Source organism: Myotis myotis, unplaced genomic scaffold (genome assembly GCF_014108235.1).
Source record: "Myotis myotis isolate mMyoMyo1 unplaced genomic scaffold, mMyoMyo1.p scaffold_m19_p_6, whole genome shotgun sequence".
Lineage (NCBI taxonomy): Eukaryota > Metazoa > Chordata > Mammalia > Chiroptera > Vespertilionidae > Myotis > Myotis myotis.
The window spans coordinates 16,368,438-16,440,526 of NW_023416368.1; the positions used below are offsets into that span (position 1 = coordinate 16,368,438).

Here is a 72,089-nt window from a genome sequence, read left to right on the forward strand (position 1 = left end):
AATTTACCTTGTGAACACTTCTGTGGAGCCCTCTTTAGCTACTGGATGAATATGCCAGGCACGGTGCTATTGCTCAGCTTGGGTCATTCTACACGAGGCCAGGGCCCTACCTAGCATGCGGGGCACATCTGGGTGAATTACAGAGACACCTCCTTCCTTTTTCTGGCTGGCACAGCCTCTGAGACAGGACAAAGGCTTGTCAAATGGAGTCTGTCCAAACTACAAGCATAAATGGTGACTATAGTGACCCTATAACATTAGAGATGTGTGGGTTGAGGACACCTTATATACTGAGCACTCTGAGGGAAGTGTATGCAGTTTCTCAGCACACAGCTTACACATAGTAGGTGCTTTCTACATAACTATAAAAATTGCAGAATAAATTCAAAGAATGTTTCCTAGAACCTCCCTGTGTGTGCTGGGAATGAGGGGGGGGGGGGGGAGAGGAAAGCTGAGTGTGTTTATAAAAAAATTTTTATTGTTGAAAGAGCTGAGTGTTTTTAAAACTTGTTTTATGATAGAAAGAACTCTCTTCATATGACCGGCTGGAGTCTGTGTGCACCTCAAGGACTTTCTGAGACCCGTGCTTTGCAACCTTGGCTGTACATTAGAATCACCTGGGAAGTGTGGCCAACTACGCATGCCCAGACCAAGTCAATCAGAATCTCAGCTGTGGGGCCAGATAGGCTCATTTTTTAAAAAAAATCTTCCAAGATGATTTCAATGTGTAGCTGAGAATCACTGAGCTGGAGAGGCTTGACGAGGGAAGGTGAGAGCTTGTGTCCTTGTTCTGTGTGAAGAAGGGAAAGCATAAAAGATTCAGACTAAAATAGAAGAATATCAACAGCGGGCTGGGACAGGTGGGCAGACGCTGGGTGATAGCAGATCTTTCCTGTGCCTGGCTTGCATGGCAACAGCATTATATTGGTGGCAGCCCTGGGAAGGGAAACATGGACGCTGCCACGTGTTTGAAAGCTTCTCAGGAAGCCAGCCCGCAGCTGTCGAGCTGACTGTCCTATGGCTTCCTAAGAATTAAAGGTTTTCTTCCACAAGTTGTAAAAATAAGCAAAGAAAAAGTCCCTTTGGCCTGGGAGGGTTTGCTCTAAGGTAACCTTTTATGTTTTATACTCTGGACTGCTGAGATGGGGTTTGCTCTGTCTGGCAAATGCTGAACATGCTGAGCCTAAAGCAGTAGTTGGAGGATGCCTGATGCACACATTTCTCAACAAAATTTATTTTTAGAGGAGTTTTAGGTTGGCAGAAAAATTGAGTAGAAAGTATAGAGAGTTCCCATAGAACTACCTTCCTTTTCCCCAAACCCTTATCATTCTCCACTATCAAAATATTGCCTAAGTGAGGTGTGTTTGGTACAGCTGATGAACCAACATTAACACATCATTGTCAACTGAAATCCATAGCTTATGCTTTGCATTGTGCATTCTATGGCTTTTGACAAATGCATGATGACTGCATTCACCATTATAGTGTTATACAGAATACTTGTTTTACCGCCCTAAAAATCCCCTATGCTCTACCTGTTCATCTCTCCCTTCTTCCAGATCTGTGACAACCATTAACCTCTTTATTATTTCCACTAAAGGCCCGGTGCACAAAAATTTGTGCACTCAGGGGGGTCCCTCAGCCTGGCCTGTGCCCTCTTGCAGTCTGGGACCCCTCAGGGAATGTCCACCTGCTGGCTTAGGCCTGATACCCTGGGGAGCAGGCCTAAGCTGGCAGTCAGACATCCCTCTGGCAGCCTGGGAGCCCTCAGTGTATGTCCACTTGCCAGCCGGGAGCAGGCCTAAGCTGCAGTCTGACATCCTTAGCACTGTTGAAGAAGCAGGAGAGGCTCCCACCACCACCACTGTGCTGGCAGACATCAGCCTGGCTTGTGGCTGAGCAGAGCTCCCCCCGTGGGAGCGCACTGACCACCAGGGGGCAGCTCCTGCATTGAGCATCTGCCCCCTGGTGGTCAGTGTGTGTCATAGTGACCAGTCATTCCCAGTTGTTCAGCTGTTAGGGTCAATTTGCATATTACCCTTTTATTATATAGGATAGAGGCCGGGTGCATGGGTGGGGCCAGCTAGTTTGCCCTGAAGGGTGTCCCGGATCAGGGTGGGGGTCCCGCTGGGGTGCCTGACCAGCCTGGGTGAGGGGCTGAGGGCCGTTTTCAGGCTGCCCACAGCCCCTTCAGGGTGGGGGGGATCCCACTGGGGTGCCTGGCCAGCCTGGGTGAGGGGCTGATGGCTGTTTTCAGGCTGACCATGGCCCCCAGCGACCCAAGCTCCCAGCCTCTCCTTTTTTTCTTTCTTCCCCCCCCCCCCCCCGGGATTTATTTATCTTTTATAATTGAAGCTTTGTAGCCTTGAGCAGAGCCCAGGGCTGGCCAGGGCAGGTGGGAAGCTTGGCTTCCTCCATCACCAGGGGCAACCCAAACCTCCTGCTCACTCCAGCTCCGTGGCCGCCACCATCTTAGTTGGGTTAATTTTCATACTTGCTTCTGATTGGCTGGTGGGCATGGCTTGTGGGTGTAGCGGAGTGGCGGAGTGACAGAGTGATGATTAATTTGCATCTTTCTCTTTTATTAGTGTAGATAGTTTTACCTTTTTCAGTATGTCCTATATTTGGGCTCATATAGTATGTGGCCTTTTAAGATTGACTTCTTTCACCTAGCAGTATAAATTTACGTTTCCTCTCTTTCTTTTAATGGCTTCATAACACACTGCTTTTATTATGGAATGATATTTCATTGTTTGGATGTACCATAGTTTGTTTATTCACTTACCTTTTAAAGGACATTTTGGCTGCTTCCAAGTTTTGGCAATTATGAATAAAGTGGCTATAACCATTCATGTGTAGGTTAAGAAACATGATTGATAAATCATATTCTAAGAGTATGTTTAGTTTTGTAATAAACTACTAAATTGTCTTCCAAAGTGGCTATGCCATTTTCTATTGCCATCAGCAATGAATTAGTTCCTGTTGCTTCACATCCTTGCTTGTATTTGGTGTTGGATTTTAGCCATCCTACTACATATGTAGTGGTATTTCATTTTTTGTTTTAATTTGCATTTAATTCTTAATAATATATTGAATATGTTCTCAGATGTTTATCTGCCATCTGTATGTCCTTGATGATGTGCCTATTTAGATCTTTTGATCATTTTTTAATCAGGTTGTTCATTTTCTTATTGTTGAGTCTTAAGAGTCCTTTGTATATTTTGCCTAACAATTCTTTATCAAATATGTCTTTTGCAAATATTTCCTTCTGGTCTATGGCTTGTCTTCTCATTCTCTTGACAGTGTCTTTCATAGAGCAGAAATTTTAATTTTAATGAAATCTAACTTATCACTTTTTTTTCCATGGGTCATGTCTTTGGTGTTATATCTTTTTTTTTGTCTTCACCTGAGGATATTTTTCCATTGTTTTTAGAGAGAGTGGAAGGTAGAGGGAAAAACAGAGAGAAATATCAATGTGAGAGAAGTACATCAATTGGTTGCCTCCTACATGAGCCCCGACCAAGGCCTGGGCCTGGGAAGAGCCTGCAATCTAGGTATGTGCCCTTGACCAGAATTAAACCCAGGACTTCTAGGTCTGCAGGCTGATACTCTATCTACTGAGCCGAACTGGCTAGCACTGGTGTTATATCTTAAAACTCATTGCCAGCCCAGCCAGCATGGCTCAGTGCTTGAGCGTCAACCTATGAACCAGGAAGTCACTGTTCAATTCCTGGTCGGGGCACATGCCCAGGTTGCAGGCTCAATTCCCAGTATGGGGTGTGCAGGAAGCAGCTGATCAGTGATTCTCTCTCATCATTGATGTTTCTCTCTCTCTCTCTCTTTCTCTCTCTCTCTTTCTCTCTCTCTCCCTCTCCCCCTTCCTCTCTGAAATCAATAAAAAATATATTTAAAAAAAAAGTTAAATATAGAGTTGCCATATGATCCAGCAACTTCATCCCTAGGGATATACCAATAGAAGTGAAAACATATGTGCATAAAAGATTTTTATATTAGTATTATGCTAAGTGAAATAAGCCAGTCAGAGAAAGACAAGTATCACATCATCTTACTCATATGTGGAATCTAAAGAACAAAATAAACTGATGAACAAAATAGATACAGAGATATAGAAACATGGAATAGACTGATGAATATCAGGGAGAGATGGGGATGTGTGGGAAAAGATTAACCAAAGAATTTATATGCATAACCCCAGGGACAAAGACAATAGAGTGGTGAAGGCCTGGGGCAGGGGCAGGGGATGGGCTAGAAGGGGTCAATGGGGAAAAAAGCATATCTGTATAACTTTCAATAATAAAGATAAATTTAAAAACTTTGCATACAAATGTTCATAGCAGCATTACTCATAATAGCAAAAATTGGTCAATAACCCAAATGTCCATAACAGATGAATAAATTTAAAAAATGTGATATATCCATATAATGGAATATTACTCCACCATAAAATGGACGGAAGTACTTATTTATGCTACAACATAGATGAATCTCAAAAACATTATGGTAAGTGAAAGAAGCCAGATATGACAGACCATATTGTATACGATTCCATTCTATAAAATGACCAGGAAAATAAATAGAGAAAAAAAAGTAGAGTAGTGGCTGCCAAAGGCTGGGAAGAGAGAAAACTAGAGAGTGACTGATAATGAGTATGTTGTGTGTTTTTTGTTTGCTTTAGGGGGATAATGAAAACATTCTAAAATCAGATAGTGGTGATGGCTGTACAACTTTGCGGGTATGCTAAAAAGCATTTTAAAATGGTAAACCTTATTGTGTGTACATTGCACCTCAATAAAAAAAAAAATTAAGAGTAGGGCAAGGGCTTGTGTTGATAGAGGGATGTGTGATTTGGAGACAGTGGGAGAAAGGATTTTTTATGGGATCTGATTATAGGAAAAGAAAAGCCTGGATTGAGGGCTTCTGGGCTTTGAACAAGGAGCCTGACTTTGAGAGCTGTGTACAGTATCTTGATATATGCACATTCCATTCTCATCTACATCTGCTACCTCCTGCTTTCTCTTTGAACCTTCCCCTCTGCCTGTGAGCATGACAAACAAGAGCCCCTACCAACTCCCCCCCCCGCCCCGACCTTTTAATAATCACTAGCTATTCCCCTTTCTCTTCCCTTTACGGCTCAGTCAAACTATTTTTAATTCCAAATGCCCATTTCCCTGCCTCCCATTTACTCCTTAAACCAATGCAGTCTGGCTTCTGCCTCCACTCGTCCAGTGATGCTGTCCGGTGAGCGTTCCATGTAAGTGCAGCGGCCATTTCTCAATACTTATCAGACTTGACCTTTTGGTCGCATTTGACCCCACTGACCAAACCATCTTCCCTACAACTCCCTCTTCCCCTTTGCTCTCAGGGAGTGGTGCCACTTGTCCTGGTTCCCTCCTCCTCCTCTGCATTTCTGGCTGGATCCTCTTTCTCTGTCTTCCTCAGCACTCACATCCCCCAGGCAGGACTCAATCCACCACTTGATTCTCTCTTGACATTTTCTCCCTATTTACAAGACCCCCACCACCCCAAGTCTCTTACAGTCACACCCTCTCCTGAGCTACAGACCCAGTTGTGAACTATCAGTTTATGTCTTTGACTTAAGTGGGCATTTTCAGCTATAATTTCTTCCCATTATTTCAGTTCCACTCTTCTCTCCTCTCCTATTAGAACTCCAACGGCATAATGTTAGCTCTGTGGTTACAGTGTTCAGCTCACTGAGATGTGTTTTTTTTTTTTTCTTTTTTCCAGTCTGTTACTCAGATTGGGTAAATTCTATGAATCTGTCCTCAAGTCCTCAGCTTCCATCCTCTATCATCTCCACTTTAGTACGGAGTCATCAACTTTTATTCTAGTCATCTTATTTGTTGTATTTTTCAATTTCATGATTTCTAATTTGTTCATTTTTATAACCTCTGTTTCTTTTTTCATATCCTAGACACTTTTATGAACAAGATTACTTCTTAAAGTGATGACCATTTATTTATGTATTTAAGTATGCATCTTGAAATATGAAATAAAATGTATATGTAATCCCCATTATTACACCTAACAAAACTAGTGATAACTCTTTAATACTTGAATTTTTCCGGTTGCCCCTCCAAAGCCTGCTTATAATGGATTCATCCAAACTAGTATTCAAAACAACCTATAGATCACATTTAGTTGCTATGTTTTTTAAGTCATTCAGAACAGTGACTACTCCTTTTTTTGTCATGCCATTGACTTGCTGAAAAACTAGATGAGTTGTTCTTAAAATGTCCCATATTGTGAACTTTTCAGATTGTTTTATTTCCTGTAAGTTAAAAGTTTTGATTGGATCCAATTTCAGTATTTTTGTAAAAACAAACAAACAAAAACTTTATAAGTGAAATTATTAAAGTGCTATTTTAAAAAAATTTTTTTTATTGATTTTAGAGAGAAAGGCAGAGGGAGAAAGAGAAACATCAATGATGAGAGAAAATCATTGATCGGCTGCCTCCTGCACTCCCCACAATGGGGATCAGCCGCAACCTGGGTGTGACCGGGAATCAAACCGTGACCCCCTGGTTCATAGGTCAATGCTCAACCACTGAGCACACTGGCTGGGCTAAATTGCTCTTTTTAATAGTAAATATTTGGGGGAGCACCTGACTATCTAGTAAAGAGAACTTAAATAAATCATGACCTATCCCTGTAGTGTGCAACTAATTCTGAGGACATTAAATATGTGCAGTAGAAGAGGATTTAAATTAAAATTTGAAAACATAGTGCAGTACATTTTAAAAGCTGGTCATGAGCATAGAGATGTCATGTGTGATTATGTCTGCCAAGACCTCTATCACGACACTATCGATGAGTATTGGAGCATAAACAAATTCTCCTTTTTTTCCTTAGATGAGATAAGGAGAGATACACAATGATCATGCATTGCTTTGTAATCATGCTAGTAGAAAACCAGTGAAAGTTATCTTACCAAAAGCATCCCCCAGAAATAAGATGGAGGAAAGAGTGTGGCTCCCTGCTGGTTCAGCTCCTCCAGACCACCTTCCTAAGGAGCCATGGAGGGGGAAGCAAAGCGACTCATGAGGGGCTTCAGGGCTCTCTTGTGTTAGGAGCCCAGAAACAGGAACGGGGGCGGGGGAGGGGAAGGGGGAGGGGAAGACAAGACAAATTAGAAACAAAATGTAATGCCCTATAGTTTAACAAGTAGGGTTAGCTGCTCCTTTTCTTTCTTTCTTTCCTTTTTTTTTTTTTTTTTTTTTTTTTTTACTGTTTTACTTATCGGTTTATTATCAATCCACCCCCACCCCCAATGTCCATTTCCCCACTAGACTTCAACCTTCGTGAAAGCAGCACTTTGTTTTGCTCACTGTTCAGTGTGTGCCTGGCACAAAGTGAGCACTCACACATCTGTGAAGGAAGAATGAAATGCCAGCTCCAATCTCCAAATTACAGTGGCCACACTGGAGAAAATTTTCTTCAGGAGATGGAGTCTACCAGCATATCAATTAAGGACAGTGAATTCCAGGCCAGTGCAGTTTGACAGCCTTCATTTTAATGAGAACTTCTTCACCTGTGCTGGACTCCCTCCCTCGGAAGATTCCCTTCGTGTGGAGAGTCAGTATTTTGTACACCCCAAACCGACACCTAAACTCCAGCTCCTTTTCAACCCAGAGAACCAGGGAGCCCTTAGCACCAATGCTCTACCCTGAGACTGGGATACAGGGTGCAGTGACCCTAGGCACAGTCCAGGCTGTCACGTGGGTACCCTCCCCCGCACCCATGGTAAGTAAGTGGCACTGGAGACCAGCCAGGCACAGCTGTGAAAGGAGAACCTGACTTCTGGCACCTTGCCTTTCCCCCTTTGGGTTCCTTCTTATGTGGGCACCCCACCTTTCCACTTCTTATTTCCAAAGGACTTCCTCCTCCCAGAACTCTCACCTCATTGGTGCGCACTGCATGTTTATTCATTCTGCAGAGAAGTTCCCTCTGAGGCAAGGCGGGTGGTGACCAGGTGGGAGTGTCTGGCTCAACCACTAACTAGTATGCATCCTCAAGCAAGAAATGAACAGCTCTTAGACTCAGTTTCTCCAGAGGGTCAGAATGTGAACTTGAAGCTTTTCCAAATATTTAGCATCCAGTGTCTGTTTTGCTAGGTTTCCCATGGCAAGATCTGGGGCTGAAGCTGAGGAAGTTTTTTCTCCTCTCTACTTTCCAACTAAGTATTTAGCAGAGAACAGTATTAAAATAATTTAGGGGACATATATTTTCTCCTGTACTGTTCTGTAAACTTTAACGCAGCTAAAAGAAATGAAAGAAACAGATAACAATTACACCCCCTTCTCTTTGCAATTTTCTCTTGCATTTAGCAAAAGGGAAATTGCCGTTAGTTGCATGTACACTAAGGTTGCTTCTTTGTGCTTTGTTTAGTGTTCAATGAAGTGCACTTAAGGAAAAATCCTTACATTCTATAGAGCTTTACATTTTACAATATGTTTTGTATACTTGGTTAGATGTGTTTTTTAAATTAAGTTCTGCTGTGTGCCTTTAAAAACAGTTCTATTGAGTTATAATGTACACAAAATAAAATTCACCCATTTCAAGTGTTTCTCATATTGGCAAACACGTATAATTATGTAACCAACATCATGTTTGATCAAAGATAGACATGCCCATCACTCCAGATCATTCCTCTTTGCAGGTAATTCTCTCCCCTCACTTCCAGCCTCAACCACTGGTCTGCTGTCTGTCAGTATGGTTTTGCTTCTTTTTAGAATTTCATATGCATGGAATAGTATAGTGCGTGACCTTTCGTGTCTAGGTTTTTTACCTAGGGTAACATTTCAGAGATTTCATTGGTGTTGTTGCATGTGTTGGTAGTTTGTTCTTTTTTTATTGCTGACTAGCATATTGTCGTGTGAACATTCCAGTTTTTGGCTCCTGCCCATAAGGCTGTGGACATTTATGTACAAGCCTGTGTGTGGACATGCTTTCATTTCTCTTGGGTAAAATACATTCGAGTGAAATCGCTGGGCCTCATGACAAGTGTATGTTTAACTTAATTGCTAATTGTTTATGGGAAGATGTTTTGACTGAACACAAAAACTCCATGGAAGCCTTAGTTGGTTTTGGTGCAGGGGATAAAGCATCAGCCCATGGACTGAAGTGCCCTGTTTCAATTCTAGTCAAGGGCATGTACCTTGGTTGCAGGCTCCATTTCAGGCATATGGGACGCAACCAATAGATTTGTCTCCTTCACATCAATATGATGTTTCTTTCTCTTCCACTCTCTCTCAAAATAATCAATGGAAAAATATCCTTGGGTGAGGATTAACAACAACAAACTGCATGGCAGAAAAAGGCAGCTCTTTCTGCTGTAGAGATAAAGAAGCTTAGGCAGGAGGGAAGTTTGGTGACTTTTTGGACTATTCTATTAGATTTGGACATGCTAGCTGAGGACATACATCTCTAGTGCTCACTTGCTTTTTGGTATATGGTTTCTTTCTGTTTAAACGTTTGCTTTATCTCAAGAATGTAAGTTCATTTGTACACAAAATTAAAGATTATAGATCTATAAAGGACCCTAAAATCACCTGTTTCCTCTGCTCAGAGGAGACCATTGCTAACATTTTTAATATTGCAGGCTTGTCTGCTCATGTGTGTGTTTCTTCTTACAAAACGGATTGCGATTGTGCATAATCTTTTGTGTCCTGATTGTCACACTCAATCATTAAACTCGTTTTCCTCACTTCTGTCCTGAGGATCCTTTCATATCAATAAATATACAACTACAACATCCTTTTAAATGGTTGCTGAATCTTTATGTGGATGACTCTGTATGAATCTTCATTATTATCAATAGCTTGTATCCATTTTTAAGAATTTATTTATATCCCCACCTATTTCTTAACCATATTTTTGAATTTTGAGGTGATCATTTGATTTGAAGATATGAGGTTTTTCAAAAGCATAACTTTGATTTCTTTTCAAGTCACCCTAGAGCAGCTGTGGGCAAACTATGGCCCGCGGGCCGGATCCGGCCTGTTTGAAATGAATAAAACTAAAAAAAAAAAAAAAGACCGTACCCTTTTATGTAATGATGTTTACTTTGAATTTATATTAGTTCACACAAACACTCCATCCATGCTTTTGTTCCGGCCCTCCGGTACAGTTTAAGAACCCATTGTGGCCCTCGAGTAAAAAAGTTTGCCCACCCCTGCCCTAGAGATGTTGGTGAGGGGATTGCACCTGCTGTGTAGATGGAGGAATGGAACTCATCAAGTGAAGAAATATGTCTGTTATACAAGACACTCAGGTGGTGGGTTTTGTACTTTATCTCAAAATATTTTTTTATTTGAATATGGTAGGAAAAAAAACACCCCTCCCACCTCATAAAAGAGGAAGTTTGAGTAAAAATCTGGCAGCAAAAGGTCTGAAAGATCAAGTTTCCTTTAACAATGCAAGTCCAGGAGTTTCACTTCTCTGTCTTCCTCTTCTCTTCCCAAACTAGAAAACTCTAAAACCTATGGACCCCGTTGAAAAGAGCTTCCATTAGAGTGGGTGCGGGTAGAGCTGATAGCAGGGAAAGCGCCATTCACTGGCCAGCCAAAATGACAGTGATAAAAATAATCCAGTTCTCCAAAATGTCCATTCTCAAATTGTCTGTGCAGTTACACGGGCTAAACTCATTCCCCTTGAGTTCCCATAAAACACGCACACACACACACACACACACACACACACACACACACACACACACGAAAAAACAACTGATCTCAAAGTCCCTAAGAGAAAACAATAGAATAGGAAAGTCAATAGTGAAGATTCATTCACACTTAAAATCCTTTTTCCCCCCACTCCCACTCTTGTAAAAAGAATATGTTCAGAGACTCCAGGCAGAAGGAAGTTTAGATATCATTTAGTACAGTTTCCTCATTTTGTAGGTGGAGAATATCATGTTCAGGTTTCATTCTTATCTTCATTTTCTTTTTGCTTTAAGAGTTTAGTTTTGCAATTCTTGGCTTATGTAACTCTTCTTTAAAAGGACTATCTCTCTAGTAAGTGCTTTATATACATGACAAACCTGGGTTTCTTAACAGAAAAGTATTTTCTTTCTTCAAGGGATAAAGTTTAACGCTCAGGACTCTTTCAATCTTAGAAATAAACTGTCCAACTTCCCCTACTTAATCAACTACACTTTTCTCTATCTTTAACCTGTTTCTCTTCTTCCCGCTAAAGAGTAAGATATAGCCTTGTTCTGCAAAGGCAAACTGTCTGTGTTTCTATTTTCCTTCTTCTGTTTTGTAAAAAAATTGAAAAGTAATTTATATTAATTGAATACAAAATAGAGAGTAGCTAAGATGTCAATAGCAATCTCTATCTCAGCAACAATTGTCTAGAAAATATAAAATAAGGTATAAATCAAATTAGTAATAAAAAGCATAAAGTATGTAGCAATTAACCTAATAAAGGATGTACAAAACGTTTATACAAATTTTTTAAACTCTGTTAAAGATCACAAGAAAACCTTATGTACCAAGTTTATGGATGGAATGACTTAATATATGTAAAGATATCAACTCTTGCCCTGGCTGGTGTGGCTCAGTTAGTTGGAGAATCATCTTGTATACCAAAAGTTTGCTGGCGTGATTCTCTGTCAGGGTACATACTCAGGTTTTGGGTTTGATCCCTGGTGGGGGCCTGTGCAGGAGGCAATCTCTCTCTCTCTCTCCCTCCCTCCACCCCTCCCTGTCTCTCTTTCTCTTCCCATCTCTAAAACCAGTAAAAACATATCACAATAAACAGCACAGAATGCACACATTCACATGTCTTTATTATATCTGTACAATATTCTATATATAGCATATGATAGAGATGGCATTGAGAGTCAATGAAGAAAGGATGGAATTTTTTTTTTTTTTTTTAGCAAAAAGTAGTGAGAAAACTAGCTTACTATATAGGAAAAAATTAAGTAGGATATCTATCTCATATCATATAAAATAGCAAGTTCCAGAGGGATTAAAGACCAAAACTAAAACTAAAAAGTTAATATATATGTAATGATATATACTAGTGGCCTGGTGCACAAAATTCGTGCGGGGGGGGTGGGGCGGGGTGTTTGTCCTTCAGCCCAGCCTGCACCCTCTCCAATCTGGGACCTCTGCCAGTTTGTCCGACTGTCCACAGGGATCGGGCCTAAACCAGCAGTCGGACATCTCTCTCACAATCTGGGACTGCTGGCTCCTAACTGCTCACCTGCCTGCCTGCCTGATTGCCCCTAACCACTCAGCAGGCTGGCCTTCTCACCCCCAACTGCCCCCCCCCCCGCCAGCCTGATCACCCCAACTGCCCCCCCTGTCAGACTAATTACCCCCCCCCCCCCGCTGGCCTGCTCACCCCCAACTGCCCTCCCCTCTTGGCCCCTAACCGCCTCTACCTTTACCCTGCCACCATGGCTTTGTCCAGAAGAACATCTGGAAGGTCTCCTGGAAGGTGTCCCAGTCTAATTAGCATATTACCCTTTTATTAGTATAGCTAGAGGCCTGGTACATGGGTAGGGGCCGACTGGTTTGCCCTGAAGGATGTTCTGGATCAGGGTCGGGGTCCCCTTGGGGGCAGCCTGGACGAGGGGCTTGTGGTGGTTTGCAAACTGGCCACACCCCCATTGGGGTGGGGGTCAACACTGGGGATGGTGCCAACCTGGGTGAGGGGCTGGGGCAGTTTTCAGGCCAGCCACACTCCCATGGGGTGAGAGTTCCCGCTGGGGGGGCATGGCCAGCCTGGGTGAGGGGCCGATGGCTGTTTGCAGGCTGGCCACACCCCTTCAGTGGGGACCCTCACCCCATGGGGGCATGGCCAGACTGGGTAAGGGACTGAGGGCTGTTTTCAGGCTGGCCATGCCCCCCAACTGGGACCCTCATTCCAACGGTGGCATGGCCAGTCTGGGTGAGGGGCTGAGGGCCATTTGCAATCCCTTCCCTCAGTGGCCGTCCTGGGCAACCCAAGCCTCCCTTGCACTCATGCCGTCTCCATGGCTGCCTCCCACAGGCCCCTCCTTTGGTGGCCAGACCAGGAAGGCCGCCTGCTCTGGCTGGCTCTGTGACCGCCGCCATCTTTTTTCCTGCTAATTTGCATATTCCCTCCTGATTGGCTGTGGGGCGTCATGGAGGTATGGTCAATTTACATATTTGTCTATTATTAGTGTAGATATAAAAGCCTAAGCAACCAGCTGACCAGCTGACCAGCCGGTAGCTATAATGTGCAATGACCTCCCGGGGCAAATGCTCAATGCAGGAGCTGTCAAGCTGTGGTGACTTGGCAGCTGCAGTTCTCAGGTGATGCACCTGGAACCAGAGAGGAGGGAGCCTGATTCCAGGGTGCGTCAACAGAGAACTGCCCTCTCGAAATCTGGGACCCCTCGAGGGATGTCAGAGAGTTGGTTTTGGCCCTGTCCCTGGAGGCCAGGCCGAGGGACCCCATTGGTGCATGTATGTATGTGTGCATCGGGCCTCTAGATCTATGCTAGGTGCTGGTGCTACAAGAAGATTTTAGTGTAGTCCCTGTATTCCAGGAGATACTCTGGTTAGAAAGTAGATACAAAAATAGATCATCTTAATTTGATGTTCTAATTATAGAGATCAGGTGTGTGCTACTGGAACTCAAGTGGGAACTTTGGATTCAGGAAGACTTTTTGGAAAGGATTCAGGCTGAGTGTTGAAGGCTGAACCAGTTAAAAAACGTTAAGGACCTTGGGCGGGGGGCACAGCAGGTTAGAAGAGGTCAATGGGGGGAAAAGTGAACATATATAATACTTTCAACAGTAAAGATTAAAAAAATAAATAAGAGTTAAGGAATTCTAGACCAGTGGATCCCAAACCTACCTGCACATTTGAGCCTAAAATACTAATGCCTTGGCCCCATCCATGACCAATAAAATCACAATGTCTGGGGTAGAACCTGGTCATGTTTTTTAGAAATTTCTCTTATGATTAAGGTGCTAACAGATCTGAGAACCACAGATCTAGACTGACAGAGAAAGAAGAGCAAGGCTACAGGGATGTATAATGGTGGGCCAGGTGGCTAGTAAGTGTCAGAACTTCCAATCCTCACTTCAGAGAATGTTCTTAACCACTTCTCATTGCTGTTTCCACTTGACTGACGTGGTATAATGATACATTCCATTATGCTGCAGTTAAACAATTTAGTGGTTTAAAACCATAAAATTTTCTTTTTGCTTATTTCCATTGAGGGTCAATAAGGAAAGGTTTCCTGCTTGATGTCATTCTCACTCAGGGACCAGGGCTTGTGGAGGTTTCACTATTTGGAGCCAGTTGCTCTGTCAGGAGAAGGGAAAATAAGGAATTGCACACCAATTCTTTTATTTATTTATTATATTTATTGAGGTAACATTGGTCAACATGAACATATAGGTTTTGGTGTGGGTTTCTATGTTATAAGATCTATATATAACAGCCGAAACCGGTTTGGCTCAGTGGATAGAGCGTCGGCCTGCGGACTGAAGGGTCCCGGGTTCGATTCCAGTCAAGGGCATGTACTTGGGTTGCGGGCACATCCCCAGTAGGAGATGTGCAAGAGGCAGCTGATCGATGTTTCTCTCTCATCGATGTTTCTAACTCTCTATCTCTCTCCCTTCCTCTCTGTGAAAAAATCAGTAAAATATATATATATAAAAAAAAAAAAGATCTATATATAACACCATGTCACCATGTACACCAATTCTTATAGGCTTCCACTTGCTAATGCCAATGATATTTCTGCCCACATGTTCTGGCCAAATCCGGTCATGTGGCCATATCTAACATCATGGGTGTGGGACATGCTACTCCAGCATATGTCTGGAAGATAACTGGAATATTTGTAAAAATAACTGTCATTAGATGTATTAAATCAAATTGAATTCAGTGGCCAAAGGCAGCCAGTTATATTTATCTGAGTTTCCATAATATAATGTGACCTGTAAATAGTAATTTCACTATATTTGGGCCAACTACGATATCCCTTAGGGTTGCTGAATGCTGTACTTTTTCCTTCTTACATCTAATTTACTCACTTTCAATTTCTTAATCCAAATCCTGACCTTCCCAGAAGAATAAGAGTGGCATTTTCAAGATTTCAGCACTTTCCATTCTTCAAATAGAAACTCATCTTTAGAGGGTAAACTCAATGTAACAATGACTTCTTGAGCCAATCAGAACATGTATCCACCCCGGCTTCGTTTCTCCTTTTCTATTTGGGGAGGCCCCCTTGTAAGGATGATTTCAAAGTCCAATTGACTCATGCCAGCTTCCCCCTATCTTTGTTGCTATCGCTTATAAACAAAAACATCATTTTCCCAATTCTTAATGATTTCAAAGAACTTACCCATAAGTAGTCTCATTCAACCTCCAAATCAACTTCATGGTGCAGGGATTATTCAGTCTTCTTTAACAGATGAGGAAAATGAGGTTCAGAGAGGTCAGACAAGATCTCACAGAAATTACTGAAATACTTGCATCTCCTACAGCCACCCTAGTCTTCTTTCTACTTTGTATCAGTTTCTCCCTTTAAGGAGTCAAGATATTCATTCATTAATTCATTCATTCATTCATTCATTCATTCATTCATTCATTCATTCCACAAGAACTTGTTATCTATTGGAAGTTTGGCATTTGGCCAGCCACAGGAGATGTAAGCACAGTTCTGGAGGAATGCCCTGATAAAGAAGATGCTGTCCATTATTCTACCAACAGCCTTTCCATCTCCTAATAGAACTCTAACATTTTTCCAGGGAACCATCATATTTCATCCCTTGCTCTCAGAAACACTAGGCCTCTTACCCTAGGCTCAAGGAATGGTTCTGATTTGTCTAAACCAAGTCATAGAGATCTCATAGGATGGATCTGAGAGTTGGTTAGTGAACTCATTCTGGATAATAAGTTATAAGGTTAAGTTGGCTTAACAGCGGTTCTCAACCTGTGGGTCGCAACCCCTTTGGCGGCCAAACGACCCTTTCACAGGTGTCGCCTAAGACCATCCTGCATATCAGATATTTACATTATGATTCATAACAGTAGCAACATTATAGTTATGAAGTAGCAATGAAAATAATTTTATGGTTGGGTCACAACATGAGGAACTGTATTTAAAGGGCCAGAAGGTTGAGAACCACTGGCTTAGAAGGCCTTTCTTTCCCAAATAAAAGTCAAGGAATAATGATGTAAAAGCCCCCATGACTTTCCGTTCCTCTGCCCAAAGATGAATTTGATGTCCAGAAGCACTTTAGCCCTCCTGTGACCATGTTGTGACAAACCAACATGAAGGAACAGCAAGAGAAGAGTCTGGGTCCTTAGTGATATTTTGGAATCACTGGGTTGCCTATACTGAGACTTCTTGTTATGAAAGAAAAAAGAAACCCCTTATATGTTTAGGCTTCTGTGAATTGGATTTTCTGTTACTCACAGTTGAATGGATTCCTAAGTGACTCAACTGACTATTTTAGTGACAGACTCATAAACAAATTAAAGTTATATTTTGAGTTAAGTTTTGTTTAACATCTTCCAAGCCCTCTTTCCTTGTACGTATAGGCAAAGGTAATATTTCCTTTACAGGTTTGTTATTGGGATTATATGTGAAAATCACTTACCATAGTACTTAGCAAATAGCCACAGTGTAGTGTATGTTAATTCCTTTCCATTTTCCTAACAACTAGGGCTGTATGGAGGTGAAATGGATTACTTGGAAGAAAGCATGAAAGCAGAAGCTTGGCCACATATATAAAGCTTTGGATGGATGGATAAATTAGTCATTCTTTACTCACCTTTCTTTTTCAAGTTTCATGACTCTTCATGTCTCAGTGCTTAGAGCGGTGTCACATAGCGTGAACTCAATATATAGTTCAGGGGTTAGCGAACTTTTTCTATTAAAACCGTGCAGTATCTTTTGCATTTACACAACTTTGCCATTGTAGTGTGAAAGCAGCCATAGACAATATATAAATACCTACCATGGCTGTGTTGCAATAAAACTGTATTTACCAAGATAGATTTGATCCATGGGCCATACTTGTGCTATAATTGATGAAGAAATGAACAAATAAAAATGAATAAGCAGGATTACATTTAACCCCATTTACCAGAAAGGAAGTACTGGTTACTGCAAAGAACTCTTTATCAGAAAACCTGAATTCAATTTTCTTCCTATTATGTAATATCTTTTATCTTTGTCCTTCTATGGCCTTATCTTTAAAATGGGGCCTGATAATACCTCGTCTGCTTAAAGATTTAAAACTGTCAGGTTCTTACGGTTAGGATGCCTATTTATCTTTATTTCTAGAGTCTAGCAGAAATCCCACAGGCCTAGAGCAGAGATTTTCAATCATTTCCATCTCATGGCACACATTAACTAATTACTAAAATTCCAAGGCACACCAAAAAATATATTTATTGCTGATCTGACAAAAAATAGATATAATTTTAATTCACTCACACCAGATGGCTGTTGTGTTGGCTGTTGTCATTTTTTCATTTGGCAATCTAAGGGAAAAGGGGTCCATGCCCCTGACTAAACAGTCAGGTATTGCATTTTTTAAAAATTCTTATGACATACTGTGTGCCGTGGTACACCCGTTGAAAATCATTGCCATAGAGCATAATAGGTAGACAAATAATTGAAAGCTCAGGGTGAAGCTGGTGTTTAATGAAACAGGTAGTTGGAGCAGTCAATAGTTGTAAACTCTTAGGGGAAAATTTTAGTCATCAGCTTAATTGCTACTATGTAGAAGTCCTTCTAGGTTTAAGAAATTGGGGTATTTTAATTCCAAATGACAGAAAACCCAACACAAATTGGCTTAAGCCCCATAGAGAATTTATTGGTACATTGGTGTGCCTTGTTTCAGGGGCTCAAACCAGGTCAAAGACCCAGGCTTCTCTATTTCTCCACTTGTCTTCCGGCTTCACCTACTGGTGGTGGGATGGCTAATGTTGGATTCACCCTCATTTCCTCACAGCTCAAAGACCATTGGAAAATAGGGAGGGTCCCTGTCTCTCAAAAGTCCTAATAACAAGCCAAGATTATGTACCCTTGGCTTTGGGTCACTTGTCCATCTTTGAGCCAAATGCCATGGCCATGAATGAAATTACATAACTTGAGATGTACTGACTAAGAGCGAGAGAGGCCTGGCTGTACAACGGCAAACCTCCCCTATGCAAAAGAAGAAGGTGGCAAAGATATGAAATACCTAGAACTGTCGTGATCCCTCTCTCAAGAACACTATGATTTAATGCAGTCATGCAAATCGAGGATGTTTGTGAATTCCATGCAGCCCGTCCACGGACCCTACCTTAGAGAGAGAAGAAAACCGAGCTTAGTGTCTTTCTCCAGTGTGTGACCCTCCTAGATACAAACATTGTTATCGATAGTTGCATTTCTAAGATAAAAGAATATGTACTACACGTTCGCCCACGCCATCACACCCCCAGCCCCCATTTGTGCACCGCCCCCCCCCCCCCCCCCCAGTGTCCAGGAGAAAAGTACTCAGTGCATGTCTTCATGCATCCCAGATCCAGGAAGGCCATTCAGGATGGGGGAAAGGGAAGGTTTTGAGCCAAAAAAGAGAAATGAAAACAAAAAGGTCCCGCCCTGTCAGCATTAACTGGAGTATAAGAAATGAAGTTTGGGCGGACAGACAGACAGACTCCTGGGGTCGGCCGACAATCAAAAATGTCCAGAGGGCCTGTCATCCTCTGGCTGCTGAGGGAGCTGTGGTGGCTTTATCTGAGTAAGTGTCTGGCCTGCTATGGAGGAGGGGGGCTCCGCACCCTGAGATGGGGCTCCTTGGCTGGTGGGCTTCAGGGAGCAGAAGCCTACCTCATTCCCTCCCCCACCCAGGGTTTCTTGTTTGGGTGGTCCCTCCTCCTGCTGTCAGACAAAGTTTTATCCTGAGACCGCTTTGGGGGTTTCAGGGTGGGGTCATTTGTGTTCATATCAGAAATGGCAATTTAAGAAGAAACACCGCAATAAGGGGTCAGATGAAATGGGGACAAGAAATGTCCTCTGCAGATGTTACCAGTGCCGCCAGACGGAGGGCAATTTGCTCTGGAAAGAGCTCTTCTTGTAATTCTTCTTTTTCTCTTTATTGTCAGTTTTAGTTTGCCTGTTGGATTACTTTGCCGGGGAGGAAGTTTCAAGGAGCGGTTTCTTCTTGCACATTGTTCCCAGGTTTTGGACGATGCAGAGGTCCGCCCTGGGCTGAGACCTGTGCATCCTGGTGGCAGAGGGCAAATGCTCGTGCTGAGCCCGAGTCCTGTCCGCTCGCTGACAGTTGGCACTGGGAACACGTTTAACAAGCCCTGGCTCTCCCCTTGTGAAATGAGGGACCTGGATCAGACCAGTGCTCACCATCTGTGATTCTAGAACTAGACAGTATCTAATGTCTCTTGCAGTTTTAAAAGTTTGGTAGTTGTTTGAGAATGAATCTTTCAAGGACAGCAGAGGTGTTTCCTTTACCTGTCCAGCCTGTGCCCTGCAGTTCTCTCTGCTTCTCTTCTGAAAGCCCATGGGTCCTCAGGTCTCCTCCTAAGGTGGGCTTTTCCTGAGCGCTCAGGACCGATTCAGGAATTTCTTTCTTTTTTTTTTTTTAATATATTTTATTGATTTTTTTACAGAGAGGAAGGGAGAGGGATAGAGAGTTAGAAACATCGATGAGAGAGAAACACGGATCAGCTGCCTCCTGCACACCTCCTACTGGGGATGTGCCCACAACCAAGGTACATGCCCTTGACCAGAATAGAACCTGGGACCTTTCAGTCCACAGGCTGATGCTCTATCCGCTGAGCCAAACTGGTTAGGTCTGATTCAGGAATTTCTGCTGAGTTCCTGTCCTCCCTGGAGTTCCGCTGTGCCTCCCGCCCCGGCCCCCCCCCCCCCCCCCCCATCAGAGAACAGGTCACTGAGCTGCTTATCTCCCCAGATACACTGTGGCTGTTAATGGAATAAAAGCAGCCCCTGTCTGCTTTTTTTTCTTCTTCTTCTTCTTTTAATCAATGTTTTCAATGGTCTTTATCTTGTTCTGGGAACTTGAGGTGCTCTGGGAACTTGATTTTGTTATGCTGAAAGTTGCTGGGGTCTAAGTCCACATAGCCAGTTACTGGCTGGTTGCTGAGCTGTTGGTTGAGCTAGGGTGGGTTTCTTTAACCCTGTTTAAAGGAGACAGTAGCTGGTAAACTTTCTCCTTTTTCATTTGGGTCTTTTCTAAAATGACCAAATTAGAAGAGAATGGCTGTTCAGAATCACCGAGAATCCATCAAAGCTGCACATGCCCTTCAAAGATGCTGAATCAGAAACTCCAGGCTGCAGATGGTGAAACTGAGACCCGGGTGGGGGAAGGGCCTTCCTTGAGGTCACCAGGTCACCAGCTGGAGGAGACACCACTGGCACCAGAACCCAGGTTGTCCCCACACCATCCTGGGTAGCTTCTGAAAAACGGAATTGATTTGACACCAACAATTCCTCTGCTCCAGGACACTTTTGTAACTGGAAAAAAAACCAGGGTTTTTTGGTCCTATTTCTAAATTCTCCTGTGTTTGGTTACTTCATTAATTCCATGTGGCGTTGATATTTCGTCTCATGTGAACCTTAGAAACGCTTTCTGAGGGAAGTCATTATCCCCTTTATTTTACAATGACAATGAGGTTAGGCTTACTGTGGCTTTCCTCCAAGAACACAAAGGCCCATGAGGTTTACAATGTACGCCTAATGGGTGTTTTTCTGCCACAGCAAAATGCCTAATTGCCTGCTTCCTTTTTTTCAAAACCATCAATTTTGAATCAGATGAGTAATACAGAAACACCCTTGGTGAAAAAAATAAAGCTATAAATCCCTTTTGAGGACCACCCCCAGGCCCCATCCCTTTCCAATTGTCATGGAGAGGACCAACACAATGAGTTGGGGGTATATCCCACCAGACACTTTTCTATGCATTTAGCTTCATATATCTATACCCCCACCCCACATGCACATACACAGTGTGAACTGTTTTATTTATTTATTTTATTAATGGTTTTTACACTGTATGTGTTTTATTAAAATTTTCCCTTTTCATACTTTCGTAAGACCGAGTTTTCATGCCAACTGGCATAAGTCTATCTAATTCTAATAATCTTCTACGCATGATTCCATGGAATGAATGTGCCAGTTTTGCCAGGCACATAGACACGTTCATTCCATTCACATGTATGTGAAGGTGGCAATAAACATTTGCTATTAGGTTTTCTTGTGCATGTGTGCTTTTCTAGGGTAAATAAAACACAAACTTGCTAAGGTTTAGAATGCACATGTGCATGTTGAGTATTAATAGAAACTGCCAAATTGGCCCACACTATGGCTATACAAATTCTTACCCTATTTCTGTGTAGTTGACTCTGGTAAGTTATCTTTTCCTAGATCCCTGTTGGCTAAAAATTGCTTTTATCAGCACTCTAAATTTTGGCCAAATAGGTGAAATTTACTAGCTACTCATATCGCCTCATCTATGAATTGCCTGTTATGTCCTTTTTTAGTTTTTCTGTTGGGTCTTAAGAAGTAGGATGCTTCCTGTGACGCTGTAATACTTGGGAAAGTAAACTGATGACTCGCCAGTAGAAATAATTCTTGCATCTATTTTAAAATTAATTCTTCCAATATAAATAGGAACAAGGCTATGTTTCAGAAGTTATTTGTTTTAGGCGCACGTGTTCTGTGTTGCTATGTGTTATGACACAGGGTGATAACAATGAATTGCTTATCTTTTTTCCTGGGTTGACGGTGGGCAGAGTGGACTTCTACAGCATTTATGGTCTGTGAAACATTTTCACTGCAGCAAAGTGAAGAGGCAGTGAGTGCAGGGAAGGCTCTGGCTGCTCTGTATTTGGAATGACCTTCATCATGGGAGTCCACTGTGGAAAGCCCAGGCAGCACGCCCTTTGGCTTCCTCTCTGGGTGCCTTTTAGGGTTGATGCTCACCTCCCCCAGAGAGGGATATCTAGACGTTCCTGACACCAGGTCAGGGCCTGTGGGCCATGTCTTATACAACTTAGCCAAATAGGTCAACACAGCTAGTGCATGGGGTCTCATGGGCCAAGGGCGTTCCTGGAGGAAAACAGGAAGCAGGAACCTGGTGCCTGGGATATAGTCTGATGGTCTGGAGCTTCAGCTGCCTCGCTCTCACTTCAGTAGGTTTTCTGTTGTTTAGAACAAGTACTGATGCTCAATTAAATCAATGGGCTGGCAGCAGTGAGAATGTTTCCCAGATTCTCAGAAATGGATGTGATCTTCAAAGAGCTTGTCCTGTGGTCCTCACACACTGGGGGAGTGGCCAATGATATCAGAAGAGTTTGATGATGTCCATTTCCAGGGGCTTTGGCCTCAGAGATTGTGACTCAGGGTTGGTCAATAAAATATCTGTTTTTAACAATTTCCCGAGGTCATGATGATGAGCAGCCAAAGTTGGGAAAAGTGGACACTTCATCTTAGAACTAGAGTGGGGTACAAGTTTACATGGAAAATAATACAATAATTAATAAATAATAATACAAGAATAAATTCTGTGTTTCACATACTCACAACTGTAAACCTACTGATACACCACACAGTAGTGATACCTCCCATATTACCCTCTGGCATTTTTGTATGCCACAGCTCCCATTCTAATTCCTGTGGTCTGCTTCACTCAGTTATAACATTTAAAAAACCCTCAAACTCCACCTAACTTCATATTGTCTAACAACAAATAAATGGTCCAGAGCAATTCCTTTTCATTTCCTGTGCTGAAAAGAGAGAGCAATGGTATATAGTCTGGCAGCCCATCTTCCTGCCATAGCCCTCTCAGTGTTGGAGGACAGAGGGAGACCCATTTGAGATATTCAAGTCAATAGAACATAATCACTGTTCATTGGGATACAGTGGGCAAAGTGCTATGTTTAGACCTGCTTGTCTGAGTTAGGGGAATTGAGTTAAAGGGTCAGGGTTTTTCAGTGGAGAGTCTATTGGTTTATCTTACGGTACTCAAGGTCAGAGTGGAAGGGAGCGGGGAGGAGAGAGAGAGAAACATCAGCAAAAGGTCTTGCTGTGGAAATGAGTTTCCAGGGGTGGGCAAACTTTTTGACTCGAGGGCCACAATGGGTTCTTAAACTGGACCGGAGGGCCGGAACAAAAGCATGGATGGAGTGTTTGTGTGAACTAATATAAATTCAAAGTAAACATCATTACATAAAAGGGTACGGTCTTTTATTTCAATAGTTTTATTCATTTCAAACAGGCCGGATCCGGCCCCGCGGGCCGTAGTTTGCCCACGGCTGGTTAGACATTCAGGTGGGTCAGCTGTCTCCACTTGGAGGATGGAAGGATGTGGAGTTAGGAGCTCAGCTCTGGTGAAGCACACATCAGAATTTAGGCTAAAGAAACACATATACTACCCCCCTGTGCATCTTCCTGGAAGCATCTGTTTGCACAACCACGATCATGTCTGAGATACATCAGTACCACACAACCTGGTTTTCTCATCCCTCCTCACAGCGCCAGCTGCAGCGCAGACTGTCGTGACAGGATACGTGGGCCAGTCGGTGACTTTGCCCTGCACGTATGCATCGTGGTCTCAGGGCAGCCACAGCATGTGCTGGGGCAAAGGCTCGTGTCCCAAATCCAAATGCAACGAGGAACTTCTCCACACCGATCAGAGGAGGGTGCTCTCCCGGAAGTCGGCAAAATACCAGCTTCTGGGGAGTATCTGGAGAGGCGACGTCTCTTTGACCATCTTCAACACCAACGAAGGTGACAGCGCTGTGTACTGCTGCCGCATAGAGGTGCCCGGCTGGTTCAATGATGTCAAGAAGAACATTGTCCTGAGGCTAACGAGAGGTGAGCACAGGAAGGGCCTGGTGCCTGTGGCAGGAGAGATTTGGTGGCTAATGGGTGATGGGTTTAGTGGGGGCAGGGAGAGAAGCATTAGCTCCTTAAGCCACGAGTGGACGGGTTACATCTCAGAAGTGTTGCTCCGACAAAGAGGAGCCACGATGTGCGGCAAATGCCCGGGGGCCAAATCTGAAGAAGGCAGCTGCTTTTTACCTTTGGGATTGTTGCCCACTGTTCACAGATCTCTCAGTATATATGTGATATATACTGATTTTTGCATGTTGGCAAAGATTTCAACATTTAGAAAAATACATACTGTGTAAGTTAAATAAAGTGTGTCTGTGGTCAGCTTCAGCCCGTCAGCCAGTAGGTTGCAGCTTCTGGCAGCAAAAAAGGGCATGTGATGCGGGGACTCTCAGGGCCATTTTAAGGCATATTTTTCCTTCTGTTACTATCTTGCTTTTGGTGAAATTTAGAATAAGGTGGAACTCCTAAAGCTTTGAGCTGCAAGGGAGGCAAACAATTGATGTGGTTCTCTCACATTGATGTTTCTCTCTCTCTCCTCCTTGCCCCTCCCTTCCGCTCTCTAAAAATCAATGGAAAAAATATCCTCCAGTGAGGATTAATAAAAACAAACAAACAAACAAACAAACAAACAAACAAAAGATTTGAGCTGCATGGAGGGCAGTCTCTGGCTAAATGATGCTAACAATAACGACCTTTTCTGCTTGTCTGGAATGGAGCCTTGTAAAGTAAGCCCTGTGTTCAGCTTTCATCAATGATGGAGGAATCTGGGGCTCCATTCCTAGCTGGAAGGGCATCTTCGAAGGCAGGGTCTGGATATTAATATGCTTAACAAGCTCCTTAGGTGACTCTAATGTACTTTATTTTATTGCTTTTTAATATTTATTGAATTTATTAGGGTGACATTGGTTAATAAATTGTATAGGATTCAAGTATACAATTGTATAATGCATCATCTGTATATTGTATTGTGTGTCCACTATCCCAAGTCAAGTCTCCTTCCATCACCATTTATCCCTTCTGCACTCTCTTCCACCTCCCCCACCCCCTTTCCCTCCGGTAATCCCCATACTGTGTCTGTCTCTCAGTTTTTTTGTTTTGTTTGTTTGCTTAACCCTGTCACCTTTTTCACTCAGTCCTCCAACCCCCTGACAGCTGTCAGCTTGTTCTCTGTATCTATGAGTCTGTTCTATTTTGTTTGTTAGTTTATTCTAATACACTTTTAAATTTGAGAACAACTAATGTGGATGCTTCTAATTGGAGAATTTTTGTATACATTAGCATATTTTCTCTCTCAAAATAACTATTCTGATTTATTGAATTAAATGATGCCAATCCGAGTCTACTCTTTTCAATGTTGGTATAACCAGCTATTATTTTATAAAATACTTGTTTGACCTCCAAACTCTGTGGGGTCATTTCTATGTTCTCTTGAAACTAGTGATGTCTTTCAGTCCATTAGAGTTCATGGAAATTGGGCATATTTGGTAAGGTGGTATCTGGAGAATAATTGTGGCTAATGAACCCAAATTCAAATGTTTAGGGGGTGAGTGGTGCTGGCACAAACCAATCTTTAATATCCAAAAGAGACTGCACCTCACCATACTTTGGATTCAGTGTTTTTAGATTTTAATTTTATTTTATTGTGAAAAGAACACCTAATGTGAGTTAACTATAGGCACAATGTTGTGCAGATCTCCAGAGTTTATTCATTTTGCTTGACTGAAACTTTATATTTAGCTCACTTTTGATCAGTTATTCATTTACTCATGGATATTTGTGGAACACCTACTATGTGCTTGACACCATAATAGGTATTAGATTTGTACCAGAGAGCCAGATTTTCCCTCATGGAGCTTACCAGCTAGTTGGAGAAGAAGACATTAATCATCAAATGAATGAATGATTATTTGAATAATCATCAAATAATGTACAATTATGAAATGGAATAAATGCTATGAGGTAAAGTATGAGAGTGCAAAAAAAAATTGTTATTACATAACACAGATGACCTCTTTGCAGAAGTATCCATCTAGCTGAGGAAGAAGGCTAAAGAGAGAGACTAGGAAGCAGCAGGTATAAAGTTCTTCCAGCCAGAAGGCCACTAATATGTTCAAAGAGCTGAAGAAAGGCTAATGGGCTGGGGAAAGATGGAGAGTGAAGTAGAAACATGAGATTGGAAGGAAAGACAGGGCCAGATCCGATGGAGCCTTGCGGCCAACATTGTGGGCTAGGAGGACCCAGTAAAAAGTTTTAAGCAGGGGACTGACATAATTAGATTTATCATTTTAAAATATTACTCAAACCAATGTGTGGAAAACAAATTGGAAAGGCCGAGACTAGTGGCAAGAAACCCAATTTTTATGGACATTACAATGGCCCAAGACAGTGGACTAGGTGAAGGCAGTAGAAACAGACAGAAATGGAAGGGTCCCAGATATATTTGTATTGTTTCCTTTTTCCTCCATCTCCACTTGGTATCAAAGATATCTTCTGTTGGTTACAGCCCCAACAACCACCCGGCGCCCAACCACCCGGCGCCCAACCACCCGGCGCCCAACTACCCGGCGCCCAACCACCACCACCACCACCACCACCACCACCACCACCACCACTACCACCACCACTACTGCTATGCCAACAACCACAACTGTTCTTCCAACAACAGTCATGACTACACCTGACCTCACAACGAGAACACCACTTCAGACAAGAACCACCACTGCCCTCACTACAATGACAACCACGTGTCCATGGATAACGCCAAGCTCCTTTCCTGAGGCAACCACCATTCTTCTGACCACTGTGCCTTCCACCGAAGGGTCCACCCTCACTGCAGGTACCTGACACAATTGACCATTCTTTCCCTTCTGCTGATCAGATGTATATGAGTCCCTTGGAATGGGGTTCCTCTACTGAATGAGCAGTGTGTGTGAGTGTGTGAGTGTGTGTGTGTGTGTGTGTGTGTGTGTGTGTGTGTGTAGGGAGTGGTGGTATGTGTTAGTTTTCCAGGACTATCATAACAAATACCTCAGACTGATGGCTTAAACAATAGAAGTTTATTTTTTTTATATTCTGGAGGCTAGACGTCTGAGATCAAGGTGTCAGCAGGGTTGATTTTTTCTGAGGCCTCTCTCCTTGCCTTATTGATGGTCATCTCACTATGTCATCCCATGGTCTTTCTTTTGTGTGTGTCTATGTCCTAATCTCTTCTTTTTAAAAATATGTGTGTGTTTTTATTATTTATTTCAGAGAAAGGAAGGGAGAGGGAAAGAGATAGAAACATCAATGATGAGAGAGAATCATTGATTGGCTGCCTCCTGCACGCCCCACACTGGGGATGGAGCCCACAACCTGGGCATGTGACCCGACTGGGAATCAAACCATGACTTCCTGGTTCTTGGGTCAATGCTCAACCACTGACCCACACTGGCCGGGCCTAATCTCCTCTTTTTATAAGGATACTAGTCATACTGGATTATGGCCCATCCTAATGACCTCATTTTACTTTAATCAGCTATTTAAAGGCTCTATCTCCAAATATAGTCATATTCTGAACTATGGGGGTAGGGCTTCCACATATAAATTTGGGGGGTGGAACACAATTCAGCCCATAACAGTGTGTGTGTGTGTGTGTGTGTGTGTGTGTGTGTGTGTATTCACTAAACTATTCCTTTTCTTTGTTTTATGGTTTCCTCCCCCACCCCCTCTTTCTTCCTTTGTTTGTGAAAAGTCAACTTTTTTTGGTTCTTCAGCTGACCTCCAGGAATCTTGGAGATGTTTATTGAAGAACCAGGAATGTAACCTCAAGTCAGGCTCCAGTTCCATCTGCCAGGAGTTAAGTCTCTGCCTGGGCATTAGAGATTGGTTTAAGAAAGACTTCAAAATAATTTTTGATAGTGAACTGGTTATCTTTTGTCTTTTTTTTTGTTTGTTTCTCCTGAATCCTTCTTGATCCTGCATCTTGGACCTCTCATTTGGTTACTAGTAGGGCCTTATCAAAGTTCTCACCACATTTCCTCCTCTGATTCTGAAAATACAATTATTAAAAAGCAATCATGAGATAGCTTGAAGGCTTTCTTAGGCATTTTAGCTGCCAAAATAAGGTCTGGATCATCTAAATAGCTTAACAATATTTAATTGGCTGATTTTATTATACTCTGAATAGTCACCTAAAGTCCACAAACTCTAAACAAATTAATTTTTGTAGGTATTTTTATTCCATTTACCTTTAAAATAATCATCTTAAAATACATTTGTAATTTTTTTCTCCTAGATTCTTGCAATCCTTGAAGAAAATTTGATGTAGAAAAGCACAAAGACTACCATAAAAAAGAGCCCCAGATCTCGCACTCAGCACACTTATTTATTTTTTTGCTGCCTTTCATCAAACTTTTTTCTATTCCAGAATCAGAAACCTCCCTTTTCCCTGAGGTAACTTCTGAAGACAGTTCTTTATTCACACCCAAAGGTATGTGGACCCTTACTCATGTTTGTTTCCTTACCTCTTAGATTGAGGGAAAGGAAACAGTGAATAGAGCATCATTGAATCAGATGAGTAGAGATGACTTTTGGACCTTGTGTTCCATGAGGTCCACCGGGGACAAACAGATGGAAAGGCTGCATTTGTGTTCATTCATTCCAGTGGACAAGGGATAAAAGAGAGCGGAAGAGGGAAGGGGGTGTAGAGGGAGGAAAGGAAAGAGTGAAGGAGATGTATTGATTGACTGATTAATTTTGATTTATTTGTGTGTTCTTTGAGGCAGCACATCTTTAGAAATTAGCCTTTCTACTTTAGGTTAGGGGGTGCTCAGCGGTCTCACTCTGATGCCAAGCACACCAGTCTTCTTTGTTGAAACTCCCAAGGGGTGGACTCACTTGACTGGTTGTTTTTCTTATGGTGGAGGTAGACTCTCTCTCTTTTTTTAAATCATTAAAAAAATTTTCAATTACAGTAGACATAAATTATTATAGTAGTTTTAGTGATTAGTTAGACATTACTAGCTTACTAAGTGATCATCCCGATAAATCTTGTACCCATCTGACATGATACATAGTTATTAGAGTATTATTGACTATATTTCCTATGCTGTACTTTACATCCCCATAACTATTCTGTAACAACTAATTTGTACTTCTTAATCCCTTTACCTTTTTCATCTATCATCCCAACCCCCCTCCCATTTGGCAACTGTCAAAATGTTCTCGGTATCTATGAGTCTGTTCTGCTTATTCATTTATTTTGTGTTTTAGATTCAATTGTTGATAGATATGTATTTATTGCCATTTTATTATCATAATTGTGTCTTCTTCTTCTTCTTCTTCTTCTTCTTCTTCTTCTTCTTCTTCTTCTTCTCCTTCTCCTCCTTCTCCTTCTTTCTCTCCTCCTCCTCCTCCTCCTCCTTCTCTCCTCCTCCTCCTCCTCCTCCTCCTCCTCCTCCTCCTCCTCCTCCTCCTCCTCCTCCTCCTCCTCCTCCTCCTCCTCCTCCTCCTCCTCCTCCTCCTCCTCCTCCTCCTCCTCCTCCTCCACCTCGACAGCCCTTTAACATTTCATACAATACTGGTTTGGTGGTAATGAACTCTTAGCTTTTTCTTATCTGGGGAACTCTTATCTGTCCTCTAATTCTAAATGATAGCTTTGTTGGGTAGAGTAATTTTGGTTGTAGGACCTTGCTTTTCATCATTTTGAATATTTCTTGCCAATCTCTTCTGGCCTGCAAACCTGCTGTTGAGAAATCAGCTGACGATCTTAAGGAAACTTCCTTGTAGGCAACTAATTTTTCTCTTGCTATTTTTAAGATTCTCTCTTTGTCTTTAACTCTTTGCATTTTAATTATGATATGTCTTGGTGTTCTTTTGGGTTCATCTGTGCTTCCTGGACTTGTATGTCTATTTCTTCACCAAGTTAGGAAAGTTTTCTGTCATTATTTTTTCAAATAGATTTTCAATTTCTTGCTCTCTCTCCTTCTGGCACCTCCCTGATGCGAATGTTGGTATGTTTAAAATTGTCTCAGAGGCTCCTTACATTATTTCTCTCTCTCTCTCTCTCTCTCTCTCTCTCTCTCTCTCTCTCTCTCTCTCGTAGATTCTTTTTGCTGTTCTGATTGTTTTTTGTTTCCTTATCTTCCAAATCTCTGATTTGATCCTTGGCTTCATCTACTCTACTATTACTTCCTTGTAATGTATTCTTCATTTCTGTTACTGTATCCTTCATTTCTGACCTGTTCCTGTTTATGTTTCCTCTCTCTGTGTTGACGTTCTCACTAAGTTCCTCTACTCTTCCCCTAAGTTCTTGGGCACCCTTATCACCAGCGTTTTGAACTCTGCCTCTGGTAGATTATCTCCATTTTGTTTAGTTCTTTTTCTGGAGTTTTCTTCTGTTCTATCATTTTGGACACATTTCTTTGTCTCCTCATTTTTGCAGCCTTCCTGCTTGTTTTTATGTATTCAGTAGAGCTGCTACACCTCCCAGGCTTGGTAGATTGGCCTAATATCTAGGTATTCTGTAGGTTCTAGTGACACAGCCTCCCATCACCCAAGCTGAGCACTCAAGGTATGCCCTCCCCTCATGTGGGCTGTGTAAACCGCCCTCTTGTAGTTGAGCCTTGATTGCTGTTGACATGTCAGTTGGAAGAATTTACTGCGCCCCCACCACCCCTCAGCCTATTAGTTGTAGGGATTGGCTGCGACCACCAACTACTGTGGAGGATCAGCTGTGCCAGGACCCACCCCACACATCAGCACTTACTTCAGCAGGACTCTCGTGTCCATTGACTCCGCCCCTTGAGTGTGACACTTGTAGAGGAGGTTGGGTGGTGGTGCTTCATGGTCTGAAGCCGTCTACTGGGTATGCTATCTCTGGCGCTCCCTGGGAGGTTCAGGCCGAGGTCTACTGCTGCCTGTGTTCTGCCTGGGACTACAAAGCAATCTACAAATGGCTGGCGCTTGTGCTGACTTAGAGGTACCCAGGTGAGGCCAAGCTGTGAACCAAGGCTGGCTGCTGCTAGTGCTGGGTCTGGGCCAATTAGAAAGAGGTCTGGGGCTCGCTGAGACCAAATGCTGCTGTTTGAGAGATTTTAGGAAAATCTGAAGCATGAGCCAAGATAAGCCATGGAAACAGCTTGAGTGGTGTGGGATCTCAAGTTGGGTAAGGTGGGGTCTCAGGGAATCACGAGGGTCAGGCAAACAGTGTGAGCCAGGTTGATGGAGTCTCAGATATGGTTCCCATCTGCAAGGTCTGTGAGGGGAGGGCTCATCAAAAGAACAATGGTTTCTGCCAGCACTTCTGTACTTCTGTCTGAAAGAAAGTTGCCTCCCACCCAGCTCTCATCCTGATGCTGAACAATTTGGTTCTTTCAAGCTCCTGACGCAGTACTGAGGCTCAAAGTGAGTGAATCTGAGTAAATCCATGGGTGGGCCCTTCAAAGGAACGTCTTGGGGCTCCAACAGCCCTCCATCTCCCCTAGCCTCAATCCTTGCTGGTTTTTATAGCCAAAAGTTATGGGGACTTCTCTTCCCAGCACTGGAACCTGAGGTGGGGAAGGTGGGAGTGGTGTGGCGCTGGGACCCCTTGCTCCTCAGGGGGGATCTCCACAGCTGAGATAGCCCTCCTGATTTTTATCCGCCAGCTTGTTCCACATCTCCACCCCTCTGGCCAGTCTCAATGTGGCTTCTGCTTTAATTTCCTAGTTGTAGGACTTCCATTTTCCAACCAGACTTCAGGTGGTTCCAAATGATGGTTGTTCTGTAGTTTAGTTGTAATTTTGATGTGGTTTTGGGAGGAGGCGAGTACTGCATTTTCCTACGCTGCCTTCTTGACTGGAAGTAAGAATTCTTTTATGCACTTGTCCTTTCATCCATCAAGCCTTCTCTAGGTATTTACTAGAGTACAGGGGCAGAGAATACCTTACAAATAAGATATGATTCACATCCTTGAGGGTGCTAGAAAGGATTGCCTAGGTTTGACTCCAGTTCTACAACTTTTTGGTGAGGGTCTCTGGGCTCGGTTTATTCCCACGTGTGTTGTGGAGCTGTGTAACTTCATGCATTTAAAGGACTTAGATTAGTGCCTGGCACTTTAGTAAAGCTTTCGAATTGTAGCTGTTACCTTAACAGGACTTACACCCAAGCAGAGGAAAACAGACATGTGTGGGGGAAATAAACCAATGCTTGTGATAGTACAATATGGGAGGCAGGAAGGTAGCATGGTTCCTGCACACACTCTGGTGTTACCCTGCCTGGGCTCTAAGCCTGCCTCTGACCTGCTGTGTGACTTTGGGAAAATTATTTCATCTCTTTGGATCTTTGTTTCCTTGTTGGTAAAATGGGAATAATAATAATAACACCTTTCCTACATCCATATGTCTTTTTTCTGAGGATTAAATGAGAACTTTATGCAGATCACTTAGAACATGTCTGACATGTTCTATATGCTCAGTAAGCCTTAGCTCTTTTTTATTTAATGACAGAGGTCAGTTTAGGGGACAGAGGGACACCCCAAATAGAAAGACAAGCATTTCCCTAAGTTCATTTTCTCTTTTAAAATCTTGGGTTCTCTAGTCAACACCCCAGGCAACGCTCGTTTCACTAGTGCAGTGATGGAGAACCTTTTGAGCTCGGCGTGTCAGCATTTTGAAAAACCCTAACTTAACTCTGGTGCTGTGTCACATATAGAAATTTTTTGATATTTGCAACTGTTGTAATGTACCCTGCGAATCACAGAAGGACGCCTCAAGAAGTCGAATTAAAGAGTCACATTTATTGCAATCTGGGACTATGAGGGGCCATTCCCCAAATCTCATAGTAACAAGATGGTCGCAGCTCCAAGGTTATGTAGGCAAAAAATCACAAAGGTATTGATTACATCCCAGGGTTTGGAATGAGGAACCTGGCTCTCAAAAAGCAGTTTACAGAAGCAGAATTAAGCAAGTTAATTATAGTTTTGGATCTCGGGGTCACTGAATTGACAGAAATACATTATCTAGAGCCCTCAGGTCTGGAATGAGGAACCTAGTTTGCAAAAAGCAGTTTACAGAAGCAGAAACAGCATGTTATAAACACATTATCTAGAGCCCTTGGGTAACCTGGGTTAAACTTAGGCATGTTATCTAAATTACAGTTTTGGGTCTAGAGCCCTGTGACCTTGGAATAACTGTGCTGTCCTTCCCAGGTGAAGGAAAAATGTGCTTTCTAAGACCAGTATGACCACAACCCATGGGATATTCACATTACAATCAATAAGGCATTTAATCGAATGGGATGATTTACATAATTCAGAAAATCAAAATAACCTGCCCATTGTTAAACAAAGCAAATAGGTTCATAAGCCAAACAGCAGGGTTAAAGTTAAACTATAATTTCTACCGGAGATGGTTGCTACCATACTTCACAACCATAGTAAAACAAAGACTTATTTTTTTAATATTTATTTGATATATTTAAATGCCATTTAACAAAGAAAAATCAACCAAAAAAATGAGTTTGCGTGTCACCTCTGACATGCGTGTCATAGGTTCGCCATCACTGCACTGGGAAATGAGTGACTCAGAGATTTTTTTTCTCAGCCAAGGGGTAAGGGACTGTGCTCGTATGAATGGTTTTGTCTTTGGCCGTGGGAACAATCTGTTGTCTGGGATTGAGCTATTTTGGTTCCACTGTGGTCCCATCCTACATCCTCCTGCAAGCCAGGATGAAAATGAAGCATGCTATAAGTATCAGTGCTGGCTTCTTCCCTGTTCTGCCTCATTTCTGAACCCCTTCCTCAGCCACTTCTGACATGAAGCTAGGAATGCTCGTAGGAAAATCACCCATGTATTCAAAATGCTACTAACTTATTTTAAATTATGCAAATATTACAACAATGTGTTTTGTGAGGGTTACCAAAATAAAAAAAGGTAGAAATAAACCTCTCTTTGTCTCCCTCTCTTTAATCCCAGCCCCTCCTGAAGATGATAATTCTAGATCTTTCTCTATTATGTCATGTATATGTAGAGATATTTAATTAGAGTTTGTTTTGTGTGTATTTTTTAAAATGCTATTATACTGTGTGCAGCCTTCTGCATTTTATTTTGTTCACATTATATAGTTTAGATCGCTTTCGTCCTCTGTCCATGTAGATCTGCATCATTATGCTAAATTGCTGTGTAGTATTTCATACTATGGAAACTTCCAGTATCCATTGCCCTGTGAGGGCATTTTAGTTGTTCCAATGTTTCATCATTGTGAACAGTCTGCAGTGAACAACCTTGGGTGTGTGTCCCCTTAAGCATTTATGCAAGTGGTTCTCTATCTAGGGCAGTGACCAAGAAGGAGAAAAGATAGACTCCAAGAAATGTGCACTTGTAAATTTAATACTCTTAAAAAATTGTCCTCTGGAGAGGCTGTGCCGATTTGTTTTCTTGCCCATGGAATATCTGCTTTCCCATATCGTCCCTACCTCCTGAGAAGTAAATGTCATCTCGTTCTTCTGTTGTTCTGATTAACAGAGCATTTGAGTGTCTTTCAATATGTTTATTAGCCTGAGAACAGTCATCTCTTTAACTCTGTGAAGTGCAGTGTGGCGTCACTCGTGAAGGCTCAGAAGATAGGCTTGGAGGGGACAGATAAGAGTGAGTGAAGGGGCACAGGTTTTGAAGGAAGACTACAAATCAGGATGAAATGCAGGGCGATCTCCTGTGGGAAAGCTCTGACTTGCACTAACTCATGCAGTGGGAAGACAGAAAATCTGGGCTCGATGTTGATCACTCGAGGGAAATTAGGTCCCAGAAAGTCAAACCTTCTTTGTCCTTGGGACCAGGTTAGGGTGGGGGCTGTTTTCTATCAGAAGAGAAGGTGGCCCCCAGAAAAGTGATGAAGGGTGGGCAAGGAGTTGGAGTTTTCAAAATGTTGTCATTTATTTTATTTAGATCTTGGACTGTTTTACACTGAATTGGGAACAAGAGGCCATCTGGTGTTTTACCTTTTCTGTAACATTCCTGGTAATTTCCATTTCGCTCCTCCTTGTTACACTCCCGGAGAGAGAGAACACTTGCTCCGACCTGCAGAGGCTGCACTGCTGAAGAGGAGCTTGTTATGAGAACGTCTGTCAGTCTCTACTCAGGGAACCAACCAGGGTTTATTGAGCACATACCATGTGCTGGCCAAGCTCTTCTTATGGGCCACTCCATCCAATCTCTCTTTAGCAGGTACTCATGTTCCCTATTTCATGTAACTTTCAGAAGGCCACAGAGCTCTCAGGTACCAGGTCTAGGAAGTCTAGCTCTGATTCCATGCTGTTAGATATTATTCTTTTTTACCTTGTTTTTCTGTCTGAAGTTAAAGGTCAGGTTCTTCATTTACCATTGTCTCTTCCCACTGGTTTTGGTAACAAAACACTTATAATACTTATTACCATCTACTAAGGACTTAGTCATGTGTTGGAGGCTGTACTAAGGGTTTTTAACATGCATTTTCTTACTCAAATCTCACAGTGATCTTCTAGTCAGGTACAGCTATTACCCTGGTTTCACACAGTAAGGAAAACACACACACAGAGGGTCAGAGAGTTTCTTAGAGAAGCTTACAACTACACACATCTTTCTTTGTTTTAACACTACTCATTTACATGCATAACCTCATTTAATTTTTCACAAAAGCCTATGAGAGAGATACTGCATTACCTCCATTTAAGAATTGAGGAAGGTTATGTAAATTGGCCAGGAAATGACAGACCTGGATTTGGCCCATGTCTGCTCCACTCTGACTCCACTCTAACCCATGCTATCTGCTTCCACTGATGTCCCCTTGGAGGCTCTTATAGAATAAGACTGCTTCTTCATTTACATGAAAGAGCTTTCAACCCATTTCACAGGGCCTGCATGTCTCTGGGTTTTTTCCTTTCCCCAGCTAAAGAGCCCCAATTCCCTCTTCATTCCTTCATGTACTTTCTTGGGTGGTAAGGCTTCTTTTATGATTGAGGGCTGTTGTAAACGCTTAAAGAGGATCTTGGCAAAATTAGCATTACCCACAAAGGCAATTTCTCACCTCCATTCTATGGCCGCCTAGAATGGAATTCAGAGATGTGGGGTAGTTTGTCCAAGACTACACAGCTAGAAACACGAACAGCAATAAGACCATCAGTAAAAGCCCTCGGGCTCTTTCTGCAGCTAAAGGGAGTCTGTTAGGGGTCTCTTACTCCTCCAGGTATATAGGAATTTAAATCATTCCCTCTAGCCTGAGGAGTAATTCATATTTGCTTGACAGCAGGAATACATAAAAGGGTTCCAAATTGCTCTCTAAAGACCCAGTCTCTATGCAGTAGGGACTTTGAAACCAGGGTGAGTAGAGACACATGACTAGGTCACTTCCTAAGTAAGACCAGGTGCCCTGTGATTAACTCCTCTGTTGATTATGTCTCAGGCTCACTTTTACTGCCTCAGTAACATCCCAAATCCCTTCTTTCTAGTCCTTTCCTCTCACAAACTCCTGGGCAGCATTGGGTGGGGGTCAAAAGAGCTCTATTGGGGAGTGGGGAAGACTCAGGGTTATATCCCAGCTCTGTCGTTTCCTGCTGGTCCTCCCTGCCCTTACAGAATTTCAGGCGAGTGACTTGTTCTATCCTTTTCTAAATCTCAGTGTCCTCAAAATATAAATTTGAAATAATAGTAGTACTTATTTCGTAGGGCTATTAAGTGAGGAAATAGATGAGAAAAAAATGCCGAATCCATAATTACTGGCTAGTAAATGACAGTCACCGTGACAGATTCCTATTTCCTCTCTGGTACATTTCTGCTGCTATTCCTACTCACACACCCTCATTTTTAGGCCTGTCCAGTAAGGTAACAAGAGGCCACTTCCAAAAGCTCCCAGCTGACTCGCTGTTCCTTATAAGTACAAAGTTTTATTATGTGTTGTTTTTAAACTGCTGATCACACTAGGGAAATAGCTAATGAGTGACAGAATTACAAATCTGGGGAAGTTACAAAAGCTTTAAAATTGTATGGTAATACTTCTCTACTCAGTATTAGAGTAATATGAGATTCTGATAGCTTTTCACTGACTCCTTTTTAGATGGCTCTCAGAGCTCTCAATTATTGGTTTTATTCCTGTGGGTGGATATCTTTAACCACCTGCTGCTTCTCACTTGTTTTGTCCTCACATTGCTCAACCTAGGGAGGCTTAGAAATCAAGGATGGCTGAGAAAGAGCTGTGGTCAAGCTGCCATGCAAAGATACTTGCAAGTATATATCTTCTACTTTGGTGCCCTTCTCCACGTTTACGGTGTTTGGTCTGCAGACATCATCTGAAGGAGCCCCACCCAAGGGGACAAATCTTCCTTCTCTATAGCTGCCTCTAATGGAGCTCAGAGAGGTGGAGTGACTTCTCTAAGATCACACAGCTATAAAGAGGGAGAGTGGGGACTCACACCTACCTTTCATGGGTTTTAAACTGTGTCCGTAAACTCGTGGGAACTGAAGGGTTGTTGTCTATGGAAAACTGGGAAACCGAGGACCAAAAAAGGCCAGCAAGTTGAGAGAGGCCTTGCGGTGAGTTAGGACGAGAGCTGAGACCAGGGGCCAGTTCTCATCTCATGTACAGTTGGCCTTTGTTCCAGGCCTGGTAGCCACTATCTCTCAACAAAGCTTTCCTGAGGGCAGATTTTCATATGTGACCCTAAAGCATCAGGATTCACTCATTCTCAGCCCCGCAATGGGTCATTATACCCACCACCAGCATGAAGTGAAAACTGTAGAACAATTTCAAATTTAATGCACACAAATACGCATGAGGACTGCCCTGTCAAACCTGTAAAATTGGAAGAATGAACACTGCTCTGGTAAGAATAACTTTTTTCGTTCCTTGAGATTTTTACAGTACCTTTTTTTTTTTTTTTTTTTTTTTTTGGTCCCAGCGTTAGGATGGTGAAGCAGTCAGGGAGGGATGCTTTAAGGAACATTTGTCCTATTACTGTATCTTTTTATTTTACAAAGCCAGCCTATGTTTCAAGGTCTAGAGCAAGCTGGCCTTTGCATAGAGTCAGGATTCTCACAGGAAAAGGTGGTTGCAAATGGGATTTCATATCTTTATCTTGGAATTTAGTTTGCATTTGTGGATATTTGGTAAAGGCTTTTCAAATCTGTCATTCATTAAATGTGGCTTATTTAGTAATTTCTCTCTTCTTCAAAAGGCCATACTTTAGTGGTATAGATAGGCTTGTAAGTAACAATTAATCATCCAGTGTGCTTGGTTTTGCATAGAAGTATGAAAAGGTGACGTTGGGCTCCAAGGAGAAAGAGATAGAGTCTATCTTTGAAAGGAGGATCAGTATGATCTCACTGAATGACATTTGAATTGGTTCTTCAAGGACGAGGACATTGCATTGAAGAAGGAATGGTGAGGTAGAACAACATGAACAAAGACAGGGGAATTTGATAAGAGTGTGAAATCCTTGGAGATTGTTTAATGGTCAAGTTAAATTTCATGGAGATAGGAAGCTAGGAATGGTCTAAGTTCTTAAAGGACTTGATTGATGAGCTGAAGAATTTTTTAATTTATTTTTTAAATATATTTTTATTTATTTCAAGGAAGAAGGGAAGGGGAGAGAAAGATAGACACATCAATGATGAGAGAGAATTACTGATTGGCTGCTTCCTGCATGCCCCACACTAGGGTTCAAGCCTGGAACCCAAGCATATGCCCTAACCAGGAATCGAACTGTGACTTCTGGTTCATAGGTCGATGCTCAACCACTGAGCCCTGCCGCTGGACTTGGCTCAAGAATTTAGATTTGATTCCAGGGTCATAAAGAACCATTCATGTTTTGTTTTGTTTTTGAGTAGGGAATGACATTTTCAGTTCTGTTGTAGGAAAAATTGCTCTGGCAAAAGTGTAGAAGATATATCAGAGAGGGGCAAGCCTGGAGGCAGAGTGGTTGCCCAGGAAACTCCTGCAATAACTCAAGCTGGAGATGAGCATCTAGACTAGAATGACGGCAGCAGTAACAACAGAGAGGTGACAGTATCAAAGCCATTTAGGAGTTAGCATTGAAAGGACATGGTAACTGAAGTAAGAGTGAAAGATGACTAATTCTCTGTACGTGGGAGACCAGATCGATGTGACGGGTTAACTGGGGAAGGAACCCCAGGAGGAAGGATGACATTTGTTTGGGAGATCTTGAATGTGAAGTGTCTCTGGAATGTCTAACAGGCAGCTGAAAAGATGGAGCCTGGGCTCACTTAGGGATGCCTGGGTGGGATGGGTATCTTTGATCAAATAGTAATTACTATGATGATTCACACTGTAAGTGCTAAATAGGGACTTGCCACTGTGCCAATACATTCAAACATATTGTCTCATAAGGGACAGTTCAGGGCTATGGATATAATTGTGGGAGTCGTTGATGGTAAATGACACTAGTGGAGTGACCCTTATATGCCAGGGCTGGGCTCAGTGCTTTTAAAGCATTGTCTCAGTGCGAGGCATTGTCTGGATCGGAGGAAAACGCTATTATTGCATCTGTTACACAACAGAAGAGACTGAGGTTTGGAGAAGTGAAGACATTTGCCAGAGTTTGAACCCCACGCCTCTGGGCTCTTGAAACTGAGCTCTTAAGCACTTTATTATATTGTCTTCTAAGTGAGCTAAGCTCTAATTGAAGTTCCTGTGGGATCCCCTGAAGGTATTATATGAGATGAAGGGAGCAATAAAGAAGCGCAGAGAGACACCCTTCACCCCTAAACCCCCAGCCCTCAAGGAGCAATTGCATTGGCAGAGGGTGTGGTGGAAGCAGAAAAACTGGCTAGGGAGGCAGAAAGGGAAACACCAGAAATAGGAAGGGATCCAGGATTACACAGGAGCAGAGGGAGCTGGGCTGAGAAAAGGTATGGAGGTTGTGTTAAATGTTCAGAAATTCTGCATGCTGGTCGGGTAGGATGGATGAGGCATTGAGGAAGATGGCCATGGGGAACCCTGAATTCCAATGATGAGCAATTGTTAGAGAATGAACATTAGGCATTCTTTCAAGAAGTTCAAGGGTGACTACTTACAGGGAGGCAAGGTAGAGAGAAGGGGATGGTGAATGGAGCGAGGTTTGTCCTGGTATAGGAGAAGAGGATGCGGTTAAGAATGGGGGAGGTGGGATTTGGTCTAGAAATGGAGATAAGAGAGAAGGGAGGGAAGATAGAATAAATGAAGGGGTGAGAGCAACCAGATCTTAGGTTAGCCTCCTAGAGAAGTGGGAGAAGACTGGGGAACCAAGACCTTGAACTTAAGAGGTCATCCAGTCGGTGAACACCAGACTTGTCCATAGGCTGGAATCATAGGGAGCTAGATAAAAGCAGCCATTAACCTACTTTACTCAAGGCTCACAGAATTAGAAACCTTGTTGGGGAAGGGGGAGCCCAAGAAATTGTATGTTTAACAAACTCCCTCAGGAGATTCTTTTGAAGCCAGCCTACCCCTAGCCCCAAGAAGGCATTAGGAATTGCTGGTGTAGTACACACTCCTTATTCTACACAGAAGGAAAGTGAGGCTCCAAGGTATCATAAACATTCTAAGAGAAGTGGGAACTAGGCCCTAGGTAGGTCCCCCTTCTGGCTCCCAAATCACAGCTCTTTCCCCTACACTGCACTATTTTATTAAAGACAAAATCAAGCCCTGGCACAACCTGACACTTTTGGGCCCTCAAGTGATCAAGGACATAGGGGAATTGTAGGAGGAATTGCCATTCTCAGGACAAGTTCAGCAGAAAGAACAGAGGAAGCTAGGAGAATGACGCAAAGCTCATTTTCACTCACAAATGCTGTGGTTAGAAGGAAAGAAATTGGATGCAGTTGATTTCAGAGTCAACATCTTTTGTGAGGCATTAGCCGATCTGTTTTCTCTCTCATGCCCAGTGCTTTTCAGAGGCTCAAATTAGCTGAGAGGCTGGCAGGATGGGGATAAAAGGGAAGGACAAAACGTGGATTCTCACCATTCTCCTCACAGTAGCATGATATTCTACCAACTGCACCACTGATTTTTTTTTTCATTACTAAAATTGAAACTGAATCCATGTAATTCTCACATCTAACAGCTCACCTCAGAAAGGTCAACCAAATAAGATCAAAGGGAGTTTCCATGTCTGTGGTGAGGCAGAGTGTGAAAAGAAGAAGCCAGCCACATTGAAACAGAACACAGAGCCGGCCCTAAGTGAGCTGGGCAACTCAGTCCACAGACCAAACCATCCCTCTGGGCCCAGCCAGGCACTGCAGAGATCTCCGGTTTCACAGGGATGTAGGATAAAAGGGTAACCCTCAGCGGATTCTGTAACCAGGTTTCTGTTCTCCCCACTGTGAACAAGTCAGTGAGTAAAGGTGCCAACACCCTCTGGTCCTACCTGCACTAACGTACTGTGAGACCCTGTGATGCTCAGCAGCCTGGCCAAGGGGGCCAGGCATGGAATTTGGACTCAGATGTCATTGCTCCACCATTTACTATCATCACGAGGTAGGCAGCATTGGGCAAGATAGGGGACCTCTCTGAGTTTCAGTTTCTTTTTCCATAATTCTGCCCACATCGACTTAACTCAGCCCAAGTTCACTTGCCTCCTCACATTTGTTCTGAAGTTCAAATGTGGTAATAAACGCCAGAGCCTCGTGTACTTTTAGCTGCTCACATTGTACTCATCATTGTCATCATCAACAATAATGATGAGCAGGCTCCCTTTTCCAGAAACAACACCCACCTAGGCAGCGGAGGGCTAGGGGTCCATTCTTCCAGAGCAGGTGTATGTGAGCTCTTAACACATTTTCCAAAGGCCACGCAGCCCAGAGGACAAGAGCCTGGGCTCTCGGGTAGATAATCCTGGCTCCGAGGTTTGCTCACTCCCCTCCCAGCTATGTGACTCTCTGCAACAGGGTTCCCACTGTGAAAGGAGGAGAGTAAGGGTGCTGACTATAAAGCATTTTCTGAGGTCAAACACGGGAAGTACTTGGCGCATTGCTGGGCGTGCAGGAAGTGCTTGGTATAGGCAGTGGTCGGCAAACTGTGGCTCGCGATCCACAAGCGGCTCCTTGGCCCCTTGAGTGTGGCTCTTCCACAAAATACCGACTTCTGCGCATGGGCCACGAAGTTTCAATCACACTGTACATGCACGCCCACACGTGGTATTTTGTGGAAGAGCCACACTCAACGGGCCAACGAGCCACAGTTTGCCGACCACTGGTATAGGGGGATCCATTTGTTATTGCTGTTGTCATTATCAATGATTTTGAAGCTTCTTGGTAAATTGTACACCTTGACACCTCCCTCCATCAAGATTTATTGATCAGTCGGTGTGGGCAGGGTAGTGTTGGACATTACTCTTTAAAGCGGAGCCCAGTCAGGAAGAATTAGGGTGAGGTCTTGTCTGTGCTTCACTAGGACCCTCAGATATCAGCAGGTAGATCTGTAGCCTGGGGTGGTGACTTTGGGCTCTCATAAGGATGATGACATTTTTGTTGCCGGGGCACCTCGGAGGAAGTGGAGGGTGGAGGCCTAGTTCAGAACTGGAGTGACTCAGATAATGGTGTTCTCGAGTCTCTGGTTTCCCTCTGTGACCGCATCTTCGCAGTCTGTGAAGTCATCTCATCGAACCTTCCTCTTTATGAACCACATTGGTGCCAATACAATTTGTTCTCTGGTCCCTTTCAACATTTACAAATGAACCCCACCCTATGTTGCCCTGGGAGCTATGAACATCTGACTCACGTATATAATGCTGTTGATTCATTAAGTGTAGAGTGCTCTTTTTCATCATGCTACATGTTAAAAACACATGGGGGTCCCCAAAATTAAAAGGAAGTATGTGAACTCAATAAATGTGTTTTTCTACTTTCTTCTTTTTTAACAAAAAATATAATATATTTTTATTGATTTCAGAGAGGAAGGGAGAGGAAGAGAGAGAGAGAAACATTAATGATAAAAGAGAATCAGTGATTGGCTGCATCCAGAATGCCCCTCACTGGGGATTAAGTCCACAATCCGGGCTGGGAATTGAACCGTGAACTCCTGGTTCATAGATAGACACACAATCACTGAACCACACTGGCATTTTGAAATTCCAGATCTACCTTAACGCTGCTAGGCAAGGTCAGAAAATATGGGTTCTAGTCACTCCCTTTGTAATTCACCACTGTGGAACCTGGCACGAGTGAAACTCTCTACATGTTTGTTTTTCTACTGGTTAAAGAAAGGAATTAGAGAAAGTAATTTCAAATTCCTCTCAATTCCAAAACTATTCAGTTTGTGAGTTTTGGATCCTTTCGCTATACTTTGGATTTTAAAGACCATACCACCAGAAGGGGGCAGCATAAGCCAGTGTACCTGCCAAGGAAAAGAACCTTCTCTGAAGGCTGGAAGTTGTCACTTGTCAAACTCTAGGATTATGTTAAGATTGTATCATTGAATGGACTTATTTTAGAACTAAATTTGTTTTAAAAGCAGAGACAGATGAGTCCCAGTGTCTATGAATTTAATCATGAGTCAAAATGGGTAATATGAGTTAGAATGTTTCCACTGAGGAGATAGAGAGCTTTTATTTCCAATTGATTTCTGGCATGAAGCCCACTGGTTACAGAGCTTGTGTTTCCAAATAGGATTTTAACATGCTCTTTTTCTTTTCTCTCAGAGTGGTTACAATCATGATTTTTTCTGAGTCACTCAGAGTTGGGTTCCTTTAATGCAGTGGTTCTCAACCTTCTGGCCCTTTAAATAGTTTCTCATGTTGTGACCCAACCATAAAATTATTTTCGTTGCCACTTCATAACTGTAATGTTGCTACTGTTATGAATCGTAATGTAAATATCTGATATGCAGGATGGTCTTAGGCGACCCCTGTGAAAGGGTCATTTGACCGCCAAAGGGGTCGCGACCCACAGGTTGAGAACTGCTGCTTTAATGGTTTGTGTTACTTTGGGCAAATGAGTTAAACTTTTTCAGCCTCAGTTTATACATCTGTAAATGGCTTTTAGTAAGCATTCAATGAGGTAATTTACATGAGGTGGTTATCCCTGTCCTAGGTATGCAGTAGTGCCCAAATTGATTATTAGAGGGAGTTTCTAGTGATTTTGAAGCAAATTTTTGCTAATGGGATGGGAACAATGTTGATGTTCAAAATGGATTCTTAAAAGAATTTGTAAAAATGCAATGCCTTTCCAGAACTGCATATAACACAGAGTTTTTAAAAATACTATACACGTATTTCAATAGCACTGTTGATTTAAAAAAAAATGCGTTTTTATTGATTTGAGAGAAAGAGAGAAATGGAGGGAGGGAGGGAGAGAGGGAGAGAGCGAATTCTCATCTACAACCATAGGCATAACCATCTTGAAGGGTAAGTCTCTCATCACCCTGGGGTTTGAAAGTCTGAAAGTTTTAAGAATAAAAGTGTGCTCAGATGTAACACATTTAATTCCCTAACTCCACGAGTGTTGTTTTTGCAATAGTAGATTAATTATACCGGGAGTCAGAAAACTTATTTTTTGTGAAGGGCCAAATAGCACATATTTTAGGCCTTGCAAACCATACTGTCTCTGTTGCAACTCCTCAATTCTGCCTTTTTAGTGCAAAAGCAGCCAGGCACACACATAAACAAATGGGTGTCACTGTGCATCAATTAAACTTTATTGTTAGACACTGAAATTTTAATTGTCTGTGATTTCCATGTGTTCCCCGTCATTATTCTTTTGATACTTTCTCAAAAATTTAAACATTATAAAAATGATTCTTGGCTCTCAGGATTTGGCCCTCTGACATAGTGTGCCAACTCTTGAGCTATACCACCCAGGTACAGGACAGATTCCTTAGGAAGGACAGAGGTGAGTCAGTTCCAATAGGGCTCTTCCAGAACATTCACTGATTGATCATTGCCTACCTACTAGATTGTAAGTCCTTTGAAGATAAAATGGTGCTTTTATGCTATAGTTTTACATTTAAACTTTATTTTTCATGCTATAAAATCAACACATGCTCACGTAAAAAAATTAAAACACTATAAAGTGAAAGTTTCTTGTATTACAAACATTGCCCACCCTCCCATTCCACCCCTACCCTCCCCCAAGTGACCAAGATAAAGAGATTTATTCCTGTAGCATTTTGAGATATATTTGCTCAGATCAGTCTTCCTACTAACATAGTAACATTTATCATTATTCGTTACAACATTTTCAAATGTTTCATGAAATTACTTTTTATATTGTTTTAAATTTGCTTTAAAATTCATTCAACAATTTTGTTCAACAATTTTTTACCACAAAGGCCCCTATGGATCATGTATATATTAGATTGAGCCATAGGAAATGGCTGAAATTTAAATCATTAAAAAAAAACCTTTTTATTTTGAAATAATTTTAAACTCACACAAACTTGCAAAAATAGTAGAGAGGTCTGTACATTCCTCTGACTTGCCCCAATGGTACCATCTCATATTACTACAGTACATTGTCAAAACCAAGAAATTGACACAACTAGCTAGTCTACAATTCCTACTTGAATTTCACCCATTTTTATAGGTACTCATTCTTTAAAAAAACAAACAAACCATTTTAACTTTACAGAAACAACGTAGCTATTATATAGAGACTAGAGGCCTGGTGCACGGATTGGTGCACATGTGGGGTCCCTCAGCCTGGCCTGTGGGGATCGGGCCAAAACCAGCTCTCTGACAACCCCCGAGGGGTCCTGGATTGGGAGAGGGTGGTTCTTGGGTGATGCACCCCGGAATTGGGCTCCCTCCTCTCTGGTTCTGGGTGCGACACCTGAGAATTGGAGCTGCCAAGTCCCCTGCGTTGAGTGTCTGCCCCCTGGTGGTCAGTGCACATCATAGCTATCAGTCGGACAGCTGAACTATCAGCCAGTTGGCTCATAGCTAAGGCTTTTCTATATACAGATAGATGTAAATATACATCCTGTACATCTTTGCATGTCAGTACTCTCAGACTAGGGAGGTGGTTTTGCTAACAGGACCACCCAAACCGTCTTTGATTGTGGGTTAATGGGTTCCTAACACCTATCTTCAAAGTTTCGCTTAGAAGGTCACTGTGGTACTGCTTCAGAGAAATGACACCCACCCTAAGGGTTAGCTCGTGACTCAGGCATCTTAGACAGTTTCCAGTGATTAACACATGACACATGGGATATTTTACAGTTAAGATTTTTACATTTGAAAAGATTTCAAAATTATGCAAAAGTAGTATTAAGAAAAAATATAATTGCCTATAACACTTCCACTTAAAGTCAGATGCATTTAGCCTGTTAGTATTTCTTTTTAGTTTTGAGTTTAATGCTCCTTGGCTTGAGGCCCCTTCTTCCATCTTCAAAGCCAGCAATGTAGCATCTGCAAATCTCTCTCTCTCTCTGACCTCTTCTTCCATCATCATGTATCTAACTTTGACATTTTTGCCTACCTCTTAGAAGGGTCTTGGTGATTACATTGGGCTCAGTAGCTGGTCCAGGATAAATCTTTCCATCTCAGGATCTGTGGCTTAATCACATTGCAAAGTCTCTTGCCATGTAAGCAAACATATTCACAAATTCCGATGATTAGGAAGTGGACACCTTTCGGTGTCATTATTCTGCCTACCATGGTCTCCCAACTGTTCAAGAGACAAGTGACTCATTCTTCTCTAGACCAGATTAACAATGTATTCTGATTAGTAAAAACATTTATTGATAATTTGTTTACACAACCTCCATTGCCGGGGTCCAACCCCAGCGGGTCCAGGGGTCCCCAAAGGTGTGGATGGTGTCGGCGAAGAAGAGATGACATGGAGACAGCGTTCAGTTGATCAGCAGCCTAGCCAGGATCTCTAGCCAGGATCTCCAGCCAAGTTCTGGTCTGGATCTCCAGCGAAGTTCTGGTTCAGGATCTCCAGCCAAGTTCTGGTCTGGATCTCCAGCGAAGTTCTGCTTAGGATCTCCAGCCAGGTTCTGTAGCCAAGTTCCCTCGCTAGGTTCTGTCCAGGTTCTCCAGCCAGGTTCAGTTACCAGGTTCTAGTCAGGTTCTCTTGCCAATTTCTGTAGTCAGGTTCAGTCCAGGATCTTTTGCCATGTTCTCTCGCTAGGTTCTGTCTCTAGGTTCTGAGGCCGGTTTCTGTCCAGGAACTTTTGCCATGTTCTCTCCAGCGAAGTTCTTCTGTCTCTAGAGAACGTTCTGTGTAGGTTCTGTGCCTAGGTTCTGTCTCTCTTGGTTCTGTATTCTAAGTTCTGTGTCTTACTGTCTTATTACATCTGTATTTATACCAGTTGATTCAATCCTATCAATCTCTATTACAAAGGTTAGGGCGTTTCTTATCTCCATTCCAGGGAGTAAAGGTTATGTAGCTTAAGCATGATTGTTCATAGTTAAAGTGATTAATTACCCACCTGGCACTAGTTAAGAGGTTTTATTCCCTCCCTAACTTCAGGGGAAAATCCCTACCTGGGGAAACAACCTTTCTCAGAGACCTTGGTTAAAACACATAGTGCCAAGAAGGTGAGCAAACATATTAAGAACAGTATGCCACATATGCCAGGTCCCTTGAAACAGCAAGCATGGACCGGCTCCCGGCACTCCATATTCATATATATGTTTTGAAATATACTCCTCCCAAATAAATGTTGAAAGGATGGAATTTAAATACATGTAAATAGACACTCTCATTTTCCCCATACCCAGTGGATGGCCTTGCACTATCATGGTAAGCACCAAGTCCTCTTTGGAGACCACTGTTCTGGATCATTCTTTTTCTAGATTCCATGCAAATCATGGTACTGGACATTCCTGCTTGCATCCTTGCTGCATACCATGCTTTGTACTTGGTACAACTGTGCTTCAGCTCCTGTATAATGAGGTCCTCAAGAGCATAGGTGTCAATGTCAATCATGCAGGCTCAAGTCCCAGCTCCCCCACCTGCAACCTGTGTGACCTTGATCAAGCTGCTCAACCCTCTGAGCCTCAGTGTTTGCACGGGCAGTATGAGACAGTGTCTACCCACAGGGTTGCTCCTGAGGATTATATGCCCATTGGACTGTTAGTAATAATATGACATTAGATGGCATTCTTTTGAGTTTAATGCTAGGCCCTTCAATAGAGTTTAGTCTTCTTACCTGTGCTCGGCACCTACTTCCTGACTCTTTCTTAGGCTGGTTACCCCCAGTTGAAGGTCCCTCTCATCTTCTGTATGTCAATTCCCTTTCATTCCTATATGAGTTTCCCAGGGCTGCAGTAACAAAGTACCACAAACCAGGTGGCTTAAAACAAAAGGAACTTATTGTCTCACAGTTCTGGAGGCTAGAAGCCTGAAATCCAGGTGTCAGCAGGGCCCTGCTCTTTCTGAAAGCTCAAGAGGCCGATCTTTCCCTGCCTCTCCCTGCTTCTGCTGCCCCCTGGAACTCTTAGGTTTATGGCAGCATCACTCCAACCCCTGCCTCCATCCTCACATGGCCTTCTCTGTGTATCTCTGCCTCCTCTTCTCTTCTTATAAGGACACAAGCCATTGGATTCAGGGCCTAGCCTAAATCTAGGATGACTTCATCCAAAGATCCTCAACTAATTACAGCTGCAAAGACCCTATTTCTAAATAAGGTCACAACCTGAGAGATCCTAGAGACATGATCTGGGGCAGGGAGAACAATATTCAAACCACTACAATTCCCCTCTCACAGGATTGTTTTTCTTACAAGTTTTGGGAGGCTCCTGCCTTTTCCTGACAGTGTTTGTGTCAGAGTTCAGGGCCTTGAGAATGTGGGGCCAGGAGAGCACAGACGAAAACCAATGGTCTTGTCTAACCCGCATCCCTGAGCCGTTCGCGTCACTACTCTTCACAAGGAAGAAAAATCACTGATATGAGTTTCTTGTTGCTCGTTTGTGTACAACACTGCGGCCCTTGTACTGCTTCCCACTGGGGCTTTCGGCATTTTTTGAAGGAAAAAAGAAAAGAAAAGAAATAGTGCTGTTTGGTTATCATTCCGCAGCGTGTGTGTGTTTGCAAGATGCCTCCCTCATTAGATGACTCCAATTTAAAATACAGATTTGCTCTGACAAAACTGACCCAGGCTGGCTTTTCTCTGTAACGTTTTCAATTTCAGGCTTATCCATCACAAATGATTGTAGTCTAACAGGATTCTGACAGAAAAGGGGTAGGAGTTTTGAATTCTTACCTGCAGTTTCCAGCTCCAGGGGATAATAGCAGAGAGTAAAACAACAATAACTGAGTTGTAGGATATAAAACATGCCGACTTCTCCCTCAGAGTTCTGTGCTTCTAGATGTTCAGCAAGTCACTCTCCCTGTCCATAAGCTCTCCTGTAGCAAATTACGAGCCTTATGAAACCGATCACGTTTCTCCTTTTGCCTTGCGTGCGAGGAAGCTTGGGGGAAATGACGCTCAGTTTGAGTAATTATTAGCCTAGGCATTTATTCCATTTAGGTCTGTCTCGTGTGGCATTACATTCCGTTCCTATCAGAAGATTGTACTGCACCATGATTTTGCATCTTTTCTGGACATTTTCTCTTGCCCTGCCTTCTATGACACTGCTTTTTTGTCCCTTTCTCCTGCCTCCTCCTTCACTTCCTCTGCCCACCTGTTAAGCACGGGGTGTCCCAGGACACCTGCTCACTCTCTGGACATGGAGCCCTTGGATTTCTTATGCACTCTGAGGATTTGAATGGCTCCCCAGATACTGATGACTCTCAGATCAATATCTCCCCCTCAACCTTGATTCAGATTCAAATCCACTTATTGAGCACCAAGTATGTGTCAGGAAGTGTTGGGGTTCCCTTGTTGAGCAGGCAGAGGGGGACCCTGTCCAAATGGAGCTTAATCCTAATAGCTCTCACTGAACTACGATGTTGGCCTTTGTGCCTCTCCCTCTGCCCACCCTCTCCAGCCACCTGTCCATACTGCATCATTCTTACTCTTGGACTGTTAGCTTAAATAACCTTCTCTAATGGACTGTAAGTTTTGTGAGAGTAGGGCCATGCCATACTCATTTCAGCGCTCTTAGTACCTGGAACAGTGCTTAGCACTTAGTAGGATTCTCAGTATATTTTCCTTGTTGAACTCAGAGATCAGTTATATATAAATGACTCCACATCTCAGCTAAAACTTCACATTCTCAAGGACACGTTTCTCGACCCTCCAAACAGGTCAGCCATCCTCATGGTATGGACCTATGATATCTTATACTAATTCTTCCCAGAATTTTGCATAATTATAACTGTTTTTCAATTGTTCACATTATTTGTTTAAATTTGGTCTTCTGTACTAAGTTGTAAATTCATTGACAAGGTCAGTGGTACAGCTACCATAAGTATTTGGCCTATAATAAATAGTCAATAAATACATGTTAACTGATAGAGTGACAAATTTTCTTCTGGATAAAAACCTTCCCATTGTCGGGGCCTACAGAAAACTTACTAGTAGACCGGATAGCCTGCTGGTCTAATGCCTCACTCTACCTATCTATAAAATGGGGATGCTCCTGTGGGGTAATGTTGGGTAGCAGATGAGCTTTAGATAAAACCATATCAAATGTTCATAAATTGTATCAAAAAAGATGATATTAAAAGATTAAACACATCAACTGAAATTCCAGCTTTGCTTTGAAATGCCTATTTCAAAATGTGATATTTCGTTCTCCCACAGGAAAAATAGACAGTTCCTCTCCTTTTTCCTTCCCAGCCCCTGAGACAACAAGTCTTGTGGAAAATGAAGTTGAACCAGAACAGGTAAACATTTTTGTGAAATATTTGAAGTATGTGACTTAGATTTTTAAAATCTACATCAGGGGTTTGCAGGAATGGATTAGGGAGAAAAACTACACCAAAGCTGCAAAATGCATCACGAATGTTCTGAAATAGCTAAGGAATTTGTAGACTTGTACTCTCAGCAGAAATAACATAAATATTATGACTTCTATATGCACAGATGCTTTGAAAAGCCAAAAATAGAAAATAAAAATACATGGGAAATCATTGTGTGTTCCTTCCAATTGGCCCAGGATTCGTGACACCCTGCAGAATTGTCACCTGCCACCATTTTTCCCAAATGAAAAAATATAAGTGAGGAAAGTGGCAATGCTCTACATTCACAAATCTCAGTATATGGCTCAACAGAAGACAGAGAGATTCTCATATCTGCTTAGATTCTCATTTCTCCATACCATCATACCCCTGGCAACCTCTGGGAATCTCCACTGTACAGCTCAGGAGAGAAGGATAGTCAAAATGGCCAGTAATGTCTCATGAACATCATTTTAATCTCATGGGTTCCCTAGCTACACTTTGAAAACCACTGCGGTAGGAAATGTGACATTGGGTTCCATTTTCCTCTTTGATCTTGTTGCCTCTAGAAGTCTGAGTCAGCCATGAGAAGGACTGTGCAGGGCTAGGGAGAGCTCGAAGGACTCAGGCAGTGCCCAGCCTAGTGATTTGACAGTGAACACAGCACACAGCACCATTATTTTTTTTTTTACCTTCAGACCCCTAAGCCCCACAGCCTGTATCTGGTCAATGTTTTGGGTTTTCAGAAAGTAAAGAAAAATTTTTAAAATGTTTTTATTGATTTCAGAGAGAGGAAGGGAAAGGGAGAGATAGAAATATATATTGGCTGCCTCCTGGATGTCCCCTACTGGGGATCAAACCCACAACCACATCCCAGACATGTTCCTTGACCATGTATCAAACTGGTGACCTCCTGATGCATGGGTCGATGTCCAACCACTGAGCATAACAGCTGGGCTAAAACATAGTTTTCTTTTTATTTGTAAGGTTGGCTTTGTTTTGAACATGAGACACATGGGCAAAAGGTGGTGAGATGCAGTGAAGCTCTGGCCATTGGAGGGTGTGGTTGGGATGGGAAACTCATGTGCGTGCGAACCTTCAGAAGCAAGTGGCCCAATCATCTTCCCTGTGTCTCACCAGTTGAACCAGGTGGACAGCTCCTTCCTTGCGAAGATCATTGCTCCCTCCCTGGGATTTGTGCTGGTTGCATTGATTGTAGCGCTTCTACTTCGAGGTAAGGATGGATGAAGCCCTTTAGAGTTATGGAGACTCCAGGGGGACCTGGGAGCAGATCGATGCTGCTTCCTGCTCCTTTTCTCCATTTCCCAGAGTTCCTTTCTGACATTGTCTCCATCCTGGTCAAGGAGGTGACAGGGAAAGCCATTCTCCCAAGGATGCTAAAGTTTTGTGTATCATCTTCCTGATAGAGTTCTGTTTTGGGGGAAAAAAGAGAGCACCTTCACTCATTGGACACTTACTCTGCCTGTGTCAGTCCTGACTAGACTCTTTTTCTTTTTTTTGTTTTTGTTTTTGTTTTTGTTTTTGTTTTTTTTGTTTGTTTTTGTTAATCCTCACCAGAGGATATTTTTCCATTGATTTTTAGGGAGAGTGGAAGAGAGAGGGAAAGACAGAGAGAAACATCGATGTGAGAGCAACACATCAATAGGTTGCCTCCCTGCATAAGCCCAACCACGGCCTGGGCCTGGGAGGAGTGTGCAGCCCTAGACTCTTGACGTGCCTAACGCATCCCATGCTCATGAGCGCCTTAAGTGGAAACTGCTCTTATTATCAATGTCTTGGGTGGAGGAAGCCCTGGTCTAGCTTCCCCCTCTGGCTAGGATTGTCCCAGGAAGAAAGCCACGAAGGATCCCTGGTCTTCTTATTTGTTCATTTTAAGCAAGCTTTCTTAACCCGGGGTCCACAGATAGAACTTAGGGGCGAGTGAGTTCCTTGAAATCATGTGCAAAAGTGCTTGGACATTCTTATTTGCATTTTTCAAGGGGCAGCAACCATAGCTGTTATTTAAATTCTCCAGCTGGTCCATGACCTTGCCCCCACCTCCCACTTCAAAAAGAAGTTTTAAGACACAACAGAAAGGAGTCATGAAACAGGGTTTATAGCTTTCATCCAAAGGATAGGCATGTGGCCCCTTGTCCTGCTATAAAATGGGGGTGGGGGGAGTAGGGGAGGAATTGTTCTCTAGTCATTAACAGGAACTGTTTTAAGGTAGCAAGTGAGGAGATAAGACTAGTATTCATCTCAGCCTGTTTGAGCAACACAAGGGAAATGTGTGTATTTGGAAACCTGCCCCTTAGTGAACACTGGCAAAGGAAATTTACAAAGGCATGTAGCGGTTTTGGATATCCTGGGTAAGTCTCATAAGGAGGAGTTGTAGATTTTGTGTGCGTAAGTAAACGCCTTTTTAAAACCCAAATGAGTGCTTGATTGTGGGTGGGCAAATGACTCAGGTATGAAGCAGCTTTAACACCATTGCCCACAACTTTGTAGTTGATGGGCACTGCCTAGGGGCCTAAAGAAGCAGTCATTTGACCCAGGAAAAGAATTGGCTTTCCAGTCCTCAATTGTCACCTTTAGACTACATCTGCTGTTCCTAAGATAGTAGTGGGCTTCCCCCAGCATTTCAAAGGTCCTAGCACAGCACCCTGCTTATACTGTGGCCTTGTCTTTCCAGGGAAAGTCATGAAAACCAATTGCTTCCAGAAACACACAAGGTAATTCATCTTGCATGACTGATCATTGTAATGATAGAACAAGGTGTTACAAATGATTAGATCCTACTCAGTGGTTTAATGACTTGTGCTTGTGTTCTGATTAAATACAGAGTTGGAGAGATGTGACATTAGAGGTGAAAAGGAGGTGGGAATTTAGCTCACATTTACCTCTGCCTTGGTTAACACTGTTACATTGTCCAACATGCAACTGCAAGGGCAGGTTGCATTAATAGAAGTATTCCATGCAAAAGAAAGAAGGTGATATATCACTCTACTCTGTGCTAGAAGTTCTTTGTTCAACTCTGGCAACTCACTTTAAAAAAGGACATTGTTAAACTGGAGTTCATGGAGAGGAGAGTGGCAGTATGAAAAATGAAAAAAACACGTCGAATATCATTTCTGGGATATGGTTTCTTCTGCCCAATTACACCATGGGACCCATGGGAGAAAGTTTTATTTGTGTGTGTGTGTGTGTGTGTTTAATAGTTTGAAGAATCTCCAAAAAGGTATTTTGGATATTTATCCTGTTCTATAACTTTCTGGAAAAGGAATTAGAAGATTTGGTGTTAACTGTGATGAAAACCTTGTCTTCACTTAATAATTGCCTTAATACCACAATATCTGTTAACAAATAAATACTAAGAAGTAGGGAAACTGAGGCTCAGCAAGGTGACTTTCTAAGGTCACAGTTGTAGATCTTGTGTAAGTAAATGCCTTTAGGTTGTGATTTATATTTTCTAATATAGAAACTTCTAACTTCCCTATTAAAAATAGGTTTACAAAAACCCTTTATCCCATAGGGCAGTGATGGCGAACCTATGACACGCATGTCAGAGGTGACACGCGAACTCATTTTTTTGGTTGATTTTTCTTTGTTAAATGGCATTTAAATATATAAAATTAAAATCAAAAATATAAGTCTTTGTTTAACTATGGTTGCAAATATCAAAACATTTCTATATGTGACACAGCACCAGAGTTAAGTTAGGGTTTTTCAAAATGCTGACACGCCGAGCTCAAAAGGTTCGCCATCACTGCCATAGGGCCTCCGTTTGGCCATCTGTGACATGAAAGAGTTGGACTGGATGGGCTCTGAGCCCTTTTAACTCTGAGAGCCTTGGTTAGTTGTGTGTAATTTATCCATTTATTCCTGGTCGTGGTGGTTCGCATTAACAGCCTCTTTCTTCTCTGTAGGCTACACAACGTCGGAGAAAGCAAAAACGTCCTGGATGACCCACAGCATGGAAGAGAAGACGAAGACGGCCTTTTCACACTATAACGTGCCACATTTTTTTAGAACGGAGGACAGGGGCAGGATGTGGGAATTGCCACAATAGGTCTTAGAATGTTTGTTTGTTTGCTTTTAAAGCCCCGGCTATTCCGTTGGTGTCGCTGAGCCAGTCTTGCTTTAGTTTCACAAGTGGAAGGCCCTTGAGAGACCACACCTTCTCTGCCCAGCGCTTTACCTCCTTCCCAGCATCACTGCCAAGTGATCTTGCACACTATGCTTGAACATTTTCAGTGATGATGAGCTCAGTGCCACACGCAGGGGGGCCCATGCAATCGCAGGGCAGTTCTGAGACTTAGAAATATGTAAAGCAAAGTCTCTCTCCAGACAGCATCTGCCTGTCAGTCCTCATGGAACTCATGGTGCTCACACAGAACATGTCTAATCTCTCCTTTACCTGGTAGTGCTCCAGGTACACCAGACCCTATGTCCCTGGAAATTATCTTGTTTCCGGGACATGATTTCTGGCCCCTCCCCTTCCCATAGTTGCCTTCGTTGTGGATGCATTTGTATCTCTCCTTCTGTGCCCAACTGTCAGAGTTGCGTGCCCCACTCCAGGGATGGTGTGAGCAGCCCTGGGTCTATGCTTCATCAATAATGCAGGAACTGACGTCATCTCCAAAACTCCTTGGTTTTCTATTATTTTCTGTTTACATTTGAGTGTCGTTAGGGGTGACCATGGTGTCACATCTTAATTCTTGCTTGGGGAATTTAATTTGGGGAACAATCAAGAGTCCATCAGAGCCAAATGCAGTGAGTGACGTGGCCATTCAACAAGGGCCAACGCGTGATCTGACTGTAAGGCAACCCAGATTAAACACGGTTTGTGGAAATGTGCTCCTCAGTAGGAACAGATTTATTTTAAAACTTCCATAACTGCGGCATGAAGGACCCAGGGAGAGAGATGAAAGCGAACGGCTGTTGAATGAATGAATGAATGAATGAATGAATGAATGGAAAGAATGTGTATCTGAATGAGGGAGGCCTCTGGTGGGGCAGAAATAATGGGAAGTCACCAGACCTGGAAGGAATTTCCCTGACATACTTCCTGGTATGTTTAGGGCAATCGCAGCAATAATGCAATAAGCACACAGTCTTCCAAGGAAGCCACCTTTCCTATGTCTACTCTTTTGACATTACTTTTAAGAGAGGAAAAAAAATCAGTCTCAAATTCTTCACTGGTACAGCCTGTAGATTCCTCGCACGGGTCCAGCAGCCCCCTCGTGGGCCAGGCATACCGTTCTTGCTTTCAGAGCTGAGAAAACAGAAGCAGAGATAGATGAAGGCACTTGCCTGAGGTCACCTAAGTCCAGCCCCCAGGGACAGAACTGAGCCTTGGCAGGCAGGAAGGACCCCACACACGGAGGGCTCAGGCTCGAAGGAAAGACTTAATGCCTGCAGAGGGCGGCATTGACCTGCTTGGTCCCAAACTGATGTTCCTTTACTCAGATCCTGGGCAGCCTGAGCATTTTGACGGTTCTCCAATTCCCTACCCCTTTATAGTTCAATCTTCCCTGGCCAGCAAATTATTTACTCAGAATCTTATTTGCATTTGCAGAGGAAGCAGCAAGTGGAGAACCTGGCAGCAGCCTTAATGAAGCCAGGTGGGACACATTGAAACAGGAACGTGTTGAACTAACTCACCGAGAGCTGAGGCCAGCTGTCAGCGGGCTTAATGAAAGGTTAACAGGAACACGGCAATGAGTGGCTAGGGAGGCTCTCTGTCTCTCTAAAGAAAACAAAAAGTTGAGAAGTGGGCTCCCCAGGTGGAGGCAAGAGCAGAAGGAGGAAGCCACTGAGTCTGAAATAGAGTTTCATTTAGATTTGTGAACAAGTTACAGTCAAAAGAAAGAAAGGAAGGAAGGAAGGAAGGAAGGAAGGAAGGAAGGAAGGAAGGAAGGAAGAAGGAAGGAAGGAAGGAAGGAAGGAAGGAAGAAGAAAGAAAGAAAGAAAGCAAGAAAGAAAGAAAGAAAGGAAGGAAGGAAGGAAGGAAGGAAGGAAGGAAGGAAGGAAGGAAGGAAGAAGAAAGAAAGAAAGAAAGAAAGAAAGGAAGAAAGAAAGGAAGAAAGGAAGGGCACTGTGGGTTCTCAGCTCTCTGAGATTCAAAGGACCAGGAGGGGACCTGTTCTGGAATGAGATGAATGCTAATGCTGTTAGGAAGGCGCTTGGGGAGACTGGAGCCGGCTGCTCACACAAGGTGGTTTCACTTTCTGAGCTGAAAAGGTGGTGTTTTGCCATCCTGGGCTTTATCCGTGTTGCATATGGAGTGGGGGGACCGGGGAGCAGAAAAGACATCTTTCATTTTGTTTAGCTGGTGAAACTGAGGGCCAAACAGGGGGAATGAGTTACCCCCAGCGATAAGGAAACAGTGCCAGAGCAGAGGGCTTGTCCAGGTACCCTAGGGCCTAGGCTTAGCTCTGCAGCCAGGTGATAGGCTTGTTCTTGGATTTTCCTACGTGCACCTGGCTGTGCCTGATTATTTACCCTTCCAAGGTCATATCCAGTAGGTTCCTGTTGGTACATACAACTCAGCATTTCTTTTCCTTGAACCATCTTTGCCAGCACATACTTGACCCCATGGTGGACTGCCACTCCCAGAAAGAGGAATTAGAATGAGGAAGTTCAAAGCTTGGCTCTTCTGTTGCTTTTTAAAAAACACCACCCTAATTAGGGTGACCACTTGTCCTAGTTTGAAACCTCAAAGTTCCTCTTACATGCTGGGAACTCCCTCAGGCCTGGGCCAGCTGGGATGGTTGGTCAATGAAAGTCCACGACTAAACTAGATCAAAAGCAGCAACCTTCAGGTTCTTTGATTCACAGCCCCAGCTCTGAACTCTATCACAATGATCATTGTGTATATGTGCGTGGCTTTGAGTTGGACTCAAGTAGAGTTTAATTCATACAGATCCACCATTAGAATAGATTGCTGCATCTAGATTCTAGATCTTGGCTATTCAAAATGTGGGCTCAGCCCTGACCGGTTTGGCTCAGTGGATAGAGCGTCGGCCTGCGGACTGAGGGGTCCCGGGTTCGATTCCGGTCAAGGGCATGTACCTTGGTTGCGGGCACATCCCCAGTAGGGAGTGTGCAGGAGGCAGGTGAATCGATGTTTCTCTCTCATCGATGTTTCTAATTCTCTATCCCTCCCCCTTCCTCTCTGTAAAAAAATCAATAAAATATATTAAAAAAACAAACAAAAACAAAAACAAAATGTGGGCTCAGACCATCAGTATTATCATCAAGGAGGAACTTGTTAGAAAAACACATCAGTCCCTACCCTAGACCCTCAGAATCTGCATTTCAACAAGGTCTCTCTGTGATTCACATGCACATTACAGATTGGGAAGTAAAGCACTGATTTTCAAACTTGGCTGCACATTGGAGTCATGTGGGCAACTTGAAAACTACTCATGCTTAATTCCCCTCTGAGGTCCTGATTTATTTGGCATGGGGGAGACCTGGGTATCAGGCATTTCTTTTTAAAAATATATATATATTTTATTGATTTTTTATGGAGAGGAAGGGAGAGGGATAGAGAGCTAGAAACATCAATGAGAGAGAAACATCAATTAGCTGCCTCCTGCACACCCCCTACTGGGGATGTGCCCACAACCAAGGTACATGCCCTTGACCAGAATCGAACCTGGGACCCTTCAGTCCGCAGGCCGACGCTCTATCCACTGAGCCAAACCAGTTAGGGCACAGGCATTTCTTTATAGCACCTCAGGTAGTTGTAGTATGCTGCAATGTTTGTAAACCACTTCTTAAGGGAGGGTAGCTTTGCGCCAGAAAGTAATGTTACTATTAATCAGGATAACTCTTGGCCTAAGATACAAGTTTATGTGTGGGTCTAGTACCCCTGCATGATTTTGCTCAAAGAAATGATCAATAAAATTGCTCAAGAAGATCTGAGGACACTAGATAATGACCTAAATGTCCCCATTCCTATGGATGAGGCCCATTAAAGCAATTAAGACCAAGATATAATGCAGGCATGCCTTGTTTTATTGCCCTTCACTTTATTGCACTTCACTGATATGTTTTTTACAAGTTGAAGGCAAGACCCTCCACCAGCAAAATGATTGGGACTCGATTTATTGCGACACTCACTTTATAGCAGTGGTCAGGAACCGAACCAGCAATACAGTGGGGCCTTGACTTATGAGTTTAATTCGTTCCGTGGCGGAGCTCGTAACTCTAATTACTCATATGTCAAATAAAAAAGTGAACGAGTGAGACACGTGATGCTGGGCTGATGTTGTGGCGTTCACTGTGACGTTCACTGCACCAACTAGCGGTGGGGTATCTGAAGCTGGCTCGTAACCCGAATTTTAGCTCTCAACTCAAAGCAAAAAATCGGCCGAGAGACGGCTCGTATCTCGAAAAACTCGTTAGTCGGAACACTCATAAGTCAAGGCCCCACTGTATCTCCAAGGTATGCCTGTATTTGGTCTGTAGAAAGTGATAATGAGAAAACAGAACAGATAAACAGATAAGGAACATCTGGGGGTCAAGGTGGTACTGTTAGTCTGTTCAGAAACCTCAAAGGGGTTATGAGATGACACTGAGATTTTAAGAGAAGCATGAAGGGTTTCCATGTTAAAGTAGAAATATGATAAGTGATATTTAAAGTGGAAATATGAAAATGATAAAGTGGACAGCTTTTTTGCAGAACAAGGAACTCGGTAATAAGGCAACTACCTGTTCTCTTGTACCCAAATATAATGAAAGACCCTCCTCTGGGCACAATCGTTCATTGTCTCAGTAAGATTGTATTCAGCTGCAAGTTAAAAGAATGCTAAAAAGTAGGGGTTAATTAGAGAATTATTTCTCATAATTAGACACCTGGACTTAGGCAGTTTCAGAGTTGGCCAACAGCTTCACTAAGGTAGCTATGACAGTCTCTGACTTTCTTGGGCCTTCCTCATGGTTGCAAGATGGTTGCCACAGCTCTACTATGCCCTCTGCACAAGCATCCCACGTAGGAAGGAAGTGGGCTTAGGTCAGCAGTATTTTCCCCTTATATGACTTTAACACCATATCAAAATGGAAGCTCATTCATGGAAGTCACTAGAAGGGTTACCTATATATTTCATTGGCCATAGATTTCACTGGGTCACATGCCCACCCTTGGGCAAAGGTAAATGAGATTTCTAGGACTAATTTCTAGGACCGATTGTTACTCAGCACCCAGGCTGTGCACATTGCCATTCAGCCAAAATTTAGCATCCGTCAGCCTGGGAGGAACTGGGAGTGGATGTTGGGTAGACAACATTGATTTCTGCCACATTCACTGGTCCCACAAAATCTTATTGTCTGCCACATTCCTGAGAGCCCTGCTGAGTGCTGAGGTATAGCCACAAATAAGACAGATCCAGTCCTGGTTCCCAGGCAGCTCACAGACTACAAAGTCATTTCTCTCTTTATTATGCCTTTCATGATTCCAAATATTTGTACCTGAGAAGCAAAAAGAATGAAGGGATGAAAAGGATAAATGTTTAGAAATTCTGCACACACACCTCCTTGAAGCTGGGAAACCATCCCTTTGATGCGCGTCGGGAGTCAATGGAAAAAGGAGACAGAAACATTTGGCCCTGGGAGGCGAAGGCAAATGATAACAAACACTCTCAGCTGCCATGAAGCTTTCAAAGGGTGGCACAGGCGGTCAGCTTGGTGAAAGTTCAATGTTAGAGGAATGGGAGCAGCCACTTCTACATTTCTATGCCGTTTCATACTTTTCTAAGCAGTTTCAAACATGTCGTACTCTGTGTCTGAGGAAAGGCCCATCTCCATTTTATAGAGGAGAAAAGTGGAAACAAAGATTCTATAATTCCATAAGGTAAAGTGACTCTGGGTTCCCAGCATAGTGAGTGAGGCAGATTGCAATGAAGTGTCCTGATTCCTCCCATGGATCAATGCCATCTTTACGGGGTGCCCGCCATGTGTGCCTAGCTTTGCACTTGGACCTAGTAACAGGGCTAGTAGTCATTACTAATATAATTTGCGCACTTCCTGTGTGCCAAGCACTACCCTCAGCACTTTACCGGCATTATTTCACTTAATCATAACAGTCTCTCTTTGAGGGAGATGCCAGTGTGATCCGTGTTTGACAGATGAGGAAGTGCAAGCTTTGATAGTAGCTAGTCCGCAGTGGAGCCTTATCCCTGAGCTGTGGCCCCTCCGGGTGTTTAAGTACCTGTGTGATCTCTTAATGATCATACTCCTGTGTGGGCGTTTCCAGTTTCCCCCTAATCGCCTTGCCGGTCTGAATATGACAAAGCTGAAAATGGAGGGCGGGGCAGGTGTGTGTGTGTGTGTGTGTGTGTGTGTGTGTGTGTGTGTGTGTGTGAAGGACATGAAGCCAGAAGAGACTTGGGGCCTGGGTTTCACATTCTTTGTGTGTGTTTTTTTAAAATATATTTTTATTGATTTTAGAAAGGAAGGGAGAGGAAGAGATAGAAACATCCATGATGAGAAAGAATCATTGATCGGCTGCCTTCTGCACACCCCCTACTGGGGGTCGAGCCCACAACCTGGGCATGTGCCCTTGACCAGAATTGAACCCGGGACCCTTTAGTCCGCAGGCCAATGCTCTATCCACTGAGCCAAACCAGCTAGGGCAGGGTTTCACATTCTTGAATGACCAGCATTGACTATTCAAAATATACCACAAATTTGGCTTCCTCCCCTCTTTTAAAATATGCCTTGATAGACTTCAAAAAAGCAAAAGAGAAAAGAAGTGGCCTGGGCCCCACACTCCTGCAGAGAACCCTGTCCCGCGTCCTCCTCCCTGGCTTTATCCGAATGCTGCCTCTTATCTCTGTTCCCTTCCACTTTTATCTCTGTTCCCTACATTGTTTCTTTCCTTCCCCTCTCTGCTCCCTCCCAGAGGCCCTGGGTGTCTTATCTCCTTTCAGCAGCGCCATCAACTAAGTCCTGTCATTGTTTTCTCCTGATTTGGAATGCCTCTGCATCACTTTAATCTGTTCCTCTGAGCTTTGGATTTCAATCTCTTCCAAAATAATCTCAGACTCTTCTTCACTGAAATGAAAAAAAAAAAAAGGAAAAGAAAAAAGGCCTGAATGAGGTGATACTACCTGACAATACCCTCTGGCTCGGTATCAAGATGATTAGAAGAGACAGCAGAGTCTTGCTTCACCTTAATACCCTGCACATGCAGCGGTGGGGAAAAGCCTTGTAATTAATCAAAGACTCACCGTCAACTAATGCTACAGCCTCCCCATACTCCTGCATTTTTTTAAAAAAACTATTTTTGAGAAATTTTGCAATACAGCACATGGAAAGAGCACAGGTCTTGGAGTCCAACTGGCCCAGAACCTTGAAGCTGCCTCTTGTTGGGCTGGGTGGCCCAGGACCAGTTGCTTGGCTTCTCTAAGTCTCTGCTTCATCATCTAGAAACTGGGAGTAATCGGACCCTTCTCATTAATAAGCATTAAGTATATCAATGCCAGTAAAGCAATTGGCACAGTGGTTGGCACAGGTAGGTGCTCTGTGACTGGTAGGCACTGTTATGAATTCACTCTCCCGCCTGGGCATGCGTAGTGTGATGTGTTTGTTTATTGAAACATGTGGGCAGGACCGGTGTATCTCCAGTGAGGATACCTCCAGGGTGCTTGGAGAGCTGGAACCTTGAACCTGCAGGCTATCTCAGAAGCTGTGTATATAGCCCCTCATCTGTGGTTCTCCTCTTTGGAGAGCTTAAGAGTCATCTTGGAATGTGGTGAAATGCATATAGCTGGGTCCAACCCCAGAGATGCTGACTGACTCAGGGAGTCTGGACTTAGGTCCTCCTACTTGCATTTTTTAAAATATCCTCATCCAGTGGAATTCTGTGGGTCCGAGAGTGGCTCACAGGCTCATATTCAAACAGTGCTTGTATTAGCCTTCCAGATCCCAGCCACTCTGTCTTGCCCTCCTTTCTTAACTCTGTCTGCTTTACCTTTGCTTGTCTTTCAACTCTGTGTTCAGTGCTGGTTTTGGTCTTCCTTGATCCACCATGTTCAACTCCAGGGCACTGCCCAGTTCATCCCTGGTTCTTACAGCTATTGCTCCTGGTCTGCAGCTAATTTTCTTGAACACACCTCCCTGCCTGAGATTTGGTTCTGCCTTCATTCTGTATTCCATCTCAAATTCTTCCAAGGTGACCCTGGCACTCCTGTGGTCTCTGTACACCTGTTACAGCTGTCATTTGCCATCCTTCCCTGCCTCTCATTGATGCTGTTGATCACAGCTACCCCTTTGGACTCCCAGTATGATGGAAGAGCTTAGAAGACGGCAAGAGCACCATTTTGAACTTGAATCATGATTGAAAAACACCAGGAGTGTAGTGTGTAGACAATACACAGAATGGTTATTGCCCCTAAAACATATGCTGAGTTATTTTTTATTTCTATTTTAAATCTATCTCATTATATCTTGGTTCATTGTTTTCCACCCCTGCTCAATGATGAAGAATATAAGAAAAATGCTCTGGTTTCTATCTGGATTCTGGTTATTTAAGGTTTTGTAGTACCTTGAATGAGACATCATGCAGTTATTTAAACACATCTTCATGCAGACATAAGCCAAAAGTAGCAGCCAGGTCAGGCTGAAACGTGCAAACTCAAATGGGTCAGGGACATCACTCTCATGTTCTCTCTGTTCCCATCCCCGTCACCGTCTGGCTCACACTCTCAAATATCCTTTAAATGAATGAAGGTGGGTCTATTTCTCATCTCTTGCTTTGGTCCATTTTACTATAGGCACCCTTCGCTATAGGCATCTGATTTTCTTGAATTCTTCCAGCAACAGGAAGCTCAGTGTCTCCTGTTTCATTTCATGTAGTTCTAGCTGGTAGAATATGTATGTTTCTGAGTGACAAAAGTCTGTCTCTCTGTGGCTTCCAGTTCCTGTTCCCCTTTTCCATGTGGAATAAAAAAAATAGTTCAGTATTCTCTTCCACGTGGCAGCCTTCAGATGTTTGAAGGGAATGGTCAGGTTTCTCTCTGCCTTCAAGTCTTCTCCCTGCTTGTTCCTGGAACTCTGTTTTCCTTCCTTCTTCATCTGTGTCTGAATGTGCTCTGCTTTGCCACTGCTCCTTAAAGTGGGTTACTAAGATGATAAGTAATCCAATTAAAAATGGGCAAAGAATTTATTTATTTATTTATTCATTCATTCATGTTGATCCTCACCCGAGGATATTTTTTCCCAATGCTTTTTAGAGAGAGTGGAAGGAAGGGATGAAGAGAAAAGGAAAGTAAGAGAGAGAAACATCGATGTGAGAGAGAGACATCGATTGGCTGCCTGGAATCAAACTTGTGACACTTTGGTGTGTGGGCTGATGCTCTAAGCACTTGGCAACACTAGCCAGGGCAAAAATGGGCAGAGAATTTAAATAGAAATTTCTCCAAGAAGATATATGAATGGCCAATATGGGCATGAGATGTTTATTATCATTAGTCCTTAGGGAAATGCACATCAAAACCATGCTGAGATGCCACTCCACCCCCACGGGGATGGCTGTAATAAAAGACAGACAAGGTGCTCGAGAAATGGACGCCTCGTACATTGTTGGTGAGAATGCAAAAATGGTGCAGCTGCTTTGGAAACACGTAGTTTTACACAATGTTAAATATAGTTACCACATGACCCAGAGATTCTTTTTGTAGGTAGATAATGCCTCCCTAAAATAACATACGAAAACTTGCACCAAATGCTCATAGCAGCACTATTGATAATAGCCCCCAAATGGAAAGACCTCAAATGTCCATCAGCTGATAAATGGGTAAACAAAATGTGACATATCCACACGATGGAATCTATTTGGCAACGAAAAGAGAAGAAGTACTGATTTATGGTATAACATGTCTGAACCTCAAAAACACTATACTAAGTGACAGAAGTTAGACACGAAAGACCAGAATTTGTATGATTTCACTTAAATGAAATGTCTAGAGTAGGCTAATCTATAGAGACAAGGATTAGTGGTTACTTTAAGATTGAAGGTATAGGTTACTTACAGTTGAGGAGTGACTACTAATGAGCACAAGGTTTCTTTTTGGGATGATGAAAATGTTCTAAAATTAGATGGTAGTTATGATTGTACAACTCTGCAAATATATTAAAAAACATTGACATGTACGCCTAAAATAAGTGAATTTGTGGCATGTAATTCACATTTCAGTAAAGCTGTTAAAAATAGGGTTGCTTGAAATTAATGCAGAGATCTGATCACCATAGAACAGAAAGAGGCCATCACATTTTTCTTCAATGCAACCCAAGACCACATTCATTTTATAAAGAGCAATATCTCACCCTGTTACTTCATACTGAACTTGTGGTAATTAAAGTTCCCCTGGCCTGTATTGCTGGCTTGCCTATTGTTATAAGTGTGAATACTACATGAGAGGATTCTGATGTTACCTGGAGAAGGAAGACATTTGTGGATGATGCGTGTGTGTGTGTGTGTATGTGTGTGTGTGTGTGTGTGTGTGTGTGTGTGTGTGTGTGTGTTAGGCAGAAAGGGAAAATGAGAAGGCAAAGGTAATACTCTAGCCAAACAGAAAGCTTTCAATTGCAAAACTTACTATGCTCAAAGAAAAAATGTAAATGATTTTTGCATTAGTTATTTTATTATATAAAAATCACCCTGGCTGGTGGCTCAGTGGTGAGAGAGTCAAGCCATGCTCTGCTGAAGGGTTGAGGGTTTGATTCCCAGTCAAGGGCATGTACCTGGGTTGCAGGTTTGATCCCCGACCCTGATCTAGGCACATGCAGGAAGCAATCAATTGATCTCTCTTCTCTCTCTCTCTTTGTCACTCTCACTCTGCCTCTCTCCCTCCCAATCTCTCCAAAAATCAATGGAAAAGATATCCTTGGAGGACTAACAACAACAACAAAATTTATACATACAACTTAAATATTTTATCTCTTTCAACTTCTTCCTGCCAGGCCCAGTCCCCTTCCCTAGAGAAAATCACCATTCCCTGTTTTGTGTATTTTTCCCAAATGTTTTATTGACAAACAATCATGGTGTATATATTCATATACATTCTATTATACAAAAAAGATTATAGTGTACAATTGTTTGGTACCTTCTTTTCTACTACATAATATGTTGTGGATATCTTTTCCTATTAGCATGGAAAAATCTACTGAATTTATTTTTAATTGTTGAAAAATATGCTAAAGATTATTATGAATGTATCGTATTTATTTAACCAGGTTCCTGTTGGTGAATAGTTAGATTGCAACTAGCCCTCTGCTATTATAGACTACACTAGAGGCCCGGTGCATGCAAATTCATGCACTGGATGGGGGTCCGTCAGCCCGGCCTGCCCTTCTCACAGTCCAGGATCCCTCAGGGGCAGGAGACGACCTGGCGATCAGGGGAAGGCGACACCCCATCAAACCTCTGCTGCTGCCACTGCTGGCAGCGCAAGCCTTGGCCAGCCCTGGTTATCTGAGTCTTGGGCGGCCCTGGGCAACTGGGCAGCTGCTATCCGAGGATTGCCTGCACCTCGGGCTGGCCCTGGGCAGCTGGGGGGCTGAGAGAACTGGGAGCTGCCATCTTGTGGCTGTGGGCACCACCATCTTTGAGGGCATGGCAGTCAATTAGCATATTCTATCCTTATTGGCTGTGGGCGCCACCATCTTTGCAACGGTGTGAGGGTCAATTAGCATATTCCCTCTTTATTAGATAGGATGCACTGAGCAGTCTTAAGTGTATATCTTTGTGCATGAATAGGAACACAACTGATAGTAAATTCCTTTAAGTAGAATTGCTCACTCAAAGGCTATGTTTAATTAAAATCTTGATAGTTATTGCCAAAGCCCCCTCCAAACCATTTTCCCAACTTATACTTCCATTAATTTTGCTATGAAAATGAGTTTTTCTTGTAAATAACATTTAATTAGATTTGTTTTCTAGCCCAACAATCTTTTACTTGTAACTAGAGCAATTTATTTATATTTAAGTGAGTTACTGATATGATTTTTTTTAAGTACATTTGAATTTTATTAAAATTCAACTTACAAACTCTTCACACATATACTGATTTGTTGGGGCTTAAAGGTAAGAATATCAATGTTTTTATACACCCTTTGGACCAAAATAGGACTTCAGTTGTTCTGGAGTGGATTTGAAGGGACCTCTAGGGCAGTGATGGCGAACCTATGACATGCATGTCAGAGGTGACACGTGAACTCACTTTTTTGGTTGATTTTTCTTTGTTAAATGGCATTTAAATATATAAAATAAATATCAAAAATATAAATCTTTGTTTTACTATGGTTGCAAATATCAAAAAATTTCTATATTTGACACGGCACCAGAGTTAAGTTAGGGTTTTTCAAAATGCTGACACGCCGAGCTCAAAAGGTTCGCCATCACTGATCTAGGGAGATGTGGAATTCCACTGCTGATATGATTTTGGTTTAAATCTAGTACTTCGAGCTTTCTATTTGTTCTGCATACTCTATGCTTCTTTTTATCTTCTTTATTTCTTTTGGACTGATTAATTTTCAACTAACTTTTTTCTCTATTGAAAATTATGCAGCGATTTCAATATTTTTAGTGTTTTCTATAGAAGTGATTACATGCATCTTTATCTTTTCAACATGTCAATATTATTACTTTTCTCCTAGACTATCCAAGATCTAAAACACTTTATTTCCATATAATCTTCTTTGGATATATGCTATTTTCATGCATTTTAATATTTGTAAATTTATTAATTCAACATGTCATTGTTTTACAAATTCAACACTTACTCAGTTTTACCACTTGTGTTGCTCTTTATTCCTTCCTGAATTTCTGAATTTCCATCTGGTTTTATTTTTCTTTTGCCTAAAATACAGCCTTTAGAATTTTCTTAGTGAAGGTCTATTTGCAGTGATCTCTGATAGTTTTTATGTATCTTAAAATGTCTTTATTTGACTTTCATTCTATGGAGAATTTTCCCTGGGTTTAGACTTGAGGTTGGCAGTTACTCTCAGCATATTGACAATAACTTAGTACTCTCTTCTGGTTTCTATTCCTGCTGGAGAGAAGTCAACTTTTACTCCAACAATTGCTATTTTCAAGTTAATATTTTTATTTCACACTGAAGATATTTCTTTTTGTCTTTGGTTTTCTGCAGTTTTATTATTATGTGTTTAGGTCTGGGTTTCTTCGTATTTATCCAGTTCGGGATATCTTTGACATCTTGAATCTATACATTCCTGTATTTAATCAAGTCTGGAGAATTCTTAGCTATTATTTCTTCATTTTTTTTCCTCAGCCCATTCTCACTTTTCTTTCTGTACTTGAACTAAAAACCTTCATCTTCTCAGCATATCATTCATATTTCATAGCCTCTCTTCTGAATTTTCCATCTTTTGTCCCTCTGAGCAGCATTGTAAATCATTTCATATATATATATATATATATATATATATATATATATATATATATATATATATATATATATATAATGTTTTTATTGATTTTTAGAGAGACAGGAAGGGGGGAGAGAGAGAGAAACATCAATGAGAGAGAAACATTGATCAGCTGCCTCCTGCATGCCCCCTACTAGGGATTTAGCCCACAACCCAGGCATGTGCCTTGACCAGGAATTGAACCACTGAGACACACTGACCAGGCATCTTCTATCCTTTTTAAAGTTCAAATTCTCTTTTAAGCTGAGTCTAATATGATGTTTAACTAATTTGCTGGGTTCCTAGATTCAGTTTTTTTAAATCAGTTCTCCAATTTGTATTTAGCTCTTTTTCAAATTTTCTATGCCAATTTTTATAGTTCCCAGCCAAAATGTTCAAACTTTAGCTTTTTTAATTAAAAAAAAAATTATATATAACATAAATATACTAGGGGCTCAGTGCATGAAGATTCACCAGGGGGTGGGGGAGTAGGAGAGAGGGTGGGGGGGAGGGTTCCCTCAGCCCGACCTGCACACTCTCCAATCTGGGAGCCATCAGGGAAGCCCTCTCCAATCTGGGAGTTTCTGTCTGTCTTTGCAATCATATGAACGAATTGTCTGAGACCCCAATCCAGTTTGGTTTGTTGCTCATAGAATAATAGAGGCATTTTTTTTCTTTGCTCCATTGGTGGAGATTTCCTGGAAGTTTTAGGATATCTTCCCTTTAATTTTTCCTAGACACTCTGATTTTACTTAAGTCTCTCACCTTTGCTTTCCCTCCATCCCCAACCACAACAGTAACTTGCTGCAGGCTCACTTTGCTCTAGTGTCTAGGACAGTGGTCGGCAAGCTCATTAGTCAACAGAGCCAAATATCAACAGTACAACGATTGAAATTTCTTTTGAGAGCCAAATTTTTAAACTTAAACTATATAGGTAGGTACATTGTTATGAACTTAATTAGGATACGCCTAAGGCTTAGGAAGAGCCACACTCAAGGGGCCAAAGAACCGCATATGGCTCGCGAGCCTCAGTTTGCTGACCACGGGTCTAGGAGATCCGCCTGCCACCAGAACTACGATTCCCAGCGTTCCTGGTGCTCCCTGCACTCTGGGCTTGCGCTTCCAGTCCTGGGGCTGCCACCAAAACTACTATTCCCAAAATTCCTGGTGCTCCCCACACTCTGGGTTTTCCCTGGCTGAGGGAACCATGTCCCCCGAAGCCTCCGGCTCTCCTGCTCTGCTCTCTATCTGGTGACTGAGGGAACCATGTCCCCGCAAGGGAGTGACCGAGGGAGACACGTCCCCCCAAGCTGCCGGCTCTCCCACTCTGCTCTGTGTATGCAAATTACCCACCATCTTTGTTGGGTTCATTTGCATACTCACTTCTCATTGGCTGGTGGGCATGGCTTGTGAGCATAGCGGAGGGATGGTTAATTTGCATGTTTCTCTTTTATTATATAGGATGATATCTATATGTATGTCTATTACAAAAATTATCAAATCATTATAGGTAGGTATAGACATCATATATGTCATAATATCTACCATTTTAACAGCTTTAAATTGGTATTAATTACATTGTTGATGTGAAAAAAAAATGGAACAGTCACTCTGGAAAATGGGTTAGTAAGTTTCTTAATATTATAAGCAAGCAATTATCACACCGTCTATCTTGGATAAAATGTCATTCTGGGCATTTTATCCAAGATAAATGATGACTTTGGTTCATAGAAAAATCTCTGCATTTTATTTAATACTAGAGGCCCAGTGCACGAAATTCATGCACTCAGGGGGAGGGTTGCCCTCTCGCAGTCCGGGAGCCCTCACTCCTTACTGCCTGCCCGCTTGCTGCTCCTTAGCACTGCAGCGGAGGGAGGAGAGGCTCCCCCCACCACTGCTGCACTTGCCAGCTGTGAGCCCAGCTTCTGGCTGAGCAGTGCTCCCCCGTGGGATCACACTGACCACCAGGGGGCAGCTCCTGCATTGAGTGTCTGCCCCCTTGGTGGTTAGTGCACATCATAGTGACTGGTTTTTCTGGTCGTTCCACCATACTGGTCACTCAGGCTTTTATTATATAGATAGCCTCAAACTGGCAACAACCTTCTTGCCCTTCTACAGGTGAATGATTAAACAAATGATAATGTAATACATTGGAATACTCAAGCAAAATAAAGCAACAAACTATTGGTACACACAATTTGCATTGATCAAGGGCATTATGCCTAGTTTTTTTAAAAAAATACCAATCTCAAAAGATGACATGCTGTATGATTTTGTTCATGAAATGATTTTTTTTTGTTGTTAATCTTCATGTGAGGATATTTTTGATATATATATATGGAGAGAGAGAGAGAGAGAGAGAGAGAGAGAGAGAGAGAGAGAGAACATTGATGTCAGATACACATGGATTGATTGCCTCCCACAACCAATGCGATGGGGGTTAGGGATCAAACCTGCAACCCAGGTATGTGCCCTTGACTGGGAATCGAACCCATGACCCTTTGATGCACAGGCCTATGCTCTAACCACCAAGCATACTGGCCAGGGCTGTAATGTTCTTTAAATGCAAAATTATGATATGGAGAATATATGAGCAGATTTCTAGAATTTAGCAGGGCTTGTGTCTGTTTTCTGCCAATACCATGCTGTTTTGATTATGGTAGCTCTGTAGTATAATTTGAAGTCAGGTAGTGGAGACCTCTGGCTCTCTGCCCCCTCAGGATTTACTTGCCTGTTTGGGGATCTTTTGTGGTTCCATACATAGTTGATGATTTTTAAAAAATACTTTTTGCTCATTTCTAAAGACATCTTGGCCATCTCATGATTTCATGCAGCCCACCATAGAAAATTCAGAATCTTTTTTTTTTTTTAAAGAACAAAAGACTCATTGGGGTCTTAAGCCCCCTTTGTGAGCTCAGCTGGCTCTGCCTGGTCACCATGGAGACTGACTCGGCCAGGGAGGTGCCAACATTCCATCTTGCACATTGCAAGCTGTGAAAGCAGAACAGGCCCCAAGGGCTCCAACCAGGTGGAGAGGGGAGGGCGAGGGGATGCCGGATGTCGGAGCCTCTTCCGGTGCTCACCTGACTCCGGAGCCCGCCCTGGAGCCCACGCCAGACAGTGGCGGGGATCTGGCCTTGCTAGGAGCAGGGCTGCCAGCGACCAGAGGAGAGCGAGCTCAGCGTAAGGCTTAGGGACCTGGGGACACTGGCCCCTATTCCTGGGACAGTCTGGCTGCTTGAGAGCCTTGGGGCAGGGCTCCTGCAGCAGGGAGCAGGCCATGGACCTCAATTCCCGCCCCCAGGGAGAGGAAACCAAAATCCCCACCGGGGAGCAGAGTGCCTCTGCTGGGCGGCCCAGGACCCCAGTGCGGCTGAGGCCAGGAGCCCCAACCAGGACCGCGGTGCTGCTAAGTCCTAGAACCCCATCTAGGACCCGGTTGTCGCAGAGTGAAGCGCCCTCCAAGGCCCCGGTGCTGCCCAAAGATGTGCCCTCCAAGACCCGGGTTCCCCTGAGTGAATCGCCCTCCAAGTCCCCAGTGTCCCCGAGTGAAGTGCTATCCAGGACACCGAGTGCAGCATCCTTCCGGACCCGGGGGACCCTGGGATCACTGAGCGCAGCATCCTCCCGGACCCCATTGCCCCCGAGTGAAGCAGCATCCTCCCTGACCCTGGTGTCACTGAGTGAAACATCCTCCCAGACACCAGGGTCCCCGAGTGAAGCTCCCTCCGGGATCCAGATGCCTCCGAAGAAGACCTCGTCCAGTCCCCATGTGAGCTGGGACCAGCGAGGGTTCTCGGCAGTGGATGCTAGCGATGAGTACAGCTCCCAGGAGTCAGGCCTCCCTGACCCATCGGAGGACTCCAGGGTTCCCCCTGTATCGTATTTTGATTTGATACGTAATTATTTGAAGTCAGAGAGACCAATGAAGGCAGTGAAGGGGCTTATAGATATAACAATGGAAGTGATGAAGCTGGACCACCAAGTCAAAGA

General features: G+C 42.9%; 1 protein-coding gene across 2 annotated transcripts; it reads left to right on the forward strand.

Annotated features, from left to right (window-relative positions):
• The first annotated feature begins 18,678 nt into the window (after positions 1-18,678).
• Positions 18,679-55,516, forward strand: TIMD4 (T cell immunoglobulin and mucin domain containing 4). Of its 2 annotated transcripts, none has more exons than XM_036315125.1 (8): positions 18,679-18,772; positions 23,545-23,886; positions 26,411-26,743; positions 28,313-28,375; positions 50,524-50,606; positions 51,801-51,894; positions 53,353-53,392; positions 54,587-55,516. In XM_036315125.1, the coding sequence occupies exons 1-8, from the start codon at positions 18,715-18,717 to the stop codon at positions 54,669-54,671; spliced, it is 1,098 nt and encodes a 365-aa protein (XP_036171018.1). In that variant the 5' UTR covers positions 18,679-18,714; the 3' UTR covers positions 54,672-55,516. The 2 variants fall into 2 exon arrangements, with proteins under 2 accessions (XP_036171018.1, XP_036171019.1); XM_036315126.1 differs by having other exon boundaries at positions 50,560-50,606.
• The last annotated feature ends 16,573 nt before the right edge of the window (positions 55,517-72,089 follow it).

Excerpts from the sequence above, each read along its gene's own strand:
- TIMD4 (XM_036315125.1), top strand. The coding sequence starts at position 18,715 with ATGTCCAGAGGGCCTGTCATCCTCTGGCTGCTGAGGGAGCTGTGGTGG. Across the intron at positions 18,773-23,544 it reads GCTGTGGTGGCTTTATCTGA|CGCCAGCTGCAGCGCAGACT; the intron begins GTAAGTGTCTGG and ends CCCTCCTCACAG. Across the intron at positions 28,376-50,523 it reads TTCTTTATTCACACCCAAAG|GAAAAATAGACAGTTCCTCT; the intron begins GTATGTGGACCC and ends GTTCTCCCACAG.